At 51.4% G+C, this 66,328-nt stretch overlaps 5 protein-coding genes across 14 annotated transcripts; 1 reads left to right on the forward strand and 4 right to left on the reverse strand.

Annotated features, from left to right (window-relative positions):
* Positions 1 to 2,652: 2,652 nt before the first annotated feature.
* Osbpl7 (oxysterol binding protein like 7) lies at positions 2,653 to 17,179 on the reverse strand. Of its 4 annotated transcripts, none has more exons than XM_074045921.1 (23): positions 17,015 to 17,169; positions 15,653 to 15,808; positions 15,422 to 15,547; positions 15,210 to 15,263; positions 14,337 to 14,450; positions 13,919 to 14,014; positions 13,677 to 13,794; positions 13,104 to 13,207; positions 12,758 to 12,850; positions 12,541 to 12,673; positions 12,359 to 12,453; positions 12,098 to 12,193; positions 11,050 to 11,187; positions 10,151 to 10,244; positions 8,984 to 9,231; positions 8,675 to 8,812; positions 5,851 to 5,914; positions 5,660 to 5,738; positions 4,684 to 4,828; positions 4,431 to 4,575; positions 4,218 to 4,344; positions 3,912 to 4,034; positions 2,653 to 3,753 (listed from the first exon to the last, which is right to left on the reverse strand). In XM_074045921.1, exons 2-23 carry the CDS (start codon positions 15,725 to 15,727, stop codon positions 3,645 to 3,647), a joined length of 2,514 nt encoding a protein of 837 aa, XP_073902022.1. In that variant the 5' UTR covers positions 15,728 to 15,808; positions 17,015 to 17,169; the 3' UTR covers positions 2,653 to 3,644. The 4 variants fall into 4 exon arrangements, 3 of the variants coding, with proteins under 3 accessions (XP_073902022.1, XP_020036717.2, XP_020036718.2); XM_020181128.2 differs by having other exon boundaries at positions 13,892 to 14,014; XM_020181129.2 differs by lacking the exon at positions 15,653 to 15,808 and having other exon boundaries at positions 13,892 to 14,014; positions 17,015 to 17,179.
* A 1,521-nt stretch (positions 17,180 to 18,700) lies between these two features.
* On the reverse strand, positions 18,701 to 26,346 carry Mrpl10 (mitochondrial ribosomal protein L10). The gene is made up of 5 exons (XM_074045926.1): positions 26,189 to 26,346; positions 24,139 to 24,308; positions 21,188 to 21,352; positions 20,800 to 20,944; positions 18,701 to 19,672 (listed from the first exon to the last, which is right to left on the reverse strand). The coding sequence occupies exons 1-5, from the start codon at positions 26,238 to 26,240 to the stop codon at positions 19,416 to 19,418; spliced, it is 789 nt and encodes a 262-aa protein (XP_073902027.1). The 5' UTR covers positions 26,241 to 26,346; the 3' UTR covers positions 18,701 to 19,415.
* Positions 26,347 to 26,404: 58 nt separating this feature from the next.
* Positions 26,405 to 31,298, forward strand: Lrrc46 (leucine rich repeat containing 46). Its single transcript, XM_074045925.1, has 8 exons — positions 26,405 to 26,692; positions 26,785 to 26,887; positions 28,484 to 28,592; positions 29,480 to 29,526; positions 29,790 to 29,899; positions 30,051 to 30,120; positions 30,406 to 30,551; positions 30,818 to 31,298. Exons 1-8 carry the CDS (start codon positions 26,683 to 26,685, stop codon positions 31,192 to 31,194), a joined length of 972 nt encoding a protein of 323 aa, XP_073902026.1. The 5' UTR covers positions 26,405 to 26,682; the 3' UTR covers positions 31,195 to 31,298.
* Positions 31,299 to 32,419: 1,121 nt separating this feature from the next.
* Positions 32,420 to 35,894, reverse strand: Scrn2 (secernin 2). Of its 5 annotated transcripts, none has more exons than XM_074045922.1 (8): positions 35,784 to 35,894; positions 35,306 to 35,479; positions 34,827 to 35,008; positions 34,141 to 34,340; positions 33,502 to 33,714; positions 33,237 to 33,402; positions 32,958 to 33,138; positions 32,420 to 32,740 (listed from the first exon to the last, which is right to left on the reverse strand). In XM_074045922.1, the coding sequence occupies exons 1-8, from the start codon at positions 35,844 to 35,846 to the stop codon at positions 32,582 to 32,584; spliced, it is 1,338 nt and encodes a 445-aa protein (XP_073902023.1). In that variant the 5' UTR covers positions 35,847 to 35,894; the 3' UTR covers positions 32,420 to 32,581. The 5 variants fall into 5 exon arrangements, with proteins under 5 accessions (XP_073902023.1, XP_020010744.2, XP_073902024.1 ...); XM_020155155.2 differs by having other exon boundaries at positions 33,502 to 33,717; XM_074045923.1 differs by having other exon boundaries at positions 33,502 to 33,717; positions 35,820 to 35,892.
* A 2,470-nt stretch (positions 35,895 to 38,364) lies between these two features.
* On the reverse strand, positions 38,365 to 45,513 carry Sp6 (Sp6 transcription factor). 3 transcript variants are annotated; one of them, XM_074045929.1, is made up of 2 exons: positions 45,265 to 45,513; positions 38,365 to 42,902 (listed from the first exon to the last, which is right to left on the reverse strand). In XM_074045929.1, the coding sequence occupies exon 2, from the start codon at positions 42,842 to 42,844 to the stop codon at positions 41,714 to 41,716; it is 1,131 nt and encodes a 376-aa protein (XP_073902030.1). In that variant the 5' UTR covers positions 42,845 to 42,902; positions 45,265 to 45,513; the 3' UTR covers positions 38,365 to 41,713. The 3 variants fall into 3 exon arrangements, with proteins under 3 accessions (XP_073902030.1, XP_073902029.1, XP_073902028.1); XM_074045928.1 differs by lacking the exon at positions 45,265 to 45,513 and adding an exon at positions 43,405 to 45,016; XM_074045927.1 differs by lacking the exon at positions 45,265 to 45,513 and adding an exon at positions 45,028 to 45,258 and having other exon boundaries at positions 38,367 to 42,902.
* Positions 45,514 to 66,328: the final 20,815 nt, after the last annotated feature.

Genomic DNA, 66,328 nt, shown 5'->3' on the forward strand with positions numbered 1-66,328 from the left:
CTCCCCAGGTGCTATAGGCTAGGCTGACAGGGGCTTGAGAATGGGGCTCACCATTCCTCTTCAGACCATTGACTTGAGTGGCCCTGTCCTGGTCTTCCTGGTGTTCAGAAATTGGTTACTACAGCTGTCTTGAGCCCTTCATACTTTTTCCATGGAGCTCCTGGCTTCTCTCAGTTTGTCCTGAAGCCCCCTGTCAGCAAGACCCACCAAACCCTGGCTGGATGGGGGACATATTTTAAATAATCCTTTGACTGGGCATGGTGGTGCATGCCTGTAATCCTAATACTTAGGAGGCTGAAGCAGGAGCGTTCCAAGTTTGAGGCCAGTCTGGGATACATAGTAAGATTCTGTATCAAAAAAAAGCAAGAAAATGGAGGAAGGAAAGAAATAGTTGTTTTTGGTACTAGGGTTTGAATCAGGGCTTCATGCTGGCTAGGCACTTGAGCCACTCCACCAGCCCAAGAAACAGTAGAAGGGAATGGCCTGCTTGTCACCTGCTGGATTCAGCAACAGTGAACTCAGTCTCACCTCCCACCCCCACCTCAATTGGCAACTGATGAGCTGGCACCTCAGCTTGGGCTCAGAGAGGACATGGGTCTAAGTGGCACAAGCCACACTGGGCCTAGTTCCCATGGGCAGAGGACTTTCTAGTTTCATGTCTCCATTGAGACAATAACTTTGGGATCTGGTCTATTTCAAACTCCTGTTCTTAGAATATGTGGAGGTTGATGGCAAGCTGGTCCGCCAGGAGCCACACAGCTCCGAGGGGAAGGTGCTGGGGAAGCTGTGTGCACTATTTTAAAAAGGTCCTGAATGCATATGGGCTTTGGCTGGCTTTGGGATGGATGGAAGTTATTTCTGGCACATGGTGTCAACACAAGTGTGTTCATTTTAACTTTAACACTCTCCAAAAATAAACTGGAAATGTGAGGCAGAAGGATCATGAGTTTGAAGCCAGCCTGGGCTACATAGCAAGGCCCAGTCTCAAAAACAAACAAACAAACAAACAAGCAACTGGAAATGTGGACCCCACTTCTCTTCTGGGACCGCCATAGCTCAGGGTCCCCTGTTCTTGCTACTTCAAGAGAAAGCATGAGCCAGGTGCTGGTGGCTCACGCCTGTAATCCAAGCTACTCAGAAGGCAGAGAACAGGAGGATCAAGGTTCAAAGCTAGCCTCAGGCAAATAGTTTGGGAGACCCTATCTTGAAAATATCCAATGCAAAAAAAAAGGGCTAGTGGAGTAGCTCAAGTGGTAGAGCACCTGCCTAGCAAGCATGAGGCCCTGAGTTCAAACCCTGGTACTACCAAAAAAAAAAAAAAGAGAGAGAAAGTGTGACTTCTTCTTGGGACACCAATCAGACCAGAGCAGGGGCTGGGGGCTGTTGTTGCAGTGGAATGGGGTGGGGATGAGGGGCTGAGAGAGAATAATGAAATATGCTACTTCATAGACATCTTCCTTTAAGGCACCAAAGGAGCCCAATAAGAGATCTACAGCCTAAAGACTAAGGCAACTAGACCAAAACCACACAGCTTTGGAATAACAGCTGGCATTGAAGGTAGCCTCAGTGGTAGGGGCCTGCAGCTTGCTGTTCTTCCTCCCCTCTTTTTCCAGAAAAGTCAAGAGACTTGGCTGAGGGTGCTCACTGTGGGGCCAGCACTTCATACCCAGCAGGAAGACAGGGACTGTACAGTTTTCTGCCAGGTTCAAGATTTGGATTTTTGCCTCTAGGCACTGGGAAGCAATGGAGACATTTCAAGAACTAATGAGGCATCATGTTTTCTCTTTGGAAATATCATCTCAAAAGCCAGCATTAGGATGGAAATGATTGTGGTAGTCTGGATAAGAGTTAGAAGGGCCCAGCCTCAGCCAGGCTGAAGCACTGAAGAGAAGGGTCAGAGCAGAGGGACACGAGGTAGAAGTGACAAATGAGGCTCTAGGTAGGGAAAGGACTTTTGGGCTTTTAGGTCAAGTGAGTGGGTGACTGCTTTAGCTTCCTAAGTGACACATTAGCTTCCATAATGAAGTTCCACTATTGGGTGACTTAAAACAACAGAAATTTGAAGTCAGGAGTGGTTGATGTACACCTGTATTCCCACCGCTTGGGAAACTGAGGTAGGAGGATTGTGACTTGGAGGACAGCCTAGGCTACACAGTGAGATTCCATCTCAAAAACAAAAACAAAACAAAAAAGACCAAACTGAACCAACCTAAAACAGAAGAAATTTCACTCACAGCTGAGACCAGAGGTCTGAAAGCAAGGTGACAATAGGGCTCTGGTTGCTTCTTGGAGGCTCAGAGCAAGATCTCTCTATGCTGCCTCCTGGCTCCTGCCAGCTGTCAGCATCCTTGGTGTTCCTGGTGTGGGAATACCTCACTCCTGTCTGCCCACTTGTTTGTGCAGCCCACTCCTACGTGTCCTGTTCCCCTCTGCACAGGTCTATGTGCCCAACTTTCTTCATCAGGACAATAGTCACTGTATAAGGGCCTACCCTAATACCTTATGACCTCTCTTAAACTGTAACTGCAAAGACCGTTTCCAAATAAGGCCGTTTCCAGGGATGAGGGGCTAGAAACATATCTTTTTTAGTGGCTATGGGTCTTCTGTGGAGCTGAAAAAAAATTACTTTTCAATAAACATCACAGGCCAAAGTCTGGGACAGTCTTTATTGGAGCTTGGAATGTCGTAGCAATTCACCTGACTCAGGCAAACTGTGAGAAAATGAGCAGCAACGGTGGTGGACATCCAGCAGGGGGACGTCCAGGCTACATTGAGTCCTGCTTGCCTGCAAGTAGGACAGGGCCACGAACACACACACACACACACACACACACACACACACACGTTCTCCTACACGAATTTACCATGAACACACACACACACACACACACACACACACACACACGTTCTCCTACACGAATTTACACTCACACCTGCTTAACTCCCTCCATGGGCCTGAGGCCAGGCGCCTCAGCTTGCTCCCTGCCTCTTGGAGAGACTTGTCTACTCTGGGGCATCTGCTGAGCTGAGACTAAAGGAACCACTGGAGGATCAGGGGCAAAGGAGCTATAAGCTGCAGGCGCTTTGCAGTCTGGGAGAAAGGAATGCAGGAGGAGGGGTTAGCCAGGAACCAGCCAAAGGAAGCTGGAGAGAGGCCTGCTGGGCCACAGCAGGGAGAAGATGCTGAAGTCGGGGCAGGTGGGGAAAAAAGGCCATCTCCTCTCCTTCACTCACTCAAACATCATAGTGGGGCCAGCGCCCTGGGCACAGAAAGTCTGGGGAGCATTAGGGTGTCCCCTGTGTCCTAGGAAGGCACTGAAATGGGGAGCGGATCTGGGGAGCCTAGAGTCTCCCCCCAAGCACCCCCAGGGGGACAGGAAGGGGATGATGGAGTGAGAAGGGTCTTACATGCCAGTTGTTGGGGGCAACAAGACTGAGGAAGCATGAATTCTGCTTCTCACCCCAACCATGGGGTGGGCTGGGCTGAGATGTAGCCCCTCTGGCCAGCAGAAGGGAGAGGGCTGCCAGGGCTGCCCCTTTGGTCTCAAGGGCAGTGAGGGGCAGCCTGGCCTCACCCATGTGTCCATGGTAGGGGTAGGGCCAGGAGGCGTGAGGACCCAGAGCCTCCTGACCCGGGGCCAGGGCTACCAGAGCACAGCCCCATCCAAGTTTCCATAGCCGGGCTCAGCCCGCAGCCTCCAGTATGTGTGGTTGGTCACCCACCACTCCTTGCCGCTGCTGTCTGTCTGCCGCCTGGGGGAAGAGAGCGCCAGTGGGCGTGGGCAGGGGACAGCAGAGATGCAGTCTGTGCCCTGGGTGCTGCCCATGGTCACCCCACTCAAAATGGAAGGGGCCAAGCATGGGTTCTGGGTTCCAGAGAGACAAGAGGGCGGAGGTCGGGGCTGAAGCACCTGAAGAAGCGAGCCTGGTGGACGATGTTGTTCTCCTCCATTACTCTTCGCCTGTCTCGCTGTAGCTGCTCAATCCTTCGCTTCTGTGCCTCGGCAGCCTGGATGTTCCCCTCCTCCAGGTACCTGATGTTTGAGGTCCCAGTTAGTGGGGCTGCTATCCTCAGGGGCCCCAAAAGCCAAGGCCTCTGCTCCCTGCCTGCTCTGTCCCCCAAATAGCCCCCATGTCCCTGAGTGAGGTGCCAGCTCGTAGGTCCACAGAAGCCCTGTGGAGAGGGAGCAGCTCACGGCTCTGGCCCAGGCACTGACCTCTGGTCAGGCCGCAGCCGTGTGTCCGTGGAAGGCAGCGTCCGTTTCAGCTCAGCTGTCAGTTCATTCAGCTCCAAGGCAAACTGAGTGAAGCCGAAGTTTCGTTCATGGTCTGGGGGCATTGGATCTGGCGGGGAGGCAAGGGGCTGGGGCAGGTGGACTGTGCCACAGTCGCCCTGGTCCTGCCAAGCCCACCCTGACCATTCCACTTACTGGGCTTCCAGATGCACTGACCCCCTGGTGGGGGACCTCGGTACAGTCCCTCGTGCCACTTCCCAACGAGTCGGTGGAGGACCCGGCCATTCCTGCTGAGCACGGCACCCTGCACCTCATGGACGTTGGAACTCCAGTACTTGGCCTGAGGTAAAGAAGGTCTGAGGCAGGGTCCCTTCCCTCTTCCCCAGGGTGACTCTAGATGCAGAGGCTGCTGGGAGAGGGCAGGTGGGGGTCAGGGTAGCATGCCCACCTTACAGAAAGTGATCTTGCAGTGGCAAGAGCTGTCCTGTGTGTTTCGGATGAGCACCTCCCCATAATGTTCAATCCAGCGTTGGCCACTAAGGATGTTATGAATGCAGGATGTCACCTTGTTCCACTCAAAGTGGTCCCCAAACCTAAGAGAGATAGGGCATAGGAGGACAGTGGGGGTGGGAACAAATAGGGTGGGAGAGCTCCTGCCTTGCTGGAGCAGGTCATGGTACCAGCTCTGCCATGAGGGAGGACTTGTGTTTATAAAGCAGAACCATCTTCGTAGACATATGAACACATCCCGATTTCATTACAAAGTTCCTGAGTCCCTAAGCAACAGGCATAAAAATATAGAAGGTCCCGGCTGCTCTGAATGAAACTCCTTTCTCCTCTGGCCTCAGTTGCTCACGTAAAATGAATTTAAATGAGGGTTTTTCAAATGTGATTTGTGACTCATGAATCTGTTTATGAGGGGGGGTGTGTGCGTTGTGTGTGTGTTGTACACATGTGGGCTTGAAATCTTAAGTGCATTTCTTCTCCCCCCTCTTTTTTATTAGTGTATATTAACTGTATAAAGGGGTTTCATTGTGATATTTCCATAATGCATATAATGTACATTGAGCAAATTCATCCCCTCTATTACTCTTTCTTATTTCCCTCCCCACTTTTCAAACAATTTGTAATGGGTTTCATTATTCTGTTTGCATTTCTTACTGTGAATCATGGCCAAAAAATTGTGAAGAAGAGGAAAAAAAAATTGTGAAAGTCACTGAGTCAGATAACCTGAATGAGCCCTTCCAGCTAAGACTTCGCACCTTTTTGATTACAGCTGCTGCAAATGCAGGTGTAAAATGTACAAACACTACCCCCAGTCAGCATCAGGCCACACCATCTCTATTCTATCTGAGTGCCAGCCCCATCTGCAGCCTGGTGGACACTCATGGGCTGACCTGGCTATTGGCGTTTACAGTACTTACCTGGGCAGGCTGACATTGACCGTCCCCACTGGCACAATCTCCAGGGATTTGCCCCAAAATTTGTTCTTCCACTTCATGTCTGAAATTGTGTTGGAAGAGGGAGAGAGAACACCAGAGGTAAGGCCAGAGAGTTTCCCAGCCACTACCTGGGTATCCTTTATCCCCAGATCCACCCAGCCCCACCCATTCACCTTGCCAGAAGACGAAGTTCTCTGACTCTGCATGACATGCCGAGATGGGAGGGTGGTGGGAGACCTTGATGAGCAAAGAAGTTCTCTTGAGGTTGCCCCTGAGGAGCATGGTTGGGGTCTGCTCCTGACATTGGGCCAAAGTCCTCTACCCTACCACACCCCAGTTCCTTGTGAACCAGAAGACCAGTTAGTTCCAGGTCTCTTGTCCCTGTCATCCTTGGCCACCACCCAAATCCATATCCTCTCTTCTCCCCAGGAGGCCCTCTGTCCCTCCTTCTTATTTCCTCCCCTTGGGAACTCCTCTGGCCACCCTGTCTGTGGTGTCCTTGAGTGTCCCTGCTCAGGCCTAGATGTTTCTCCCTACCCATACTATGTGGGGCCTCCACCCTGTGCCTTCCCTGAAACCCAGCCCTTCGTCTTTTCTCACTGTCTCTTCTGCTGGAAGCTGATCGCACCCTGCCTGCTCCACCCCACACCCTTGGAAATACTTGGCCTTGTCCTCACTTGGAATAGCTCCACATACGTGACCTTCAACATTCCACAGCCTGTCTTCTTCACTTCTCTCCCTGTTCCCTATCCTCTTGGTTCTGACAAAGACCAAGTTCCTCCTGACTGCTCTGTTCTCTCCTGGTCTGCCAATCCCATCCTGGCTTCTCTTTCATCCTCTCACCTAACACCCTCAGCAACCTGCTCCCACTACTCGCCAGAAATGCTGGCACAGCCTCCTCTGCACCCCTGGCTGCAACCTCGTGCCCAACACATGACCCCCAGAGAGAAGCTTTCGGTTCCACACGGCTCTCTACATCTGGGACCTTGGCATCCTCCAGTAATCCTATAAGGGCCTAGACTCAAGCCAGCCTCTTCACACCCCTTCACCTCCACAGTCAGAGGGAAAACAGAGAGCAGGCAAAGGCAATCCCTTCCACTCTGGCCTCACTGGTACCACCTGCTCCCATCCAGCCCTCCAGACTGGGCTCCTCTGCTGGGCCACACCCACCCCTTTTGCACAGCCCCTCAGCCCTCCTGTTCCCCTGCCTCTTCTCTCTTCTATACCTTTAGTCCTTCCCTCTAAGTGTCTCCTCTCTCTGAATAGACAGATGTCCTGTTTCTCCCATCTTAAACAGCCAGTCTTCCCTTCCCTTTCTAGACTTGCATATCTCTGCTGGCATCAGTCCAATATTTCTGGGCGGACACTAGTGGCAGTAGTCCCTTCCACAGGCAGGATGGGAGGCTTATTTTCTATTGTACTCACTGTTGTACTGTGTAAAGTTTTCACCACCTTTTCTAAAATGCTTACAATCTGAACAAATCAGCAAATTGCCTCAACCCTTCATCTCCTTTCCAGCAGCCATCCTTTCTTTCCCTCATGGTAATATTTTTTTTGGTAACAGTCTGCATTTTCCTCTACTTATTATTTTTTGGCAGCACTGGGGTTTGAACTCAGGGCCTCACACTTGCTAGGCCACTTGAGCCACACCTCCAGCCCTCTACTTAGTTTTTCAACCTCCACTCTACACCCTCTGTAATCCAGTCTTTGTCCCATCCTGTCTCTGAAATCTCCTTCAGTCAGGAAGAAACTGATGCCCCTCAGGCTCCATGGACCACTCATCTTTCTGCTCAGACATGCCTCACAGGAAGTCCATGCCATAGTCCACCCTCTAAGCTGGGGACTCCTCAGTTTGCTAGCTCTGCACAGCTGCAGGCTCACTGACCCCAGAACCCACATGGGAAGATGTCTTCCCAGCTCAGTTTCTTCCCTCACACACTCTCCATCCTGCTAACTGGCACCTCCACATGCCCAATGAATCCCCCAAATGTAAACGATGAGACCACCCAGACTTCTTCCTCTCACTGACCACTTCTCCATCTGTACACTGCCAGGAGCCCCCTCTAGACCTGTTGCAGATTTGCCTCCCACACAGAACAGGGAGCTTCAGCCCTCCATCCTAGCATGTGCCATGTTACTTAGCACAGGGCCACTGCTCCATGCTCCTCTCTATTCTGCTGAGCCCTGAGTCTTGTCAAGGGTGACACACACACACAGCTCTTGAACTCAGTGTGCCACTGTCTAAGTGCAGGTGGTCCTCAGCTCTTATGGAGACTTTTTTTTTTTTTTGTGGTACTGGGGCTTGAATCAAGGCCTTCACCTTGAGCCACTCCACTAGTCCTATTTTTTTGTGTAGGGATTTTTTTTTGAGATAGGGTCTCACAAACTATTTGCCTGGGCTGGCTTCGAACCGTGGTCCTCCTCATTTCTGCCTCCTGAGTAGCTAGGATTACAGGCATGAACCACCGGCGCCTGGTTTTAACAACCTCCTGCCAACTGTCACACACCGTTGACTGAATGTTCTTTACAAAGTGCAACTCCATGCATGCCACTTTACTGTTTCCAATCCTCCACACCTCCACTGCCTTTCGTATTTAAAAATAAACAAAACCCCAGAATGCTCCTCACCTCACCTACAGGGCTCCTCAGGATCTAGCCTGCCATGCTTTCCAGCCCCATCTCCACAATCTTCCTGAACTGCTTCACCTGCTCCTTCACACTGTCTGGCACATCTGAATCCCCCCAGCCCAGGGTACTCCTGGCTCTCTCCAACTTATCCTTTAAGACCTGGCTCAAGGTTGCTCGCTAGCACACACCTTCTTGCTTCCAAGATCCCCTTCTAGACCCACCTGGAGCCAGGAGCTCCTTGAAGCAGAGCCACCCCCTCCTGGTCCAGGGCTACTGCCTTGGCCTCACTAGCCCAGACTATGGTCCCTGAAGCCCAGGCCCTCCCTGCCCCAGCCCTTGAGACCAGCCTTCCCTCCCTGGGGCGCACACCTGCTCGCTGATGAAGCGGAAACCCCTGTCAGGCCGCTCACACTCGTAGGTCTCCCCCAGGACGGGGTTGAAGGGCTTGCAGCCTGCCCGGTGGTACGTGGAGGAGTAGGCAGAGACAGCAAAGGCTGCGATGTACACCTGTGAGAAAGGCAGGGAGAGTGCCACCGAGGCAGGGGACGGAGGGGGGGAGGGAGTACCAGCCCACCACAAGCCAAGTCTAGGGTCTTAACATGGAACTTCAGCAGCAGGAATCTACCCAGCTAGGATCTGGAGAAGCAGGAGCCCTACAGAGGAGCCTTGGGCAGGTACCATGCGCTCGCAGGGGTCAGCTACGCGGCTGGCCTGGTCCAGGAGGCTGCTGTACTCCAGCTCCTCGCAGAGTCGCTGCAAAGTGTTGAGTGGCTCGTTGAGCTGCACCGGCATGGACACCTTGGACAGGTCTTTGCCGATGTTGTTACGAAGAATGTTCCACAGGCTCACGTCAGCCCCTGGCCCACTGGCAGCTGGCAGGCAGCGGCGGCGAGGGGGTCCTGCAGCTCTCCCTGCAACACACCCCCCTGGGATCCACGCAGCCATGTCACTCTCCCCTGGACACTGGTGTCCCAGATATGGCAGGCCCACAGGCCAGTCCACACTGGACTGCTTCCCAGCCTTTACAGAAGAGTTTGTGTGAATACGCTTTATCCCCAGGACCTGGTCTCCACCCACTGTGGGCAGGGTGACTGAGGATCTAGCTGTCGGAGGTTGAGGTGGACAGCAGGATTACCAATCACCCAGACATGACATTTCTCCTGCCAGGCACAGTGTTCCAGAAGCTCTGCCTGAGTCGTCCTCCCACCCCGCCTTGCCTCTGTCCCCTTATAAACAAAACCGATGCCAGGAAGCAGATTATTCAACCCCTTTTATACAAGAGGAAATAGGTTCCAAGAAGTAATATGACAGGTCCTAAGCTACTCTGCTAAAAAAAAAAAGGTAGGAAATCAGGGCACCAGTGGCTCATGCCTGTAATCCTAGCTACTCAGAAGGCAGAGATAAGGAGGATCGTGGTTCTAAGCCAGCCTGGGGAAACAGTTCTTGAGACCCTATCTCGAAAATACCCATCACAAAAAAGGACTGGTGGAGTGGCTCAAGGTGTAGGTCCTGAGTTTAAACTCTAGTAACACAAAGAAAAAAACAAAAAAAAGAAGTAGCAAGGAGGGGACCTTTTGCCTGTCTGTTTCTGTTAGGCTCTATGCAAGCCTTCCCAATCTACTGGGATGAAGGCCAGCACCAGGCCTGAGCCTGGCCCACCCCCAAAAGCTACTCCTGGAATGCTCCCCAGCTCATGGCTCTGGGGTCAGAACCCAAAGCTGTCAGCCCACCCATCACCACAGGGACTGCTTCTACATGGGACTGGGGGCCTGGGTCATAGGCAAACACAGTTTCTTCATCCCCCCAAATCCCTCTTGTCCTGCCACCCGCACACCCAACTGGTACCTTTCTGACAGTGTTCAGCTCCCCTCAGGTCCAGCACCTCCTCAGACAGGCTGGTGGTGATTTCACTGGTGCATGACTCCTCTTCCTCAGAGCCCTGAGCCAGGACAGATGACAGGCCGGGCAGACGGGGCCTCCCCCAGGCAGCTAGGCAGTGCCCAGGGCCTGGCAAGAATCTGCCCAGCTAGCCTTTCAGTGGGAAGGGGGAGAGAAGGTATTGTGGGGGCTCTAAGCCATAAGACACTGCTCTGGGAGGCCTTGCATTATAGAGTATGCCCAGCTGCCTTGGAAGGGGAGGGCCTGGTGTGGAACTGGTGGGAGAGAACTTGGGGACTTTGCAGGACACCAAGGAAAGGGAAGTTGGGGACTGCTGAGATGTAGGATTTGGGGAGATAGGGTCAAGGGAGTGCTGAAGCTGAAACTGGGTCATGGGAAGGAAGATAACTAGAGTTGGACCTGAAGCAGCAATTTCAGAGAACCCAGGGTGGATAAAACACATCAAACTGAGAGAAGAGCCGGGCGCCAGCGGCTCATGCCTGTAATCCTAGCTACACAGCGGAAGACATCAGGAGGATCTTGGTTTGAAACCAGCCCAGGCTAATAGTTCTCGAGACCCTAACTCAAAAAAAAAACAAACAAACAAAAAAAGGGCTGGTGGAATGGCTCAAGGTGTAGGCCCTGAGTTCAAACATTAGTACTGAAAAAAAACAAAACTGGGAGAAGAGTTTTCAGCAGAGATTTCTGAGCAGAAACACACAGGCCCAAAGATCTGGATGTTTTCCCAGAGACAGCACCAACGTGGGGAGAAAGGACCCAGGAATCTAAGGACTCTAGTCTCTCTGGATCCACCTATATCTTCCCAAGATCTCTTCCGCCTTGCTGCTGGCTTCCCCACCCCTTACCTCATTCTCTGAAGAGCTGGCAGAAAGTAGAACCTCGCAGGCATCAAAGAACTCTGTGTGGGAATCAGCAAGGGACAGGACACTGCTCTGGGACAGCTGGGGGGTCAGCTCTCTGCCCTTCATGTACAGAGCTTCTTGCTGTGGGAGCCAGACAGGGATCAAGTCCCAGGGGCCACAGTAGAGTCCAGGCAGGCCTCCCCCCACCTCGGTCTGACAGTTCCCTCCAGAAGGAAGCACCACTGGGGTCTTATACTAGGTCTAACACCTGGTGAGCAGAAAAGACAGAGGGGAGCGAGCAAGTAGGGTACAAATCCCAGCCTGGGAGGAGGTGACATGGTTCCATAATAACTGCTCACATTTCCTGGGCACCAACCCTTTTCCTATATTAATCCAGTCAATACAGACACCCACCCTGTGGACAGGTACAATCACCACCCCACCTTGCAGATTAGGACACTGAGGCTCAGGTCACTAATCTGGCTTGCAGTGGAGTTAGGTTCATACCCACAGAGTACAACCTCAGAGTCCAGTTCACAATACTGGGAGCCTGGGCCCACCAGTTAAGAGTCTTTGGGCCTCAGTTTTGCTATCTGGAAAGTAAGAATCACTACCTCAAGGCCTCTGAATTAAAAGTAAAAGCTTTCAGTAGCTGTTATGGATCAGTCAAGAGCAGCTATGCAGGCTGGGCCTACAGATGCATATCTATAATCCCAGTTATTTGGGAGATAGAGATAGGAGATCCAGAGTTTGAAGCCAGCTGGGGCAAAATTAGTGAGACCCTACCTCAGAAACAAATATAAAAAACAGGCTGGGAGCATAGCTCAAGATGCAGAGCACTTGTCTAGCATGTACGAGGTCCTGGATTTGATCCCCAGTGCTGGGGAAAAAAAATAAGAGCAGCTCTACGATATTGTGTGAGACACTGGAACTAGAATATCTGGGTTCTGTTTCAGGAATGAAAATGAACCTTTCCACCATTCAGGCCTTTGCTCCTACAGGGAAAGAAGGCACCAGGGAAAGGGCCCCTGAGGCCAGCCCTGTTCCTCACCTCCTCAGGGTTGAGGGAACTGAAGGAGTCTGCAGTGGTGTCTGAGGAGATGGAGAGCGAATGGAGGCGCCTCTGCCCAGCTGGGGCCTCAGAGACCTGAGGCAGACGGTGACAGGACAGGACATCAGAGGGTGAAGTCCTTCCCACCTGCCACCTTCACTTCCACCTCTTCCACTCCCTCAGCCTAGGTGCAGACCCGAGATTTGCAGTCCTGAGCCTCAGGCCCTCCCCCTAACTGGCCACCTTATCCCCAAGGCTCACCCCCATCCTTGACAGCTCTGAACCCTGGTGCAGCTCCCTTAGTCGGTCCCATTCAGTGGTGAGAGCGGCCAGGACGCTGCTGAGGGAGCTGTGTACTGTTGGGGGCAGGGCAGGCCATCAGATTCCTTCCTTGCCTGCTTGTCACTGCCCCCATACCCCCTGCCGTCCCAGCATGCATTTACCCTTTTGGGCCAGGGCCCAGAAACTGCGCTGTAGGTGAGCATAGTCTGGGGGTGGCAGCCCGCGGGGGCCTGAAGAGTCCCGAGATTCCAGATAGCGAGACAGGTTGGGAACAGAGCCGTGGAGACGACCAACCTGTAGGTGAAAGAGAGGAAGTGAATGGACAATCTTCTTCAGGGCACCCTTCCCCTGCAATTTAGGGTTCACACCCCACCTCACCCGTCCAATGGTGTCATCCTTGGCAAAGCTCTGTGTGCACCACATGCGACTGGTCCGTTTCCCCTTCTTGGGTCTCTCAGTTGTCACTGAGGCCTGGCAAGTTGAGGTGGGAACAAGTTCACTGACAAGGTGGGGAAGGGGTAGCAGCCAGCCAAGCCAGGGAGAAGCCAGAGAGGACAGCATAGATCACCCAAGCATAGCCAGTGTGGAACTCTGGTAGAGGCGTGGCGTGGGAAGAGGCAGAGAGCCAGGAAACCACAGCAATGTGAAGAGGAAGGAGGTCCTGTCCCGGGGGTGATAGCGATGGGAGGCTCTGGGTAGCTCCTGTCTCCTTCCTGGCCCTTACCTGGTGTGTGGGGATCACAGGGGCTGAAGGGATTCGGTGCAGGGACTCCAGGCTCTGGAGGAGTCTGTGTAGTTCCTGGAGCTTCCCCTGACACTCGGACAGTGCTGGGGGAGAATGAAGAAGGATGCTGTTCTCCCAGCACTGGCCAGGGCCCACAGTCTGTCTCTCAGCTTGTTTCCTTCTCCAAAGATGTCACTGGCAGCTTCAACACTGCCCCTTTCCCCTGCTCAGGAGCCCAGAGTACTTCCAGTTCCCTGGCACGGCTTCCCCTGGTTTCATGGGAGGCCCATAGCCCCACCTCTGACCTGTCTGCAGACCACCCCTCACCTCTGCTGCCTTCCTACAAGCCAGGTGTTCTCAGTCTCTTTCCCGCTTGGTGGGTCTTCTTGTTCAGAAACTTGATTCTAGAGCATACATCTCAGGACCGTTCCTTGCATTGAGTATCTTCTTTGTTTATATGCCTGGAATAAGCCCTACCATCTTCTATAAAATTGAGGCCCCCTCTCCTGCTAATGTCATCTGGACCTAACAGCATGGGCCCTACCCATGAAGGTCATGGGCTAGGACCCTCACCGTGAGAGCAGCGGTCCAGCCCATCACTATCCCTCAGCCAGGAAGACACCTTCTCCCGAGGTCCAACTCCAGGGAGGGCTGAAGCACTACCTGCTGTTAGAAGCTGGGTGCCAGGAACCTGTGGAGTGAGCCAAAGGTCAAGAAGGACGATGGTGCCCATCAACCTGGGTCTCACAGCGCCCCCTGCAGACACCATCCCTGAATTGCCTTGTCACCTGCTCCCACCAAGGGGCCCATCTTGCCTTCCTATGAGAGGTGCTGGGCATGTCCAGATGTGGAGCTAGGCGGTGGGCACGCAGCTGGGCCACCCAGCTTTGGAATAGCTCCTGGGATTTGATCTGCAGAGGTAATGGAGAAGGGGAGGAATATCTGAAGGGAGGGGCTGCTTTCCAGGAGCAAGAAGTTGGGGCTTTGATCCCCAAGCAAGCCAGGGTACCCAGTTTGTGCAAAGCCCCCTTGCAGGCAGGTGGAATACAACATCCCAAGTATCTGAGCCCTCAGCTGTATGTCTCCTCAGATATTTTATGTGATGACAACTTTCTTCTTGTCAAACTCAGAGAAAGAGCCTGAGCCTCACAGACCCTCAGTCCCTGGGCCTGTGTGCCCCAGCACCTCTGTCAGGCTGGTGACCAGAACACTTCCTGGCTCTCAGGATGTCACCTTGAGATGGTAGATGTTGTCTTCAGTGTCAAGGTCAATGCGCTGAGCCTTTTTGTTGATGGACATGACTGATAGCCGGACATCAATGGAGCCATGGAGCTTCCCCTTGGTGATCTGGGGTGGAGGGTTGGGCTGGTTTTAGGCTCCCAGGAACACAGAACCCCCATCTTCCTAAGGCCACTCTAGGCTCAAGGGCCAGGCAGAAATTCACCCTCAAGTCTAAGTCACACTATGAGGGGCTTTGTCAATCACCTCCTGTGTACAGAACACTCCATTATATCCAGCCTCATTCTGAGCTCTACAAGTCACAGAACAAGGAATCTGCAGGTTTCCTGCAACCTGGACTGTAAGGAACCTGGAAGTCCAGCCTTGCTCCTTGTTCCAACCATAAGACAAGGACAAGGGTGAGAAAGCACCCAATTTCTTGGGTTTTTTTTTTTTTTGTGATTCTGGGACTTGAATTCAGGGCCTGTGTTTCCTAGGCAGACACTCTACCACTTGAGCCACACTACCAGCCCAGAAAGTTTCCAGTTCTTGGCCACTTAGTTTGTCTGGAGCATTATCCAGAATGCCTGAAGCACATTATCCTCCTCATCACAATGACAACTCTACAGGCGACTGAGCATGCTGCTGGACTTAGCTGGGAGGAGGCTGAAGTGTGTGTGCGCGCACACACACACACACACACACACACACACACACGTATTTTTGACCTGCAGTTGGTTGACTCTGCAGATAAGGAGGCCAACTATCAAACACTCAGTGAAAGGTATACCCTGGGACCCTGCTTTGGCTGATTCCGCATCCCCCTGCCTGCTCAGAGCATCCTGAGGTAGATTCCTCCCAGACCCCTGAGCCAGGACCTGGACTTACATCTTGCCGGGTCGTTGCATAGTGGAGAATCCCGTCCTCAAGCACAAAGTACCTCTGTGATTTGCCCAGGAGGGACCGAACCGCGAAGTCAAGAGGACAGGGTGGGGAGAGAGCAAACAGACGCTCAGACTTTTCTTCTTTTCCACATTCAAATGCTTGAGCTGCCCAGCAGCCTCCTACCTGTGGCTCCTCCCCTTGCCCTGTCACCCTACCTTGTGCCAGCCCTTCAGAGGCCACTTCCTCTTCTTGAGCAGGTGGCCTTCCTGCCTCTCAGGCATGATGCCCTCTGTTCCCAGCCTGCCTCGAGGCTCCTCCACCACCTCCCACAGCTCGGAGGCCTGCAGTCCAGAACAGAGGGAGGGCAGCTACTGGTGAGCCCACCACACATGCCTGTCCCCATGGGGTCTAAGCTAGGCCCACCCATTGCTGCTCCCCGCTCAGACCTGCTGGGCACTGCTGGGCTTCGAGGACTGAGCACTCTCAGCCAGTGAGGGGCTGTCCCTCTCTTGGAAGTCCATGGATGAAGGAGAGGCCACTCCCTACTGAGGAGGGTACAGCAGGGTGGAAGGGGAGGGATGTCACCTTGTCTTGAGGGGGCCCTTGAAGCAAGAGAGAGACCACATGAAAATAAGACCCTACTAGCAGGTTTCCTCTCAGACACTAAGGACTGGCCAACTCTGGCTACGGCTCGGGGAGGTGAACTAGCACACAGAAGAAAGGCTGATGGCAGAGAAAACCATGAGACACCAGCATGGCTGGCTCTACCTTGGGCACACACCCTGGGCCTCCAGGAAATACTTGATGTTTTCTTGGGAGGATTCCCTGGGAGGTCAGAGGTGAGGCAGAGTGAGAAGAGGCTCCAAGAAGAAGCAGAGGGACTGGGCAGAGAAGAGTTCCTCAATCAAGCTGCCTCTTCCTCCAGGACCCCTGTGTCCCCACCATCATGGCTTGGTGACTCCTCTGCCACAGTCACCCGGTAGGCACCCCTCAAACTTCTACCAACTGCACTCCATATCCTCTAGTTTTTGGGCTCCCATTTTCTGCATGGGGAAACAACTGACACCGAGACAACCCTATTTTCCCTCCTCCCACCAAACATAGTCCCAGGATTCCCACCTTGGACCTTCAGTTCTCCACCAAAGCCTCACTACCCCCTTTCTACAAATCCATTCCTCGTGGCTCCTGAGAAGTACCACCCATCCAGAGACAGCAAGACACTGACTGATGGAAACACTGTGGGTGGGAGAAGAAATGGCCAAGAATGTGTAGAGGTCCACCCAGGTCCCGCAGCAGGTGCCCTTGGCAAGGGCCTGGCCATCCTGGCACTACTGGGAGATCAATAATGCATGAGACTGTGTGTGTGTGAGACGGGGGAGGGGACTGGAGGGAGGAGGTTGGCTTGAGGCTGGGGAAGAGCTCAGATCTCCCTATGGAGCTAGTAAATACCTGAGAAGACAGGAATGTGGGAGTTGGCAGGCTGAGGGTGGCGGGAGGTCACGGCAGAGGGACCCAGGCTGCAAGAGGCTGACCCAACTCTTGAATTCAGCCATTGAAAGTTCCCAAACTCTTTGGATGTTTGAGTGTCTCCCTGCCCTTGTCCTGGCCCCTGGGACCCTGGCCCCTCACTGCTTGGGGGGATCAGGGGAGGCTCCGCCAGTACGAAGGAGGAGATCGAGGTGAGCCAGGCGGGTGCCCCCTTTCCACCTCCATTCCCAGCCCAGTCTCTGGAGGAGCAGATCTACCAGTTCCAGGCGGGAGGAGGGCCTCCCCAGGAGTGTCAGTTGGTACCAGCGAGGCCCCCTTACCCCAGGGTCCATGGATGCCAATGCTCCTTGGCCCGCGCGCTGCTCTGCCTCTGAGTCACCGTCTCCGAGTCACAGGCTACCTCCTCCCAGAACCGAGCAGCGGCAGCAGCAGCTGCTGCAGGAACCAGGAAGGAAGGAGACGTCGGAGCCTCCCCTCTAGCCGGATCTCCCCACCTGCCCCTCCCCCGTCGCCTCCTCCCGCCAAGCTCCGGGCGTCCGCTCAGCTCTGCCCCCCTGCTCCCGGGAGGACTCAGGGCTGAACCACTGAAGTGGTTTGGGAATGGGGAACACGGTCCCTACAGGGCATGGTTCCAGACAAATCGGAGGACTTAGGAATCTGCTGGCCTCCAGCCAGCAGTGGTAAAGGATTTATTCAGACTAGTTTGGCCTTGACCCCAGGGAGTGCCCAAGGCCATTTCCTTATTAACCCCCACCTCTCGTTTTACATCTGAAATAGATTGCAAAATTTGGACCAAGCAAAGGGATCAGGCTGACATGAAGGGACAAATGCAGCTTTCCCCTCCATCGCCCAGGAACAGAACAGATAGTGCTGAGAGCCCAGTCAACAGGGCAGTCAAGAAGGCAAGAGAAACAGCCTGTGGTCCCAGAGAGGCTGTTCTTTGGAGTCAGGTCCGTGCTAATGGGAAAACCTCAGAGCACTGAGTCTCAAAGTCAGGAGCAGGTATGGGGAAGTCACCAGCTGACTATTAAAAAAGAAAGCCAACTTGTGTACCCTAACCTGCCTTTCTGGGCACCTTTACCCTACTGCTGGAGTACTGTGTTCAGATGCTCAAGTCTAATTAAAAACTGGCTCCTGAGAAAGATCAAAAAGTCACTCAAATGGACTAACAGCTTTAGATGCAATGTTTTCTGGACAGAAATGGGTTTTTAATGGTGGAACTTCAGGTATCACCAGCAGGATGTGATGTGAGGTTCTTCTATTGCCCCAGAAATGATGTGGGCCACTTGTCAGCTCCACCTGGTCCCCACACAAGATTGGTCACATTCCAGGGTCTTACGCATCTCTCAGGGATTTCTGCTGTCCGGGGTCCATTCAGAACCTCATCACTGCTCTAGTCTCCCCAGGGGAGAGGGATAAGAGTGCTGAGGCAGAGAGAGCCATTAAGTAGTCCTGGGCAGACCACCTCTGGCATCCTGGAGCCTCAAGGGCCTTTTAATTCATTCCATAGTGATTGAGCATCCCTGGGCATCTGCAGAGATGGGCACTGTGGGAAGTTGGTCCTGGCCCAGGCTACAGAAAAAATACTGCAGATCTTCATGCAGGCACTTCATCAGGATAGTGCCTGTCCAGGACTAAGGACACTGTGGCATTGCTCCAAGTCAAAGAAGGAATGCTGAAGAGCCATCTTCCCAAATTCAACCCTGGATTCACCCAGGACATGCTCCAATCAAGGACAATGGCAAGCTAGTAGTTAAGCAACCTTGCTCCTTTGTTAGGAACTGCTGGTTCCCCAAAACTTGGGGAAGGCCTCCTGCTGTAGCCGGCCAGAGCCCCTTGTTAACAGAGAATACTAGTTACCCCATCCAAGACACAGTAGCAACTGGGCACAAATGCCAGCTAACCTCAAAAGGACAAGTATGTAAGAGATGCCATTTGTGGGGAGAGGCACAAAGGAACAGGATTTTGTGGGAAGAGAAGAGGGTCAAGAAATGACAGAGACAGTCTCAAGAATAACTTTATAAACAGTAAATGCACTTCATTTTCTCACAAAACTGTGGTCCCCAAGGGCAGAGCACTAACATCCAAGGCCACCTGGGACCTACTTCTGCGTAACCTAATGGGGAAGTTCTAGTGTTAAAATTCAGGGCTTCAAAGCAGAGACCCTGATTCAAGTCCTTGTTCTGCCACTTACTAACTTCAAGACTTTGTAAAGGCATTGAACTTCTCTATTCCTTTGTTTTCTTCTCTGTGAAATGGAGACGTGATAAGGAATAAAGGAACCGATACATGTACAGTGTTTAGCATAGAGCCTAGCACACAGAAGGCTCTTTTAACAGGTGCCATTACTCAGCTGATCCATTATGGCAGGCTGCAACTCTATGGGGGTGGGCTGGGGAAACATGTATAGCAAGGAACAGTGGACAAGGTCAGGCAAGATCGTTGTCTTTTCAACCTCCTTGCCTTCTACCTGGAGGACTTTGCTCCTATCGGGTTCTAAGTTGGGAAAACTAAGGACAAGGGCAGTGATTAGCAGCTGCCACTCTGAAATGGAATTCCTCTGCATCTCCAAGTGGCCCTGTACCCAAGGAGGTCATTGTCAGTGGGAGCCAAATCACACATGCCACTCCCCAGCCCAAGTTCTTCCACAGATCCAATGGAGGACAGCACAGCCAATAGGGCAGAGTATATTTATGAGCAGAGTTGGGTAAAACAGGCCAGTTAGGAGTCCGGAACAGGGTCAGGAGTGTCTGGCTTCACATTGGCTGATGTGACAGGGTCCCCGTCGTGTAGCTGTCTGACGTGCTGATCCAATAGGGCAGTCAGTTGGACAGGATGGTGCTGAAGCAGAGAGTGGGTCTGGCCCACAAGGAGGGTGAGCCCTCCTACTAGCTCTCCCTGTAACAGGGCCAGACTGGGCAGCTTGGCATAGTTGATGAAGCCTTGTCTGCTGAGGATGGTGTCATCGATGCAGCCACCTGGAAGAACACAGGGTCAGCTGGCCTCCTGCAAATGCCTTTCTTCTCTGGAAACAATGTCCCAAACTTAGGAGCCTGCTTTCCATTGCTCTTCACCCTTCTTAGCCTGCCCCAGAATCTAGGCTCCACTTGTGCCCCATCCCATTCCCACTGTTGGGGATCAATTCCCTCTCCTCCTTCCCTCTGATAACTTGCATAAAACATCCACACCCTTCCAAAGTCAAATGTTTCTCAGATTTTCTTGAAGATAAGATCATAGAGTAGAGAGAAGAAATAGTTACTGTTTTATAGGTACAGACTTTCAGTTTTACAAGACAAAGAGTTATGGAGATGGATAAAGGTGATGGTTGCATGACATGAATGTATCTTATACCACTGAACATTTTAAAAATGGTTAAGATGGACTGGCCACAGTGGTTCATGCCTGTAATCCTGGCTACTCAGGAGGTGGAGTTCTGGAAGATGCAGTCCAGGCGTGCCTGGGGCATAAATGTGAGACCGTATTCGAAAAATACCTAAGGCGAAAAGGGCTGGTGGAGTGGCTCAAGTGGTAGAGTGCCTGCCTAGCAAGTGCAAGGAGCTTAGTTCAAACCCTAGTACCAGCAAAAAAAAAAGATGGTAAATTTTATGGGTATCTTACAATAAAAAAATTGAAAAATAAGAATCATGGGTTATGTGAAAGGACATTATAAACATAGGTATCTATGAAATCTGGGTTTCCTAGGGACAAGGGTATATTCTCTATAAAGTAAAACTCCCACCCGCTGTGACTCTTAGTGTCCGAGGTGCTTGGGAATCAGTCATTGGCCCTGAATAACTTTTCCTTGGAATACTTGCTCTAAATGCCTTCATCTCTGTGGGTTTCAGCACCCACAGAGTGGTTAGACTCAAGGTGTCTGAATTTCACCTCCCCTGCCCCAGAGCCCCAGCTATGCCCTCCCTGTTGTCCCTTCAGCACAGAAGTGACCTGCAGCAGTGAGACAACATGGGTATCTAGTGACAGTCAGCCCTCAACAATCATGCTGTTGATTCAGGCTCCATAAGTGACAGGATGTTCCTTGCAGATGGCACCAGGCTCTGTGGCACCCAACCCATTTCACCCCCTTCTGGCACTGCTACTTGCTCACCCAGTAGTGGCAGGAAAGGCACAGCCTTTAAGATCCGCACCATCTCCTTGACCTTGGGCTCTTCACTGACCAGCAGCAGATTGTGCCCCACAAAAAGGGGCAGCAGGTTTTGGTACTTTGAATCCTCCAGAAAGGGCTTTAGGACCTGGGATGGCAGAGAAGAATGGCTGATGGGGGACAAGTTGAGAGAAAAGCCATTTACCTTGGTCACGGACCACATCAGGCTGGGTGCAACCCAAGGGTCCCCTTAGCCCCTAACCACAGTCCAGGCACCAGACTAGTGGGTGGCTTGTCTAGACCGACTAAAGGAGGAGTCAAAATACTCTTCGAGAGGAGAAGGGCACAGGCCTATCTAGAGGGCATGGGAGCAGAAGGGCCCAGTGCCTACCTGGTTGGGGAAGACCTTCATCAGAATCTTATGTTTCCGCAGCTGGTGCCTCATGAGAAGCTTGTCCTCTGCACTTATGGCCACATTCTGGCAGACAGCTATCATTCGGTTATTTTGGAAAACTGCTGCTATTTCCCGACGGAGGAGCCGGATGAGGCCTGACTCCTGAAGGCAGGAAGGAATGGCCAAGGAGATGTCAGCTGTCTCTTCTCCTGGCATCCCTCGCTCCCTCCTGCTCACTTCTGGTGATGCCCATATGTGCAACACACTGGAAAGCAAGTGGGGTTAGGCTCCTGACTCTCAGAGATGGATAACATCTCCCACTGTACCCTTTCCATTTGCATTAGCAAATCACAGTCATCAAAGTAGTGTGTGCAAGCCTGAGAACACTTGCTCTTCCTCAAACAGGCCAGCAGGTTGACCTAGTCAATGCTATTTGATAGTAGTATTGTGGAAATGACTCCAGTTCTCAATCTGACACTGTACTCATGTTGAATTCTTTTACCAATTGTAAATACAAGATAGATCTGGGGGTGCAGTTCACTGGTAAGGCTTGTAAGGACCTAGGGTTGGCTGCCAGTGCCAAGAAAAAAAGGAAGGGAGGGAGGGAGGGAGGCAGGGATGCAGATAACTCTTGCAGTGTTAGCTTAAAACTGAGACATTTTCCACAAAGCAAGACTTCATTTTCTTAAACAATGTTTCTTTTTTGTTTGCTTCTTTTGTTTTTCCTTGTGTTTTGAGATAGGGTCTCACTATGTATCCCAGGTTGACCTGGAGTTCCTGATCCTCTTGCCTCAGCCTCCCTAGTGCTGGAATTACAGGTCTGTTCTGCCATACCTAGCTGAACCATCAAAGATGAGAACTTGAGGACCCAAGAATGTACTTACAGACCTCCATAAACACTATTTAAGAGATTTTTTTTTTCTCCCCAAAGCTAACATTCTAAAATTTATTTAAACAGTGAACTGCCTAGATGTCATGGTGCTCTTTGCAGGAGTCCATGACAGTACTAATTCATACAAGTTAAAATAATGGAAGATACATCAGTGTGCTAAATGTAGGTTCCAGATCTTCCTGGTTCAATATAGTGCTCACTAGGCACATGTGGCTATTTACATTTAGAGTAATTAAAATCAAGGGCTGGGCGAATGGCTCTAGTGGTAGAGCACTTATCTAGCACACGTGAGGCCCTTAGTTCAATCCCCAGTACCACCAAAAAGAAGAAAAAAAAGATATAAAAAATAATGACATCAAACACAATTACGAATTCAGTTCCTAGCTGAGTGTGATGGCACATACAGCATTCAGGAGGCTGAGGCATGAGAACTGGAAATTTGAGACCAGCCTGGGCTACGCAGCAAGTTCCAGAGCAGCCTGAACTATATAGCAAGACCCTTCTCAAAAAAGCAAACAAAATATTCAGTTCCTCAGTCACACTAGCTTAATTTCAAGTGCTCAGTAGTCACATATGGTTAGTGGCTACCATGTTGGATGGTGCAGATAGAGAACATCTCCATCATCCCAGAAAGTCATTATTCACATACTGTTCTAGATTCTTCTATAGCTGTGAACTAAAAATTATTGTAGAAAAAAACAACTGGAAAAATTACATTCAATTTGTATGAATTGAGATATGTATGAAGTTGTCAGGCAACTTTAGCTGGGCTGAACTGGGAGGGGCACTGCACCTGTATTCTCAGCTACTTGGGAGGATGAGACAGAAAGATCTCTTGAGCCCAGGAGTTCAAGACAAGCCTGGGAAATATGCTAAGACCCTATCTCAAAGAACACATTAGTTGGGTCAAAGATAAGTGCTAGGTAAAATAGGCCCAACTACTGAATAATGGTGTCTAATACTATTCCACAGGCTGACTGTTCAAGGGCCCATTTCAGATTGCTTTCGTTTTCACAGGAGAAACCCAGATGCAAGGTTGTCTTCCCATTCTTCCTTGAAGAATCTACTCAATGACCAAGATCATCTCCTCCATCAGTGTTTGACACCTGAATTAAATCCCCCAGGCTACAATTGCTCGTTACTGTCTCTCCAGCAGGAGAGGACAGCTATCAGAGTCCTTATGTAGCAGTAGACAACTAGAAAACTAGAATGTTTTAGGTACTACAATAACAAGAACCATTGGTTTATTTTTTCTTTTTTGTTGTCAGTACTGGGGTTTGAACTTAGGGCCTCCCACTTTCTAGGCAGGCGCTCTTTCCTTGAGTCATTTCTCTTTTGTGATGGGTTTTTTGAGATAGGGTCTCACGAACTATTTTCCTGGGGCTGGCTGGCCTTGAAACTGTGATCCTCCTGAGGAGCTAGGATTACAAGTGCAAGCCACCATCGTCCAGCCCTATTCCTTTTTTATGGACAGAACACTTCTGTTATTCCTCCATGAAAATGTGGAAGTCTCAGCTCCTTTTATGACAGGAGAAAGCAGAGCCGTATGGCCTAGTGGTAGAGTGCCTAAAGTCCTGGATTTGATTCCCCAGAACTACAAATTTTAAAAGACAAGAAAGATAATCTCCTATTCCCTCACCTGCTTGGGTAGCCTTCACATACACATTTTTGGAAATAGGTAAAACATGAAAGAAATTCAAGAGGCCCATCCAATCTACAGGGCCCAAAGGCCAATGTAGAATCAAGTACAGATTCACTTTAAAGCATGTGGCCCTCAGAGTCAAAGTGGAAAAGTGAAATAATGATGTGAGGACTGTGGCCTGAAGTCCTGCTTCACTGTGAGAGAAGTATTTTATTTAGTTTTTTGGTGTTTGAAACAGTGTCTCACTATGTAATCCAGACTGGCCTCAAAATTGCTATGTAGCCCACACTGCCTCAAACTAGTGCTCTTCCTGCCTTAGCCTTCTGGGCTCTGGGATTTACCACAATGCCCAGCAGAAAAGATCATTTTAATCCACCATCCCACCACCAAATTATATGGACCCAATCTCCTTACCTCCTTTGGGGGCCTAGGAGGTGGTGGCAGACATCTTGGGTTGATGGCAGGTTTGGGGGGAATATACTCAGTGACAGCCATTAGCTTCTGCCGCTGAAAGTGCATGACACGATGGTGGCGGGTTACAGCTTTGGAGCCATAGCGCACAGTCTGGAGGATGGGTACCAGGCCTGGGAGGAAAGATGGTCAAGATGGTGAAATGCAGCCTCTTGAGGGCCCTAGTTTGCTACAGATGGAGAAAAAGCACACACTTTGGACAGAGACACATTCAGCACAACAATGGAATAAGAAACTGCCTGCCAGATATCCTGAATTCCCAAACCTTCTCTTCTCATTTTACTGGGTGACGTTAGGTAAATTGCTTGATCCCTGAAGGCTCCATTTCTCCAGTTCTTTTCAGTGCAGAAATGGGATTTTTAAAAAATGAGAACAAAGTAGAAAGTATTTTGAACACATTAAGCAAAAAGGGGAGAGGGTAGAGCAGACCTTTTCTTAAATGACCACATAGTAAAAATTTTAAATTTGGGGGCTCAACTCTACCAAAAAGCAGCCCTAGACAATATGTAAGCATATGAGGACATGTTCCAATGAAACTTTATTTATAAAACACAGTGATCATTGACTGAGGGTGTAGGTCAGTGGTAGAGCACTTTCCTAGCATACGTGAAGCCCTGGGTTCCACTGCAAGCTCTGCCAAGAAAAAGAAAACAGAAGAGAAGAGACAAGACAAGACATAGTGGCCCCTGGTCTAAACCAGTGGCTTGTCTAAATATACCCACCCCCACTCAGCCATTAATACCAGCACCATCCGGGACCTTGTTAGAAATGCAAATTCTCATGCCTACCCCAGACCTACTGAATCAGAAACTCTGGGGTGGGGCCAAGCAAGCAGTATTTTAATAAACCCTCCTGGTGATGCTGATGCATGCTAAAGTTAAAACCAGGCTCTAACCCCACTCTGAGGCTTCTTGATGCAAGAGGTGAAAATACCATTACGCCATCCTCATAGCTCTGGCAAATAAGTCTCTCTTTCCTCTTCTCTTCTTGTTGACAGGCAAAGCTTGAGAGTACCCTCAGAAAACAAGGAGACACTCAAAAGCCCTGACATCCTCAAGACAAGGGCCAAGACTGGAACTTCCCACCTTCTACCCTTCCCAAGACTGAGATGGGACCTCAGGAAAAATGTCTGCTAGAAGGTGGCTCTAATGGTCAGAGCCCATGAGGACTGGCTGAGGCAAGAGGTTTTAATGTCAATCGCCACAAAACCTGACTGCTAAGAGCAGCTTTGAAATCAGATGGAACTGGGTTGTAATTTCTTCTGCCACTTACTAGCTGTTACCTTGCCCAATCACTCAGTTGGTCTGAACTTCAGGGTCCTCATTTGTGAAAAGGGAACAATGTCTCCCTCATAGTGTGCTTTTAGATTTAAAGGAGGTAATACATGTAAAACATTTATCACACTCCCTGGCCTATTTTAAGTCTCAAATTTAAACAAGTATCTATTGCATGCTTAATAACGTCAAGTACCACGCCACCTACTGACAATACTGAATGAACACGGTCCCGTCTTTATAGTCTAACAGGAGACAAGAGCAAATGCTAAGTTACCGATTGAGATGGGACTAAGGGGTCAATAAAGTGTATAAACTACAAATTTAACTGAGAAAATCTGCTATACAAAAGGTGGCGAGAAAGGGCTTAAGGAGGCGACATTTTGAGACCTTAAGAAGGAGGTATAATGCAAAAGTCCCAAAGTCCAAAAGGACACTCTGGGGTCGACGGCGAGAGCTGGGGGGTAGGTTAGAGAAACCCAAGGCAGGGGGACTGGGGCATAGGGAATAAATATTGTTGGTGAGATTGCTGCTGTGACTACCAGAATCTGGGATCGCAGGGAACTGGATGGGGTAAAGCCAGAGACTTAGATGGATCACCAGGAGCTGTCTGGGGTCAGAGATGACGCGAAGGGTCAGAAGTAGAGAAGAGGAGAGTAGAGAAGGAGAGGATTAGAGTGCTGGCTAGATATGCAGTGAGGTCTTGGGTCGTTCCTTACCCGCCTGGGGCAGGAGACCCCTCCGCAGCTTCGCAACCACGGAAGCAGCCATAGCCACCGGAAAAACAAACTGGAGCCAAGAGGAGGCGGAAGGAGCTAAGGATTGTGGGGGACAAAGAATTCCCCGGCACGGACGCGCATCCGCCGGATTGAGGCATACTACGCATGCGCAGAGCCGGACCAGTAGAGCCCGCCCTTACCCAGCCATTCCCGCGCGACTTGGCGTTCGGTCTCTTAGCAACGACGCCAGACTCCGGGGAACGGCTCCTTTTTGGTCTCTTGCCTACAACCTCCATTCCCCCTTAGACTCCACACCATCCCCTCCGATTTACTTCTGATTTCGAACCCACCCGCAACAAGTTTCTCTGCATCAGCCTGTTTCCCTTTTCTTCCAATTGTGGGCTTCTCTCTTTACCTACCATCGCTAGGAGTCGTCCAAGCTTCTGGACTCCATTCATCTTCCGCCTCAGGCCAGCCGCGGTTTATTTTAGATTATGCCTAGCAGTGAGTAGGGGGGGGTGGGCTGGTGTGTAGAACAGTTGGACAATAATAGGTACAGAATGAAGAAAGTTGACAATTGGACTATCATTTCACAGCTAATCATGCCCAGAGTCCAGAGGAAGGGGGTGTCTGCATTACTGAAGCACTTATCACTAAGCGGAACTTGACCTTTCCTGAGGATGATGATCTGTCAGAGATGTGAGTGCGTGGGGGAGGACGGAGAGGGATGCTGGAAGATTGAAGCACAGGAATGTCCCTTTCCCTGAGCTGTACTCATTTGTCAATTCGTCTTTTGTCTCTTCACGTTCCAGTCAGTGATAATGCCCAATTGATTTTCCCACCTTAAAGATTGTTCTTTTTAAGTCGGGTGTGGTGGCCGGCTGCCTATAATCCCAAAATTTAGGAAACTAAGGTAGGAAGATTGTGTGTTCAAGTCCAGACTGAGCTACAGAGAGGCCAGGTTGGAGTATATAGTGAGACCCTGCCTCAAAAAAAAAAAGTCATTCTCTTTTCACTGTTCTCACTCACCTGCCTTAGGTAAGGGTATCATCACAAACTCAACAAACTCCTAGTTTGTCTTTCTGTCCCCAGTCTGACCTCCCCATACTGTTACCAAAATGGTCCTTATAAATGACAAATCTGATCAGGCACTCCCTGAGAGAAACTTCCTCCCTCAGTCCTCTGTTAGATCCAGAGTAAAATTCATATGCCTTAGCGTGAACTCTCCTCTGCTATCTCTTTAGCCTTTTCCCAGCCACTCCCCATCAGTGTGCAATTTCTTATACCATATTCTCACACTTTAATACCATATTATTACCCAGAGGTGGGGGCAACATTGGTATCACCTGGGGGCTTGTTAGTGGAGTGATTCAAATGGTAGAGCACCTCCCTAACAAGCACAAGGCCTTGAGTTCAATTCCCAATACCACCAAAAAAATAAAAAAAATAAGAATCTCAGGCCAGCCCCAGACCTATTGAATTTGCATTTTCATGGCCCCCAGGATCCTTCTACTCTGGGCTTAGTGCACAGTCCATGTACTCCCATCATGTCTGTACTTGCCTCTGGCATCCACTTGTCATTGATGTTTGGCTTGCTTCTCTAATAGTAGTGGACAGGGACTCTGTCATTTGTTTCTAGGAGGCACTTGGTAAATGTGAAAATAATGAATGTGTGGATGAAACAAGTGATTTTCCTTGTATGGACCACTCAAAAAGGAAGTGAGGAAGACTCATCCAGTAGAGATGACAGCATCTCTATCCAGTCTCCACCCCTGCCTCTACTATCCAAGTTGGCATGAGAAAGGCTTCTCTTGCCTCTTGAGTCTCTCCAGGAACCATGAGAGGCCATCACCCAGTTTCCCAGAGGTGGCCGTACTTCTCTCTTGCTTGCATACTTCCCAGGGCCACCCACAGAGATCCAGGTCAAACCACTTTCATGACTGGGATACTTCATCCTGAGCTGAGCACCACTGGCTCACACCTGCAATGCTAGCTACTTGGGAGACTGGGATCAGGAGGACCATGGTTCAAGGAAAACAGTTTGCAAGACCCCATCTCCAAAATAACCAGAGCAAATTAGACTGGAGGCGTGGTTCAAGCAGTAGAGAGCCTGCTTTGCAAGTGTGAAGCCCTGAGTTCAAACCCCAATCCCCCCACCAAAGATAGCTTTTATTGACATCTGACCAAAACTACTTAACCATCCTCCTTGAAACACCTTCCATCTTCCTCCCTCCCTTTCCTGCTGTGAGACCCAGAAGTGGGCTCTATCACACCACTCTGCCCATTCTTCTTCAGGTTTCACACCCTTGCTGAACTGCAGACTGTCCGCCTGGACCGGGAAGGGATTACCATTATCAGGAATTTAGAGGGACTCCAGAATATTCACAGCCTCTATCTGCAATCGGTAACTTCTTGCCCCCTGCTTTTCCTCTCCCCTCACCCACTGTGGACCGAGTCTGTAATTTGAAAGCAGCCAAATGGATCATCTTGTATATGCCTGGTTTTCAGGCAGGCAGACCTTCCTTTAAACCATTCCCAGATGAGTCAGGAATTCTGAATTGAAACAGTGATCCCCCAAAACAAATTCTGAACATGCTTGTGAATCAATGGTCTTGTTTTCTGTTGTTGTTTTTGAGACAGGGTTTTGCTGTATAGCCCAGGCTGGCCTCAAACTTGAGATCCTCCTACCTCTACCTCCAAAGTGACAGGATTACAGGCATGCACCCCAAGGCCCAGCTGAATCACTATTCCTTAGAGACTTCTCTTACTCTAGACATTTGCTTTATTATCCTAAATTATTCATGTTACATAGTTCAAGCCCACTTCACTGCTTTGAAGAAGAGGAAAACTATGAAGATTCCTCTACATCCTTAGGTCCTTGAAGGCTGTGTGTGGTGGGGGTGGGGTAATCTTCAGCCTTCCCCAGGTTGCATATACCCAGCTCCCTTGAATTTTCTCCACAGAAACTTTACAGATCAAATTAGCATACGCTCATTGCTCCCTCTGGGTATGTAAACCATCCCTAAGGCCTTTTCCATTTCCCTAGTGGCCTCTTTCCAGTTCCCAGGTCCCTCTGATTGTGCCAGTTTAGCCAGCCCCAAGTTTACACCTTTAACTCTCCACCTGGAGAGAAAGCAAATCATCTTCCTCAAAGGAATTACAACCAGTCACTCCAACCAGGAGTGGGTGATCGTTCCCAAAGTACATCTCCAGCTGTTAGAGTAGACATGGTCTGGGGACTTCATCTCCTTAAAGTCTCCCACCTGATCTCAGCTTGGTTTCCTCCTGCAGAATAAGATCCAGCGAATTGAGAACCTGGCTTGCATCCCCACTCTACGGTATGTGGTGCCAAAGCTCAGGTGGGGAAGGATTGAAGGGTGGGTGGGGCCTGGCAATGCCCCAGGACTTGACTCAGAGCTCCCCAGACCTCGCTTTTTATCAGTTAAGGACCCCGTAAGTCCAGCTCTTTCTTCACCCCCAAAAAGGCATGTATCCCCACTTGCCATCCATCTGCCTAAGCAGGGGCCCAAGGTGCCTGGAGGGACTTTCTCCAGCTGGCCTATGATTCAGCTCTGACTCTGTCACCCTCCTTTTCCTACAGCTTCCTGTCTCTGGCAGGAAACCGAATCAGGCAGGTGGAAAACCTCCTCGACCTCCCATACCTTCAGTTTCTGGACCTGTCTGAGAACCTGATAGAAACGCTGAAGCTGGGTAAGAATGCTTTTGCCCTGGCTCATGAAGCATGCCCTGTGTTCTCTTTGCTTGCATTCACCACCCCTACCCTCCATCCTGCATGTATACACTTCATCCTCACAGGCTCAGAGCTGGTATGAGACCCTCACTCCCTCTCTCTGCTATACAGATGAGCTGCCCCAAAGCGTTCTCATCCTCAACCTGGCTGGAAACCCCTGCACCAACCAGGAGGGCTACAGGTAAGAAAGATGAGAGCAGTGGTGTGCTGAGTGAGCACCGCTTCTGATTCCATGTGGCTCCCTCTCAGCCTGCAAACTTGGCCTATCCATGGCCCTTTCTCCACTCCCATAGTCCAAGCCTTCCCTGTTCTCAATCCATTCCCAACATCTCATTAGAGCTTTTGCCCCAAGAGCAGAGGGGACCTGCATCCCTCTAGGTGTTGGTGCTGTGGTGTGTGTCATTGCACCCTCCCAGGTTCCACACAAGGGACATTCTCCTGGATAGTCTGCTCCTCTGCCCTGCAGGAAGATGGTGATAGAAGCCCTGCCCCTGCTCCTGGACTTGGACAGGCAGCCTGTGTTGGAGCGCTGGACCTCAGATGATGAGGATAAAGCCTCAGATGATGAGGATGAGTTCCCAGAGCTGAGTGGCCCATTCTGCTCAGAGCGAGGTGATTCTGCTGTCCAAGGCTTATAGCCTCCAAGGGCCCTGTGGGAGGGATGTCTAGGGAGTGGTCCTAGCCCAGCCAGCATCTGGGCCAGAGGTGGTGGACAGGGCCAGCCAGGTACCATCCTGTGCATGCTAGGACTCACCTCTCTCCAGCCCCAGCCTCAGGCTCCTCCCTACTAGGGATGACAGAAGGTCAGCCAGAGACCTCCCTGAGCCCAGGGCCCTCCTGCTAAGCCCCAGGGTCCATCCACCACCCTTCTCTCTCAGGCTTCTTCAAGGAGCTGAAGCAGGAGATGAGCAGGCACCAGGAGCGCAGGCAGCAGGCTGCCCAGACAGAGCACCTTCTGAGGATGGAGACCCAGCCTGCCCTCACTGACCTGCCTCTGATGCCTAAGGTGCCCATGGCAGGGGACAGCAGCACTTCTGTCATTCCAGAGCTGGAGAAGGAGTCACCCCCTTCTCCTGAGGCCACCTCCTCACCCCAGACCACCTCTACCACCAAGAAACCATGCACTCTGGTTTCCAGGGGCCAGAAAAGCTCTGTTCTGGCAATGAAGGGGGGCCCAGAAGCTACAGCCCCCAAGGCCTCTTTGGTTGGGACCCCCAGGACAACTAAAACTGTGACCAAAAGAACCAAGAAGTGAAGTGACCTCTTTCTATGTGCTTCCCCTCCTGTGCAAACACCTCAGATATGGCAAGAACCCCTCTCTAATAAAATGTCTCTAGACTTGAAATACCTTTCATCACTTGGGGAGACATATCAAGGGAAAGAACCAGTAAAAGCACCAGGAGCAGAAAAAAACAGAGTCCTAGGAGGGAGTCATGGCTCAAGTAGTAAGAGTACCTGCCTATCAAGTGTGAATCCCTGAGTTCAAACCCCAGTAACACCAAAAACAACAAAAAAACAGAGCCCTAAAAAAACCCGGCACGGGTGGCTCATGCCTATAATCCTAGCTACCCAGGAGGCAGAGATCAGGAAGATCACATTGAAGCCAGTCCTGTCAAATAGTTGGTGAGACCCTGTCTTGAAAAAACCCATCACAAAAAAGGGCTGATAGAGTGGTGCAAGGTGTAGGCCCTGAGTTCAAACCCCAGTAACACACACAAAAAACAAAAAACAAAAAAAACAGATCCTTAACAGCAGCCTGATTCTAAAGAGCAAGTTCTCAGTCTTCAGGAATGAATCAAAATGACCTAAAAGGGCTGGCATCACCTCCAGATCCCTGGTTGGTTTCCTGACTCCTGAGTGGAGTGGACAGGAAGTGGGCACTACCTCATAAAGGATGCCATCCCAAGGGGAACATCTTACTGCCACCTGAGGGAGTATTCCTTCCCTCAGGTCCAAGTCAAGGACCAAAAGCCTGTGGTCCTAGTTGACCCCAAACAGTAGCTCACATGCAGACATTCCCTTCTTGACCTCACAGCCCCACCACAACATGCAGGTCCAGTCCTCATCCTCTCCATCATTAGAATTTTCTGCCTAGGAGCTGAGTATGGTGGTGCATACTTGTAATCCTAGACTTGGGAGGCTGAGGCAGGAGGATTGTGAGTCCCAGGCCAGCCTGGGCTATATAGTGACAGTCTGTCTCAAAAACAACAAACAAAAGAAGACTGGAAGTATGGCTCAAGTGATAGGGTACTTGCCTAGCACGAATGAAGCCCAGAGTTTGAATCCCAGTTCTACCAAAAGAAAATGCACAAGAGTAAAGTGCTTGCCCAGCAAGTACAAGGCCCACAGTTCAATCTCCAGGACTGAAAAAAAAAAATTTGCTACCTGGTACCACACCACAGTCCCCACAGCCAGTTTGGTGCTGCCCTTTGCCCTCACTTGGCTCTCTCATCCCCACTCCCTTTGGACCTGGGATCCAATTCACTGAACAAAGAAGTAAAACATTTATTAAAAACAAAGGCCACAGCAGGCACTCAGAACACAACTGAAGGCATGAAGGGATCACTCCAATTCCATCACCCCAACTCAGGGCAGCTGGCAACAGGGGTTCTGCACCCACCTGGGCCAGGAGGAGTTTGTGGTTATGCATAAGCCTGGCTCTCCCTCTCCACAAAGGCCTGGAAGAGGCTGCCCAGCTCTTGGAGCACTGAGGTTTGCTTGCTGGCCAGCAGCCCCCGCACAGCCTCCAGACCTTCCTGCTCCAGGTCCCGCTGCTTCTGCCGGAGTTGCTGCCCCCGTTCCTACCAGGAAAGGCCAAGTTAGGGACTAGGTGCCCTCTTGTGCAGCAGGAGAAAGTCAAGATTATCTATTCACACTGTCCTGGGCAGCTAACTTTGCAGAGTGGTGGTCCCTCTTCCCAGTTTTGCATCCTCCTCCACTCCAGGCCCCTCATGTTTCCAGTTAGGGGGAGAGTTGTGTCATCCTCCCCAGCATGGCCTCTATTCCCTAGGGAGTTACCTGCCCACTCTCCATCAGCCCCAGGGCTGCCTGGTGTCCACAGTAGAGCGTGTGTCGGCGATCCACCTGAGTCTGGAACCGGGGCAAGATCCGAACAGGATCCTGGGCTCCAAAAGTGGGGGATAGCACTTGGGGAACTTGGGCTGCCCCTACCCCAAAAATGAAGGGTTTGAACACCGACCTAATGGGATAAGGACAGAGGACTGAGGTAGGTCACGTACCACCATCTCCCCTGTCTGGTACGCCTTCCCCAGTTCCTCCTCCCTCCCTCACCCTCACCTGGATGGGTCTGGTGTGGCAGTGAGGAAGTGGACACAGGGCTTTTTGGGATCCAGAGGCAAAATGGACACCATACTGGCAGTGGTACGGAAGCCTCCAGAGTCCATGCAGATGCCACTCTCCTTGTTCCTGAGAATATCCATCATCACCTCTGCTGTGATGCTCCCTGTCAAATAAGAGCAGATAAGAAGGCCCAGGCAGAGGGGGTGTAGAAAGACCGCAGGGCTGTTAGCATCGTCACCCTCCAGGTCCACCACTCACAGACCTTGCTGTTGCTGCAGCAGTTCACACCCGGCCCGGAAGCGGGCTTTCGCAGCCTCCATGCGCACAGGCTGTTGGGTCAGAGAGAAGACCTGGGCAAAGTCAAAAGTGCCCTGTCCATCCCACCATCCCTGGGCCAGTGCATGGCTCCGAAGCTCTGGGTGTTCAGCAGAGATGTCTGTGCCAATGCTCAGCTGGTTGGAGATGTTTCGGGCCCCTGCTATAAAGGAGATGGGAGAGTCATTTACTTATCATGGAGCCCCCCATTCTGTGCCATGCACTGGGCTGGGTGCTGAGAAGACAATGGTGACAAGAACAACCTCATGGGGCCTATGATGGTGGGAGAGACAGAAAGAATAATCACAGAGATAAGTGCAATAGCAAAGCAGTACCTGCTTGCATATAGAATGGAGGCTAACTGCCCAGGGAGGCCCAGGAAGGCTTCCCAGAGGAAGGAACAGGTTGGAGGAGAGGAGGCCTTAACCAAGTAAGGGTGGAGGGGAAGACAATAGGTCTTAAGTGGGATGTCTCCCAGGATGTCCTAAGCTGTGGCACCTGAATGGAGACTCCCTGCTCTGCTGACTCTCCCACCTTCCAAGGCTGACAATCTCTGAGAGGCAGTCCCCAGGACTGGGCCCCTCACCCTGGATTCTCTGAGCAGCCCACAGCTTCCCAGCAGTCTCCAGGACCCATGCCTCCGTCCGATCAGCAAGCAGGAAGGTGTTGTGGTAGCAGAACGGCGTGGGGTCCTCCCGACAGCTGCCCCCCTGCCCATAGCGCTCCAACAAGCCCGAGATCACATGTACAGCTTCCTGGGCAGTGCTGCTCCGTTCTAAAGCCAGTCTGGCAAAGAGAGGGCAGGAGACAGAAGTGACCCAGAAGGATTTGGTGACAAATTCAAGTCACACAACAAATCCACTGGCATTGGTTGTATTAAACACAGTCATGCCAGTGGCTTCCAAGCTGTGCCCTGAAGATTCCATGAAAAGGCCTGAAACATCATCCCTGAGAGAGAAGTGCCCTGAACCCCCACCTGTCTTCAATCAGAGCTGTTCCATCTTCATCAGTTTTATAAAGCAAGATTCTACATGAGGTTTCAATAGAAAAAAAAGTCTTCTCTTGAGAAAAAACTGAAATTGTTGCTACCTATTTCTGGGCTAGGAGAGGCTCCTTATCAGACTGTGGAGATGGGGCCAGGAGAGAGGAGGGCCAGGGCAGCCTCCCCCGGTGAGGGCACAAGGGCAAGGTCAGTAGAGAGCGGAGGTCCCTGTAGACCAACCAGGCTGGAGGAGGAGAGAATTCGGGGGATGAAGGAGGGTGGGCTCACACCTGAGTAGGTCCATGCCCAGCAGAGCTTCTCCTTCCCTGACAGGTTCCTTGGTCCACACGGCTTCATTGCCAATGCAGACGCCATGTTCATTGGCGCCCATCTCAGCCCCCCACAGCCAAGAAGGGCGGCTCAGAATCACAGCATGAGTCTTCGATACCTGTTCCACCTCAATATAGGTGCACTGCAGGTAGAGGAAAAAGGAAAGGCCCACTCAGAAAGGGCAGAAACTCCCCTGTGCTGGTAATTTGTTAATCACCTTACACACTGCCTTGAGGAAGATCTTATTCTCATTTTACAGATGAGGAAGCTGAAGCAGTCAGAAGAAATAATAAGCTGGAGGTCCAGGTTGATGGACTCAAAGCTCATAATCGTCTCACTATATCTGACAGCTTCCCAAGTTTGGGGAGCAGAAGAAGAAGGTCTTAGAAGAATGCCTACATTTACCATACCTGCCAGCATCCTGTAAATCCTAACCCACCTGCAGGCGACTCCCAGGGCTGTGAGCGCCTGCTGGTACAAATACCACCTCTTGAACCTCGTCCCGGGGTCGGTCAGAGTTCTTTGCAAAGATCACGGATGGGATGGCGGAGGCCGGGGACACAGAGACAAAGCAGTCGCAGGAACACGGGGTGTCAGGACTCCACGTTGCCATCTGCAAAGAGGTCCAGGCCTAAGGTGCTCCTCTCCCAACACGTGCAAACACTCAGAGAAGACAGTGCCAAGGGCTCTGCACGCACATCAGTGCACGGTGTACACAAACTGTGCATGGGGCTTCGAGTCAGCAGGCAGCACAGACCCTGCAAGTTCCCAGGATCCTGCCCTTACTGGGAGACCCTACTCTCCAGTCTCCCACCCTTCTCCGAGTCCCATGCTCCTGCGCATGCCCAGAGACTCGCTCCCGCTTCCGTCCACCTCTTTTCGCGTCCCCAGTACCGTAAGCCTGTCACCGTCTCTACCTCCAAGACCCTCAGCTTGGTCTCGGACACCGCTACCTTCGCTTCGGGTCTGGTCAATCCCATTGGACCAGGGTCCCAGGTGACCTGGAAGGCCTTTGGCCCCGGGGGGGCGGGGCCGGGGCCGGGGCCGGAACAGAACATCTGCAGTTCCTCACTTTTCCACAAGGTCGCGCTCTAACACCACTTCTAGGAGCCGAACAGTTGGGGGTACCTGGGTGCCTTTTTTCCGGCCTGATAAAGTCTGGGATGAATCCGTGGGCTTCTTGGATGGGTTCACTGTGGGGAGCTGGAACTGGGGGTGGAAAGGAGCCTGCATGAAGCGGGAAGATTCGTAAAACAGCGAGGACTGCCGAATTATCTGGAATTAAGGAAGAACATAAACTACTTCAGTTCTGGCATGAATTCCAAAGACGCAATTCCAATAATATATATGAGCAGTCACAAGCCAGAAGACGTAGGGATAACTTAAATTGATATACTTTTATACTTTTTTTTTTTTTGGAGGTACTGGGGTTTGAACTCATGGCTTCGTACCCCCTAGTTAGGCGTTCTTCCACTCGAGCCGCACTTCAAGCCCAAGTTGATGCACTTTTTTAAAAGGCACAAAGATACATGTGCACAAAACTTTCCAACCCCAAAAGTCCTATTCAGCCCTCAGTGGTTCATGCGTGTAATCCCAGTTATTCTGGAGGCAGAGATCAGAAGGATCAAGGATGGAGGCCAGCAGTCCAGCCCAGGCAAAAAGTTAGAGAGATTGTATCTCAACCAATAAGCTGGACATGGTGGTATACACCTGTCAACCCAGCTACTTGGGAGGGATAAATAGTAGGATGGAGGTTCAGGTCAGCCCAGGCAAAAACGCAAGATCCAATTCAAAAAAATAACTAGGTTGGGCACTGGTGGCTCACACCTGTAATCCTAACTTACTCAGGAGGCAGAGATCAGGAGGATCGTGGTTTAAAACCAGCCTAGGCAAATAGTTCATGAGACCCTATCTCGAAAAAACCCATCACAAAAAAGGACTGGTGGAGTGGCTCAAGGTGTAGGCCCTGAGTTCAAGACCCAGTACCACCAAAAAAGGGCTGGAGGTGTGGCTCAAGTGGTAGAGTGCCCTGAGTTCAAACTCCAGTACCATCAAAATATAAAATAAATAAAAACATCCTATTCTGTCTCATAGTGTTCAAGCTCATAGCAGATAGCTTTGAAAGGAACTTTAGAATCTCTACTCCAAAGATTTGGTGCCTTTACATATAGTAAAGCTGAAAGAGCAAAGGAGAAGTCTTTGCAAGGGGGCCACACAACAGTGCAGAGGTGGATTCTGATCTCGAATGTTTTGATTTCCAGTTCATTTTCCTCTCTAAACCATCTCCAGAGCCAGCAGTTAAACAAATGCATCTCATATACCTTTGCTCCATGGAGCCCTCCGGGAAACGGGGTTGGGAGACACTGCAGATTATCTGCTTCTAGGGATTGCACTGAGTCTGTAGATGGCATAGACACTTCATCTTTTAATTCCTCCAGCCCTTGAACACAGAATATTATTTTTGTCTTCAGTTTCTGTCATCAATATCATCTTTTTCAGTGTACAGATCTTTCCCTTTCTTGGTTAAATTTATCCCTACACATTTTATAGCTATTATAAATGGGATAATTTTCTTGATTTCTTTTATAGATAGTTTGTTGTTAGTATGTAGGAATGTTACTGATTTTATTCCTTGATTGGTTCTAACCGTTTTTTGGTGGAATTTTTTTTCCTAACATTCTTTTTAAGCCTCTACTGTTAGTATGCTGAGCGGTCAGGCATGCTTGGATTTTAATGGGACGGTGACGGGTGCTGCTGGCACACATTGAGGAGTTGTGAGGTTACTATTGGGTGTCACTTGGCAAACGTCAAGGTTATTTGCCCACAAGCACAGGCCTCTGGGGTGGCCTGCGGGAAACCTGGTTCCCCTTCTGCACTTCCTCAGATGCCCACTTGGGGGCGAGCGAAGGAGGAGGGAGCCGGCGTTGAGATGCCACAGCGCAGCCCCAGGCTGCGTTCCCAGACTGCCTTCTCCTGGTCACGTTTCCAGTCCTAACTTCATTTACCCACCCTAGAGGAATTCTACTCCACTTCCCGGGAGAGGAGACGGCTCAAAGAGGTCGTCCAGAGGGTCAACCCAGATGTGCTGATTTCCCTGTCGGGGCGCCACATCTGAGGGGTCAGAGGTGGCCTTGGGCTCCATCAGGGGGGCCAGGGCAGCCAGGCAACATTGCAAACAAGTAAGCAAGCGTCAGAGCCCCACCAAAGGCCCCCGCTAAGAATGCAGGTCAGCGGGAGGAGCTGCAAGGGGAGGAGGGGCGGCCCAGCCCTGCCCAGACTGGCCCAGCCGGCCCCACAGCTGCCCTACAGTCCCTGGGGGCAGTGATGGAGAAAAAGGAGGGGACTCACCAGGTTCCTGGGGTCTAACTCCCCTAGAACCAGGAAGACAAAAAGAGGTGCCCAGCAGGAGTGCTGCAGGCTTGAGGTCACAGGGAAACAAGCCTGTCCCTCCTCCCAGGCTACTAAATTCAGGAGCAGGTGGAAACAAATAATTGGCCCCCAAACCGGTCTGTTTCCCTCATAACCCCTAAAATCATCCTGATGCCTTGTTCCCAAGGTTACCTTAAGCTTTGTAGCCCCAGAATCTCTCAAACAAGTGATAGGATGGGCCAACATGAGAGCCAGATTTGGCTGGAGAAATTGGGTCAGGAAACCTACTAGGGGAAAATAACGAATTTGGGGGGAAAAAAATGTAGGCTAAGAAGGTGGGAAACCACGACTTATCCCCTGCTCTTTTAGAACCCAAACATCCTCCATTCACCCTCCTAGCGTTTGATCTCTGTGGTCGGGAAGTTTTTACTCACTTGACATGAATTAGGCACCAACTGTATATACCAGCTGGGGAACTGCAAAAGGACAGGTATTTTTGTGTCTTAGAGCTGGGCACAGTGAGGGTACGTCTGTGCGCACCGTGTTTGCGTTACCCTGGCGGGTTTTCAGCTGAGAGTTGTAGAAGCAACCTTTCCCTCATACTTTCCAGTTGGGCGGCAGCCCATCAGATATCTTGGCTGCCTTTCATCGCCTTGTCCCCGATAGGGATCATCCTGGGTGAAGAAATCGCTGTCAGTCACCCCCACATTGCTCACAGCCAGAGGGACCGGCTGACATGCATGCTCCCATGGGGGTGTGGTGAAGGAGCCAAGAGGCCAGCTATGGCTTCGAAGGGAACCAGTGTTCTTAGGGGAGGAGGAAGAGCAGACTTGCATATGCAGGAAGGAAATATCTAGAAACTTCTCATCTTACAGGTGAAGACCATGGAGGGACAGACAGCCCAGCTATCAACCCAGAGGAGCCCTTCCCTCCCTCTACCCCTTAGGGCAAGATTAGACCCCAGCTCTGACCCAGCCAACTGATGGAGGTGAGGCTGCCCAGGGATTGCAGGATCAAAGAGAATTGTCTACCCCACCCTGCAGCCAAACCTGGTCCTCACTGCTGAGGGACACTGAGTCAAAAAGCAAAACCAAGTTGGAAGACAAATGAAGCGATGATGTGGTTGATGACTTTATTGTTGCATAAAAAACACAGGCTGTTTCTGCCTCCTCCTCCCCCCCAAAGTGGGTTCACAGCAGTTAAAAGAAAAAATATTCCTACATTTTCCTCTAGGGGGGCTGCCTAGAAGGGCAAGCAGCCAAGAAACCTAGATCTATAAAAGAGAGGAGCAGAAGAAAACCTATCCAAAGCCCCACCCACATACCTTAGGGCTGAGGCCCTTTATATGGAGGAACATCCATGTCCCCCCTACCACTAAGACCCATGTGGGAGTTCTTAGAATGGTCACTGGAAAAGGCTGTCTTGGTAGCACAGAGAGGGGGTGGCTGGTTTCGATGGGTGGAGGAGAAAGGCATCCCACACCCACGGTGCCTTCCTTTCTTCCCCTCTGCAGCTGGCCAGGCGACCTGCAGGCATGGCCAACACTGCTCTTTCCCTCAACCCTCTCACTGAGGAAGAGAACCTCTGATTGAGTTAGCAGGAGGTGGGGAAAAGACAGAGAATAAAGAAAAAAATCTTACTTCTTAAACTACCCCAGGTCTCAGAGTCCCACAGGGAAAGTCATCCTGTCCCTTTTAAGGAGATGCTCTTTCTACACAAACACATGTTCCCACCCAGATCCCAGCCCCTACTTCCCATATAGCTCCCAGTCCTTGGACTTGGCTTCAGCATCCCCAGTAGAGGAAGAGATGCTGTGGAGTTTAGGTCCCAGACTTTGGACAGGGTGAACAAGATGGGGCCTCAGAAGACCCCAGGCTCAGTAGAGAAATACACACATACACATACACGCAGGTACACACAACATACATGCCCTAATATTAAATAAAATACCCTTTGCTTATAACTTAAAATCAATAAACAGCTAATCCCTGCAGAGGGTTCTGGGTGGAGAGAGGAGAGCTAAGGGAAGGGGAGGTCAGAGGGACTAAAGGCCTCTACCTCAAGCCTGGGAATATCCCCAGCTCCAGGGTCCTGTGGCCTACTGGAACCTTCCCTGTATCTACTTCTTTCCCCTCTGCTTGGCTCGGCTTCTGCTGGGCTTCTACCCTTCCCACCCCTGTGATCATAACAAAATTTATTTCTAGCATCTAAAGGACAAGGGAGGGATGGAGAGAGCTTCCTGGAATCCCTTCCAGTGGGAGAACAACTCCTTCATATGGAGTTGGGAGCTTTCCCCTGGAGATGAGAGGGAGCAGAAGGATTCTACAGCAGTGGCAAGGGATCAAGTTAGAGAGTAGGGCTTAGCTTCTTGGTGAGCTGGAGAGGCCCAGGCAGAGGCAGTCCTCCACTCTGAGCTCCCTCTGCTGGGACACCCCTATCTAACCTAGTAAACCTCTTCTTTCCATCCAAGGGGAAGGCAAATGATGGGGACCCGGGGAAAAGAACTCCATCAATTCTGGAGCTGGCACTACTGGCTGCCTTAAAAACCTACCTAGGGTGGGCTGGAGGCACCTAAGCCCTGAGTTCAAACCCCAGTGCTGCCAAGGAAAAACAAACAAGCAAAAAAACAAAACAAAAAAACTCCTAGGGTAATAGATGGGGACTGTGGAATACTAAACTTGATTTTTTAAAAGACCAAGTGTTACCAACTAAATCAGAGTTGAAAAGCGATTAGTTCCTTTCAGTCCCCCTGCTAAACCTCTTTCATTTTATGAGGATTTCCCCCGCTCACAACCCCCTCCCCGCCCCCATCTCTGTCTTCCATCTCACAGCTCTGGCTGGGAAGCTGTCCCCTTGTCCTTCGTGGCTCCATCAGACTGGATCTGGAAGGGTTAATAAGGAGGCCCATGAAAGGAGTTATTTTTACAGCAAGGAACCTCCAAGTTAGATAGACACCCCCTAAGAGGGACCCCCCCCCCAGCCTCCCCCACCTCATCTCAGGTCTCCCTCCGGAAACCCCAGGGACGGAAGCAGCAGAAGGGGGATGAAAGGACCCGGGCCACAGGCGGCTCCGGAGGCGCTTTTATGTCCTGGCTCCCAGGCGCTAAAGACGTGTCCAGACAACTACCCCCAGCGCCCCGGGCCAGCCCCACTCCTCTCAACTGCGACTGAAGGGGATGGCGGTCCCCTCCACCCCTAGAGGTGGTAGAGATGCCCCATCCCAACCGCCCAGCCCGGGGAGGAAAGGGGTGAAATAGTGGAGAAGGGAAGAACGGAGAGGCATGCGCAGCTCGTCCAGTCCAACCCCAGAGACTAAAATACCCCTAGCCCCGGTCTCCCTGTTCCGTCACCACTTTTCCTCCCCCTTAATAAATAATCACCTTCCCCTCTTACTCAAACCGCCCCCTAAGGACGTCTGATCTAGGGACTCTCTTCCAGTGCACCCAGGAGACAGGTAGGGAGGCGGCACCCAAGGGGCTCAGTTGGAAGGCGCCGCGCTGCCCTCGGTCTCCCGTTTGCCTTTGCCCCCGGGGGGCTCCACCACGCCGCCAGCCTTGGCCTCGCCCGGGGCGGTCCCGGCAGCCTCTTCTTTGGCGCCTTCGTGGGTTTTCATGTGCTTGGCCAGGTGGTCGCTGCGCATGAAGACCCGGCTGCAGACCGCACATGGGAACTTCTTGGTGCCGGTGTGGGTCTGGAGGTGGCGCTGCAGCTCATCGGAGCGCGTGAAGCGCTTGCCGCAGAAGAGCCAGTTGCACACGAAGGGACGGTCGCCGCTGTGCCAGCGCAGGTGCGCCTTCAGGTGCGACGTCTTGGCGTAGGCTTTCCCGCAGCCTGGGATATGGCAATTGTGCAAATGCTTCTTCTTGCCCCCATCGGGCCCGCACGGAGCCCCCAGTCGCTCCGCCTCCAGACAGTTGGGACAGCGACAAACGGTCTGGCCTGAACTGCGGGGCACCGACCGCCGGGAGCCTTTAGGCCGGGCCGCCGCGTCCAGACTGGAATCCAGCCCTTGGGACTCCGGCGCGGCCGCTTCCAAGGCCTTTGCCCCGTCAGGTGGCCCCAGAAGGTGCTGCCCTCCGGCGGCTGGGAGGAGGTGGTGCGGATGCGGGTGGGGCGGCGGGGCACAAAGCTGGTGGTCTCCAACGTAACCCCCCAAACCAGCCTGAAGCGCCCCTGGGTGGCCAGGTGAGGTCAGCGCGCCCTGAGTGTGGGGGAGGTCCATCCAGCTGGTGCCCGGATGAAGGTCCCACCACGAGCCATCCTCTGTGCCTGGATGAGTCGGCCGGAACCACGATTCGTAATGGTGTGACATGTCCGGCTGCAGGAGCTTGGAAAAGGGTCCCGGGGCCAAGGGACTATCGCTTTCCAGGTCCTCGCAGGTTACCCGCGAGGAGGTCCCCGGCAGCTCATAGCCCTGGGAGAAGTCTACCTCCGGGCCCAGAGGGAGGCTCTGCAGCTCTCCAGGCTGCAACGGGGAGGGGTAGTCCCCGGCCTCGGGGCTCGTGTGGCCCTGGTATGTTTGGAGAGGCTGCAGGTCGAGGCGCGGCGGTGAAGCGTGGGGCGCGTCCGTATGCTGGCTGCCCAGAGAGCCGCAGACAGCGGTTAGCATTGCCGGGATCCGGGGTGGGGTGGGGGACAGGGACGGTCAGGGGCACCTCAGATGGGACCTAAAGGAGCAAAAAAGAGAAATAAGGAAAAGTAACCGGCTCAGTTTCCCTCCTAACTCAGATACTCTTCCTGCAAAGTGCAAAGAAGAGGGGCGCGCCTCTGGGTGGGGAATACAGATTAGGGTTTGCGAGTGCTAGGAAGGGTTGAGAATGTGAGAGTCTCAGCCAGGGCAGAGGATAACCCCCACAGGACCCAGCTTATCCCTGAGTTGGGCAGGTCCCACGATGGTAGCTTGCAGTGCTAGAACCATCCCCATTCCAGCACAAGGAAATAAGCATTTCCCCCCTGCAGACCTGCTGCCAGCTCAAATGGATGACCTAGACACTTCTCTGCTTCTCCAGTTTAACTCAGGACACAGATTTAGGCATGCTTCTGAAACTCAAAGCTTGAGGTGACTTGACCTTCAGAAAACCCCAAGAAGCAGGTCCTGAATTTTTGGAGAAAGAGCCTTCACACCACTGCAGGTCTACCAGTGAGGAAGAGCATTTCACGTCTACGTACTTCTCTGCTTGGCTTGTTGATTTTGCACCATCAAAGCGACTTCCACACTGGGCTCCTGCTCTCTTCCCTCTGGGCAGGGAATTTGCCTCACTGGGGTGAATACTGAAGTGCCAGTTTCCGGGGGAGTTCCCCCAACCAGAGAAAGCAATAATTCCCCTTCCCTCTCCTGATCCAACCAGTGCCAGCTAACACTCTGGCTGATACCCATGCCTTTCTCCAAGCTAGGAAGGCCCAGATATGAAGCTGGGAGGGATTGGATTCCCCAAAGAACAGCTTGCCAACACACTGAGGAAGGTATAATTGCCATCCCCTTAAGGGATGCAGGGTCAGAGTTCAGATAGAGAAGGGCAACAGAAGTCCTAATCACAGCATTTAAGAACAAGGATTGCCCAGAGATCCTATAAGAGTCAAGGATAATTTTTAAAAGCCCCCATATGATTCTAACATACCACCAAGTGTTGAGAACCACTGCTCAAAGCCAACTTTCTCATTTTAAAGAAAACAGAATTTGGAGCCGTGAATTGAGCAAACATATCGAGTTATTCATTCAGTCAACAAATGTACTGTGCAGTAAGTACCTCAGAGAATCAAGTCTCTCAACTCCTGGTCTGCTACTCTTTTTCTAAACCACTAGAAACTACAGGCCCAGCAGAAACCTAAAGACCCAGTCAGGACACAGTGGTGCAGGTCTAGTCAGAGGCCAGTTTGGGCTACACTGTGAGACCCTATCTCAAACAAAACAAAACAAAACAAAGACCCTCACCCCTTTCTCGATTACATATCTGTGACCTAGTCCTCCTCTTCTCACTACTTCTCCTTAAGGCTGGAGAGCCTTGCTGGGTGAAGGGGTGTGAGAGGAGGCCAGTGATTTAGGGCACAGACCTCCCCATCTTTTCATTCCCACAGTAGGGCTCAGCTGACCTGCCTCTGGGACCAGGGAGATGGCACTGATAGTCTGGGAGAGGCAGGGAAGAGGAGGGCTAGGGCGCCTACTCAGGCTCTGGCAGACTCACCACAAGAAAGGAACAGGGTGAAGCAGCAGGAACGGAGCCTCAGGCCGGGGCGGGGCAGCCCAGAAGGGGCTGGGCGGGAGCAAAGAGGCCTGGGACCCTAATAGCTTTTGGCGCCTGGGAACTGCCCCAGGGCCTGGGGGGATGGGGAGACTAGGACAACCCAGGCTCCAGAGTGTCGTCTCCTGACAAAACCTGAGCCCAGGTCTGGGGTGCAATGGCCTTCTACTAGAGTTTCAGGAAACGAGAGGGCAGGGCGCGCACCCGGGCTTCCCGCTCCCTAATTCGGAAAGATGGGCACAAACATCCTTCTATCCTCATGCCAGCCGGCTGCATCCCCCGATTCCCAGTGCTCAGGCGGTGGGGACTTCCGTGCTCTCGGTTCTCAATGTCCCAGTCCTCCGGTTGTCCCAGTAGCTCCAGTTTCCCCAGTTTCCTGCCTCCTCGGTCCCTCCAGTCTCTCCTGTCCTCCCGGTTTTCCCTCAGCTGGGGCTGTAAGCCCCTCAGATCCTTCGGGACCACTCGAGGTAAGAGAAGGCTGCGGGGCATTCGGAGTGCTTTTTCCAGCTTCTCTGCAGCGCACTCCCCTGATCCCCCGGACCCGGGCTCCTACCTGGAGGCTGCGCTCTGGCTCTGGGCACGGCTGGTTGGCCCGCTACAGATGGGCGCTCATCGGCCCTGAGCGCTGGCCGGCTCTCAGCAGTAAGGGACAGAAGCCCAGGGCGAGCGGGGGCCGCGATTAGACCCGGCGGCGGGCGGCGGTGAGAGCGGCTGGAGGGCGGAGGGCGGGCGGAAGCCTGCGAGCGAACAAGTGAGCGAGCGAGCGAGGCCAGCTCCGCCCGTGACTCACCGCGCTTTCTGCCTTCATCCTCTTCGCTGCGCTCCTTTTTCCTCCCAACTCGCAGCCCCGCCCACCTCACCTGCGGCCGCCTTTAACCCTTGCGGGCTCGGCGGGACGCGAGGCCCAGCCCGGCCAGGAAGAGGGGGCGGGCGAGGGGGGCAATGGCTGTCTCCCGCCCGCTCCTTCACTCCTCCCTTGTCCCCTCCACTCTCAGGGAGAGGGGCCTGGCCGGGGTGTTCCCCAGGTTCTGAGACCCGCCCGATCCGGTGGAAAGCTACCCTCGAGCAGGTTCGGTCTCGCCGGGGACGTGGCTCAGACCCTGGGGGAATAGAAGAGGGGGCGGGTCCTGGGGATGCTACAGAGTCGCCCTTGGTTGCTTCGGACGCCCTTGACCCACCCGCCACCGCCGGGCAGCGCTGCCCTGGAAGTGAGACGAAAGAAAGAAAGAGACTGAGCGCCAAGTATGTGTCCGGTCCACCCCCAGACCCAGGCCGTGAGAAATTCGTCTTGGCAGCGCTCGTTCATCATTCCCCCCACCGCTTCTCTCCACCCCCCACTCCGCAGTCCTTTCCCTCTAGCTTTCCAGTTCTCCTTCTCTGGCCGCTCGTCGTTTTGGGTGACCCACAACTTAGTCCCCTCTCTCCGGTCTCTGCCTGCCCCCACGCGTCTCACAGATGGCCTCGGCGCCCACCCTCCACCTCCCTTAGGCGGCAACTCCAGGGCCCCCAAAGTCCACCTGTCACACGATCCCCTCCTCTCCGGCCGGAGGTGCTCAGCCCCGGCTCCCCGGATTCTGAAGGCTGGACAAGCGCCTGAATGGCCCTGGGTCGGAGCATTTTGGCAAATAATTGAGCGAGTCCTTGCCGATTCTCACCTGAATATCTGATTCTGGAGAAGGATCTCGGATTTCTTTGAGAAAAACAAATGCACAAACACAGTGCAACACTGGGGTAAAATTTTAGGGCTTTCGAGGAGCTAGCCTAAAAACTCCTCCCAAGATTCAGATCACTGGAGATCCTGAGGACCCCCCCCCCCACACACACCCAGCTCTGGTAGTAGAAGCGCTCCCCCGTTTCCCGCCCAGCTCTTTTATGCTCGGAGGCAGCTAGTGCTCCCTTCCTGGTTCTCTGCAGAGCTCGGTATTGACCTTCCAAGGTGATCCTTTTTTCGCAAGAAATTTCTGATCAATTTCAGTATTTCTTTGGTTGCCTCCGCTGACTTCCCCTATATGCTTTTCCAACGGCTTTTTATATTTTCGTTTTTTTTTTTTTCCTTTACAGGCAGTTTCCTCGAGTCTGGAATTTAAGATAATTTAATCTCTCTTCTACAGACCTATTTTACCCCCATTGTCTTACCTGTCCTGTATTCCCGTTTCTGACACACTAAAGTGTGATGATAAGCCGGTTTAAGAGTCCACTGCCATTGGAAAATCAATCGTGTGTGTGTGTGTGTGTGTGTGTGTGTGTGTGTGATTCTCCCCCATTCACACGTCCATATGCAGTCAATGTTTCATTCATTTGCTGGTCTCCCTCTTTTCTAAGACTCAATTCCCTCATCTGGACAAACTGGGTACAAGTTGGGAGGGTTTCCTAGAGCTTAAAAAAATTGTACCTAAAACCACTAAAGCCAGAGGGGTCCCTGGTAACCACAGGGTGAAGGGAAGACATCCTTGTTGTGATCATTAAATAAGTCAATTCCCAGAAATGTTTGTTGGATTAAGGTATAGTCACAAAAATCTTGAGAAGTTCACAGAACTAAATTCTAGCCCCTGCCCCTCTCTTGCTAAAATGACCCTGGTGGATCACAGGTACTCTAAGCCTCCTTTCCTGAGCCACCCAGGTGAATGAAGGATGGACTTTGGAAGCTGAAGGACACTTCTCTGACCTGACTGAGATTTGTGATCAGTTGGGTTTCCTTCTTCCTTGCGCTTGGGACCCTGCAATGTAGAGTCACAAGAACTGCTCTGGATGTTTGTGGTCTGGCTAAATTAACCCTCTTTATCAACATGGTTTTATCTCTGTCCACTCAGCATGCAAGTCCTGGGTAGCGGGGTTTGCATCGCAGTTCACAGTCACCACCAGAACAGAGTTTGAGGCTCATCATATCCAGAGCAGAACCCCGCTGACCTTACTTAGGTTCCTGGGTTAAAACTCAGTAGACTCCTTCAAATTCCTGTTTCCCCTCCTAGTTGCCTACTGTTGCTGCCTTTACTGCTGTTTCATGTAGTAAGCCTACACTGGGGTCTGACTCTGGGTGAGGGGGGATTGAGTCCCCTCTATCATTTATAGATGCCAGATTGTCTTATCTTCCCAGTGGTGCTTTCCATCTTTTCCTGGAAAACAACGGGGATAAGGATGGCAGATACCCCAACCCAGCCCCCATTTTTAACTGTGCCCCACAGCCGTCTAAGTTCCCTCAGAGCAAGGACCCTGAATCTACTCATGGCCATCAGCATGAAATTCAACAGTAAAGACGTTGTCTCTGGAAGCTCTCTGCTATTCTGTCTTCCTGCCCTGCCTCTAGCTATCTTTCTCCCAGATCCCCTACTTCCAGCCCTTTCCTTTTCCCACTTTCTAGATTTTTTTTCTTTTTTTTAACCAAATGATGGCCATAATCTGAGATTGACATGACTGCTAAAGTCACCACTGCACATATTTTTATCTTGACTCAAAATTAAACAATGCTACCCTCCACACGAACTGAGATCTGTCCATGACTTGGGCCATTTCTGTCCCTCTCCTTCAGGTCCCTCAAAGTCATAGTTAGATTTCACCAAGTGTTGACCTCCCATTCCTGCCCCCTCTCTTCTCAAGCCTCATTTATAGTTAGTGATCCATTTTGTGCCTGGAGAATCCTTAGTCTGCATGTCAATCATAAGCAGCATTTATTTATTGAGAACCTACTATGTGCATGCCAAGTACTTTACATAAATCTCTCTAATTCTCATGAGCATGCAACAAAGTAATTATTATTTTTATTTCCATTGTACAGATGAGGAAGCCAGGGATCAAAGAAACTAAATGACCTGCCCAAGATTACAAAGCTGTTAAGAGTCAAAGGAGGAAACTGAGTCCAGATGGGTCAGGCTCCAAAGCCCACATTTTGCCTACTATTCCATCTGGACTCACTATGGCAGACATGATGGCCCTGGGAGTGGGGCTCCTCTAGATCCTGAAGGTCAATGGGACAGCAGAATTAAACTGATCCCTAAAATAAGTCATCCACCAACCTGTGTCTGATAGGACAAATTGATCCTAATCTGAATTGCTGGAACAAGTCACCCTCTATAACAGTGTTCCCTTCCTCAACTTTCCCACACTATGGCAATATCAAAACTGCTCTACCCATAATAGTTGTTTAATCCAAGTCCTCATTTTAATTAGTAGGGAAACTGAACCCCAGAACAGGGAATTAAGTAGCTCAAAGTTACATAGCAAACTAGAAACAGAGCCCCAGTCTAATTCCTGGTTTCCTAGTTCCTCATTTTCCTTTACTTCCCATTCCCACCTCCAGGCTGTACTTCCAAGACAGTAAGCTGGTGACCTTGGATGCCAACACATTCTTCCTTTCCCCACCGTACCCTCTTGGATTTCTGGAAAAGTGGGGTTAAATATTTTTCTTTTATTCATCATTTATTCATTCAACTAACACTTAATGAGGGTCTTCTAGGGCCAAACACCATGCTGGGTACTAATTTCTTTTATAAATCCAAATATCCTTTGCATTTGCCATTCCTTTTCATTCTTGAAGGTGAACTCCCCTGAGGAGAGTGCCTGTATATCTATAAATGTGTGTGTGCATCGTGCCTGGGTGTGCCTGTGTGTCTTCTCTTCCAGGTGTGCAAGATGCCTGCAGTAGTTTCTCTGCTTGTGTTCTGTCATTTGTAAACTTCTGTGGGCTGAGTCCATGTGCTCTGTATGTCTATCAATATTTGCCCATCCTTTCTCTCAAATCCCTGCCTTGCTTCTCCCACAGAAATCAGCCCAGTGTAGTTCAAAGACCCCTCCAAGGGATCCTTTGTGGTTCTCCTCCAAGAGCCCTCTCTTGTCCCCCTCCCCAACTGAAAAAGAATCAAGCCTTCCAGACCCTTCTCCATGATCCCTCCTTTAAAGTGGAAACCTAGCCCTCTTTGTGGAGGTTCCCTGTACTAGACAGGGAACAGCCTCTCTTACCAGTCCATGGAGCCCAGAGCTGGCAGCAGCAGTGAGGGGCACGTGGGGGTGATAGGAAAGCCAGGCTTTATAAAGGAGGCGACAGCTAGAGCCAAAGGGGGAGGTGAGAGACGCAGGCAGGGATGCTGCCAAGTCCTCACGGCCTCGGAAGCTTTTAGGATAATCCAGGAAACAGTGGCCCCCGGCTCTCCTGGGGGAGTGGTAGGGGGTGAGATCTGAGTCTCCCAGGTCTGCCAGGAAAGGAGGATTTCAGCTGGAAGAGGCAGCAGAGTGGGGGCAGGGCGGGGGAGCAGGACGTTCTTCCCCAGGGTTGGATGGACAGTGGGAGAGGGACCCAGTGGTTCCTGCGGGATGGAAGAAATGAGAGAATTGCCAGTAGAGAGTGCTGGGCTGGCTGGAACTCTCCAATCTCATCCCCCTCCTTTTGAGGTTTTTCTCCTTCGACTTGGTGGGAAACAAAGAAGTTCCACTTTGAAGACCTAACACACACACACACACACACACACACACACACACACACAGAGCTACAAGCCAGTCAGTCCTTCTTTGCAGAGCTCTACATTAGAATTGTGGTTATTCCAACACATCTCTCCTGCCTCTGCAAGAACCTCCTTCCTCCCTCTCCTTTTTCATCTCCCTTTTCAGATACTTCCCAACGTGGATCTCCCAGGAGGATCCAAGTAATCCTCCTTTGGGCCTGGGATCTCAGTGTCAAGTAGAGAAAGGGAACCAACCCTCTTCCCAGACTTAGCATGAGCTGGAGTGGACAAGAGGTCATCTAAGAGAGAAGCAGAGCCCAGGCAAGGACTTTTATAGGCAGTAAAGAGGCTGGGGAAGTGACCTGGAAAGGGGAGAGAGGGCCTGGAGGTGTATTTAGGTAGAACCCTCACAGCCCTGACTATTTACATGAGCCTAATTTTAGGGTGGCCTCTGGCTAACAGTAGCACTTCCTAGAACAGAGATGGGAAGGAGAAAGGAGGTGAAACAAAGCTCTCTACAGCTGGGCATTTTGGTTATTCTGATCCACATAAGACAGTGGCCTGAGGAGGACTTATCACAGGTTGTGTCCTATTCTAGGTCATAGCCCACTGAGGACTGGTGCTGCTCTGCACTCCTTCTATACTCACAAAGCACCCAGTACCCCAGGGTTTGTATGTTACCTTCCACCCACAGGGTAAGCCAGCGAACCTTCACCCCAAACTTCTGCTCCTCCCTCTCCCCCTAGCAATCTCCAGACTGGGGATTCCCAGTCTCTTCATTAGCTTTTCAGTAATTATCACACAAAGGTCCCAACAGGTTCATCCTTTCCCCATTTCAGAGATGAGAACATTGAGGCCCCTCAGATGTGAAAGAGCTTCAGAAAGCCACCCATCAAGCAGGGGAGAATACAGTGGTGGGGGAGGGGGGGCACTTAGGAGGCAAAGAGGTACCCCTTCCTTCCATGCTTACCAAATTGAGAGGCCAGGGCTAGCACAACTCCCTGAGGGAAGACAGGCGTCAGGACCAAGGCCGGCTCCAGGGAGGGGCTTCCCTGTCCCTCCCCACCCCTTCCAGCCCAGAAAATCCTAGTGAGGGGGGAAACAAGCTAAGGAGACCACACAGGTGGAGTAAATAATGTTAATACGGGAGCATTATCACTAGGGCATTTCCTCATGGATAAATGTCTCAAATACCAAAGGATGCCTCCAAATTATAGTTAATTACAGAGTTGATTTGCATAAATTATAAGGTGAGCATACAAATTCTTTCAATCGGTTCCATATGCTTAGGTAGCAGGTCCAGTCCAGAAGATGGGAGAATCTTGGGGTGGGGGGAGTTTCAGAGAGGAAAAAGTCCTAGCCCTAGGCCTGGACCTGGGGCCCCACAGGCCTCCCATGTCTTTGAATCAGGAGAGGGTGCACAGAGATCCTGCCTGGTTTGTGGGGAGGGGAGACCCCCTTTTCTCCCCTATTCACACCTCCCAACAAGGTACCTTCCCAGCACCAATGAGGGCAGCTGAGAGATGAAGAAGGAGCCAGGAGTGGGCTTGGCTGAGCCCAAAACTGCAGAGTGAGGGGTGAGGTGGGACTCTGGAGTCCTGGCTCTGATCTCAGAGGAAGAAGAGAGAGGGGGCTGGCTAGAGGAAGCTGAAGACCCAGCAGGGTTAGTGGTAGATATAAGCTCCTCTTGCTCTCAGATCCCCTTAAAGCCACCCTCCCTACCAAACTCCAGCTCCCCTGGAGCCAACCCTAGGATCTCAAGTTTGATGTTGCCGCTGCCTGCACCTTCCAGGTGGCTCCTGAGCGGCTCAGACTCCCAGACTCTTGTCTCCAGTGCCTGGGCCTATTTCCTCTGCCCTTGCCTCCCAGGCCCCCCACCTCCTCTCTCCACCCCTAACTGCTAAGACCCTACTTCCTTCTCCAGCTCTCTAATTTTTCCCTCCTTTCCTGCCTCTCTCCCTCCATAGGACTCCATGGTCAGCCCCAGAGGCCTGTCTTCTACACATCTTCCCTTCACCTTTCTCCACTTGTGAGCCTCCCTCCCCCAAAAATCTCAGGTCTTTCCTACATTTGGCTTTCCTTCACACCCTCCAACTGCTTTCTGCTGCCCACACTTCTCTCCCTCCCACCCTGAAGTTTGTCTAGTGCAAGCTATCCAAATCCTTACTGCAAACAGGTCTCTGCTTTTTCTCCATGTATCTGTAGAAGCTACTGGATTAGATGGGAGGGGGCTGGGCTGAGGTTCCATGTGTGTGGAGAGGTGAGAGGGTGAGCACTTGCCTTTGTCTTCTCATTCTAAGGTCAAAGGGAAGGGGATGAAGATAGAACTAAAAGGTACCTGGTACTTAGTATTTCATAAATATTTGTTGGATGGATGAATGAATGGATGGATAGATGAATGAATGAATGAAGCAAGCAGAAAAATTCTAGGGAAGTGCCAACTTGCTGCCAGGAGTTTCTTCTTGTTTGGATTATTTCTCAGGTTTACTGTGGACTTTCTGCCACCTTGGTACCCAACTATCTAAGCTGTCCTGCCGGCCATTAACAGATTAATCAGCCTAAATTGCCACTTGATCTTGACACTTCCCATCTCACCATAGCCAGTAAATCCCCAGTGCTAAGTGTGACATCACAGAAACCTACACTTTTGTAGTCTTGGCTTCCATTGGTCCTTATAGAAACCCAGGGTTCCAGCTGGATAGACTTGAAGGTCACCAAACTATCTGGCCTTTCTACTTTTGCTCAGACTGTTCCCACTCCTGCCACCCACCCCTGCCTGGGGAAAGCATATCATCCTTCAAGCTCCATGCTCCAAGGCTGCTTTCTCTAGGAATCTCCTATCAGCACATCACTGGCTTGCTCCTGGAATTTCCCTTGCTCAGATTGCCTCATCCCCTGTTTCTGTGGGGGTGTTGTCTTATCTTCCTGTGGTCACAGCTCCTTGGGGGCAAGGACTATCTCTTCTTCATACCACACAGTCTTCATCCCCATGCCCTTCTTTGTGAAGGGAGTGGATAAGCCGTGGCTAAGAGAAATGTCTCCCTGGAACCTAAGCTTCTAGAAGCTCCTCAGTTGGTCAAATTAGAAGCCTGGAACCAGTGGGAAGATAAAATGAGGGTCCTGAAAACCCAAGACCTATGAAGACAGTGGGCACAGCTTTCCTTCTGTCTCCCACAGCTCCAGGTGGCCATTACTGTGTGACAGAGGTAGAAGGACCCAGCAGGCTATCTGGACATGCAGGGTTGGTTTGGGGACTGAGTATCTTGTCAGCCTGCTTGCAGTGAGTAGTTGGAGATTTGGGAAAAAAGAAGCAAAGGAAGTAATTGGGAATTGGGAGAAAGGGCTGGCTGGGTGGCAGCCATGGAGAAAGACAGAGGCAGAAAAAACAGAATCCTTTTTATCTGTCTGAAGAAAGTTAAAATTCTCACTAGTGTGGAAGGATCCTGATGAAATCTTGCAACATTTCAAAAACACTGGATAACTTGCCATTACTAACAAGAGAAAATCCATACTCTTTGGCCTGGAATTTAAGTCCCATTCCCCATCTGGCCTAAGGCTGTATTCCTTCCAGTCATATCCCTTCCCACTCCCCGAGTTCCAGACACAGGGGAAGTCTATTCTGTCCTTACTGTCTACATATATCCAATGCTCTATGTTGTTCCTCTCCTGAAATGGTCTTCCCCATTTCTCTGCCTGATAAGCTCTTACAGATCCTTTGAAACCCCAACTCATATGTCCCCCTCTTCTGAAACCTTCTCCAGTTCTCCAAGTTACCCTTTTCTAAGTTCCCAGAATCCTAAAATACAGAGGGACTAATGCCATTTGATGGGCGATATGATTAGTTGTAAGATCTTTGGGGGGTTGGAATCTTCTCTGTTCATCTTTGAATTCCCCCAGCATCTCAGTGACTGATACTGGGTTGAAATCACTATAAGGTGCATTGGATCAAATGGTGCATTTTGTAGAGAAGTGACCACCAGGTCAGACATTGGTGGTTCTCTATAAATCCCTGTGTCACAGACACTCAGAGGGGCTTCAAGTTGCTGCACCAGAAACATGACCTGACCCTTCCTTTTTCACCTGGACACTGTGCCCAGTGCCCTTCCTGGAATCCAATGTCAGTGTGGCACATAAGGCTCAATAAGAGGCCCAGCATCCTGTGTCTTGGCCAGCTGGGCACCACTGCCCATCTGTAGCCAAGGTCACCCAGAGACCCTCCAGCTAGATCCCATGAGAGGTGAATTAGAGAGGAGGGCTGGGTATCAGGACCTGGCAGGCAGAATTGACTGGGGAGGGGGAGAGCGGGCAGTGCCCTGGAAAGGGGGCCGGTCTCATTGTTGTGGTCTGTCTGGGAGATTCCTCCCCTTTTTAATTTGCTTCCTGATTGAGGGGTTGGCTCTGCCTGCCCAGCTCCCCCGTCATTATCTGCTGCCGGTGGCTCAGGTGCTGGCGAGCCTGGCGTGGCCCCTAGGTTATTACCTGGAGCTCTGGGGGTGGCAGAGGCTGCCCCTCTGACCGGGGTGGAGGCCTGTCTGGAATCTTCCCCGATCCTACCACCCATGGGGCAGCCATCTTGATACTTACCATGGTGGACACACTCACACCATGGGGGCTGCTTTTATTGGAGACAGCTAAATCCACCAACTTCAAAGTCTAGAAGAAACCTCATCTGTCAAGCACTTAAGGAATTGATTCGATTCGAGAACCTAAGATAAGACTGTGTGTTAAACGGCCGAAAGCCTGAGCCATTCCTTTAAGGCTACTTAGAGGTACTGACTGAAGTTAGACATGAGGAAGAACTTCCCAGCCATGTTGGTGATGAGAAACAGAGAGCAATGAAGTTTGATGATTTCTATCCTGAATCTTTTCTGCTTTGCAGTATTCGGAAAACCAAGAGTCATAGAGAGGAAGTCATAGAGAGTCTAGCTGGGACAGCTAGAACTCAACATCAAGGATCTCCCTGGGTTGTGGTGCCAGTACGGACTCCAAGCCCTAGAGCATCATGCTTCAGACCTCTGCCTGGTGCCCAAGCTCAGCTAGGAAGCCAAGAAGGAGGGGACCCTTGCCTCTCCCCTCTCTGAGTCCCCAGAACTCCAAGAGCTCTGTTCATCCCTGATTGGGCCTGTGGGCTTCAAGGACAGGCGATAATATCAAGACAAACAGGAAGTGCCGAATTAGAGACATGAAGCTTGTTGTTTCAAAGGGTGCCTGGAGCCAAGCAGCGGTGCCAGGTTGGCAGCCCTGCAGCCTGGTGCCTGCCTGCTCTGCTGCATCCAGCTGCCCTCATGCCCTCTCGCTGGACCCCTGCTGGAGGGCTTACTGGAGGGGAAAGGAGGATGGACAAACATGTGGCTGGGAGGGAGTTAAGCAAGAGATTCTTCCCCACCCGCTGAACTCTGGTAGTGTCATCTCTGATTCAGACAGGCATTTAGTCATTCATGCCACAAATATTTCCAAGTGCCTCTTCTGATCCTCTGCACCTCTGTAAGCTAGCACAGCCCCTTCCCCCAGTAGCCAGAACTGTCCTCACCAGCAGGTAAGCTCCACAGAGGAAGGGCTTCTTGTTATTCTACTCCCAGTGCTCAGAATGGTGCCCTGTACTGTGTAAGTGCATTAAACGGATGATGGAAGGATTGAGAGAGGAGGAGGAAGGAAGGAGAGAGAGAGGAAGGGAAGGAAGGACCCCTTTGACTAGGTAGACAAGGGTTCCCTGATTTTCCTGGCTATTGGGCTTTTTTTTTAGACAAGGTCTCTCTGTATAGCCCAAGCTGGCCTAGAGCTTGTCATTCTCCTGCCTTGGCCTCCTGAGTGCTGGGATTACAGGCATGAGCACCACACCCAGCTACCATTGGACTTCTTAATCAGAGCATAAGTGATCTTTGTGTGGATCCTCCCTATCCTGTCCATATCCAAATGAATCTTTGAGTCTTGACACCAAAGCATGACCATGGTCCAGTCACTTGCTCAGGTGTCCCCAGGGACTAAGGCTTCCAGGTGATCACAGAGGATGAGGAAGAAGAGCTGACCAGGCAACATGGGCAGTACATGCAGGAAAGCCCACCAGGCCACCACATGCCTCTCTCTGTCATTAAGGTGCTTATGGTCCCCCAAGGCCCCAGAATTGACTGCTCTCCTGGGCCCTGGCATGCTGTCCTCTGCCCCGGCCTTCTGTCTCCTTTCCTGATGATGCCAAGTGAGGCTTGGGCATGGCAGAAGCTGAACTGAGAGCCACCCCACCTTGTTCCTGTGGCTCCATCCCCCAATCCACACCCAAGAGGTGAGATCCTGGGGCAGTTGGCATCTGACAGCCTGGCATCGACTCATGCCAACAGCTTGGAAGCTGCAGTAATTAGAAGGGGAGAGGGAGAGAGGGGGAGAGGAGAGTGAGAAGGTGAGCTCTAGAGAGAAACCTTCTCCTGCCTGCCGCAGGGCAAACTACTTCAAACGAATTCGTTTCGCTCTTGTGAAACTGAAGACAATTTCCTTTTCTGTCATAAAACAAATTATTGCTCATCAGGAGTGTTGGGCTAGTCTTTCTCCCTCTGAGAGTTTGTGCCTGCTGCTGTGCAGGGCTTCAGGTGGACAGGAAGATGGGGAGCAGAAAAGAAAGCAAACAGGGGGTGGGATGGGGTCTCGGGGAGAAGGGTATGGGGAGAATAACATATCCCTCAGGAATGAAACAGCATTGTATCCCCTTTGCCAGCCTCTCCACTGAGCAGGGAAAGGGTCCAAGAAGGTACCACTGGCCCAGACCACCAGTACCAAAAAGGACTCTGGGGGAATCATCTCTTCCACCTCCGCCTCAGAGCCAGCCTGGAAGAGGCACCACTGCCTCCCTCAGGCACCTGTTTGTGATGTGGAGAGGAAGAGACAGGAATGGGAGGACCAGAGAAGTAGAGGGACATGCCAGAGATCACTCAGCAAATTAATTAATGGCAGAATTAGAGCCCAATGGGTTCTCTTCCAGGCCAAGATTGAGGATGCCTGGGGATTTTAATTCATGGCTGTGATGATTCTGAGTTTCTTCCCTAAGCATCCAAACCCTACTACTGCTAGGCAGGTAGGGGTCTGGAAAGAGCAGCTAGGTGGAGCAAGTTCCTTCTGTCTTCAACCATTGGGGACCCCCTGCTGACCTCCAGCATGCCTTTATGGAGGGGAGGCGAGGAGACTTTCATTTCTTTGGCCTTGGCTCTGCTAAACTCTCCCAGAGAACCTCCCATCAGACCCACCGAGGAAAGATCAAGAGTTTTTCTCTTCCTGCCCTACCCCACCATGCTAACCTTTCTCTGTTCTTCACTCTAACCTAGCTCTTCCTTTTTTCTTCTCTACCCTGATCCCTGGGCCAGAGCTAGGAGGACACATTTCTTCTTCCTACTTCACCTCTTGGCAGTTCTTTGTTATCACCTCGCCCTGGGAATTGCCCTCAGCCACTGCTCACTTCTCCCAGCCCTGGTTCCACTGGGATTGGGGGGGGAAATATAAAGATTCCTGTGTCTGGGGAACTTCTGATGGGGTGGAAGGAGATGCAGAACCTATCCCAGGGAATGCCTGGCTTGCTTAAGTAAGACCCAAGGCACTAGGAGAGACCTTGCAGGCTTTGGCTAGAGAGAACCATGGGCATCAGGACTGGGAAGAGGGGCAGGAAGATGTGAGATGTTTGGAGTAGAAAATCCAAGCCACAGAATTCTTAGAGACAAGGAGGAAGATGGGTCCAAGTTGGGGAGGCATGAGATACCTGGAAGAGGCTGAGATCCAAGACCTGGGATCCAAATCCCTACCAGACATGAGGCAAACAACTGGGAGAGTCATATACAAACAGCTTTTGAGCGGTGTGGAAACCCAGCTTCAAGCCAGGGTAAATGCAGAAATATTTGGTTTGAGGATGTGTTGCCAGGCTGGAGTGGCTAGACATGTACCATGAACACAGGCAGAGGGCTGGCATCCAAGGGTGGGTGGGAGATGGGAGAAGTCACCTTGCCCACATCAGGGCTCCTATCACTCTGTCCCTTTTCCCTACAAAGCTCTGACCAGCACTCAGGAAAGTGGGGTCCACCACCTGTCTAAGTTCCCCATTGACAATACCCCCCAAATTCTTCTTTGTGTCTACCCACAATTCCTTGGGTAGCCATTGGAGGCTTGGCAAGGAGAGGGCAGGAGGGAGGTTGAAAGCAGTTGTCCCACTGAAAGTGACTGGGAGGGAGGCAGGGAGGAGGAGGTGAGCAGAGGGCAGGGCCAGAAGAGGATCTGTCCGGGCGAAGACGCCTGCTCATCGGACACGCCACGCTGGGAATCAGAATCCGCAGTGGGAATGGGCCGGGCTGGCAAGAACAAAGGATAAAAGGGAGGTGTGTGGCCGCCTGGGACACACCCACCCACCACTGACGTACTTCAGTGGTCGGTGACCTCAGCTGGGCCGTCAGACCCCGTCTCATTGCACTGTTCCAGTGGGGTCCCTCTGCACCCAGCCCCCAAACAGGTGCCCAGGAAGACTTGCTTGTCAGGAAATGCCTAAGAATGGCCTTTCCCAGATGGACAATGTGTGTGTGGGGTGATGTTGGGAGGGTGAAGTGAAGGAAAGCACAGAAACCATGGCATCAGTGACCCCCAGCTTAAGGATCCTGGGTTCCCGCTGTCCATGTCTGTGCCAATGGTGGATGAAGGGACAGGCCTAGGTTCTGCCAGGAACACGCGGAATTTGAGGGTAGACACTCAAAGTACATTTGTTTTTTTCAGAGACAGAATCTCGCTATGTAGCCCAAGCTGTACCATCTTTCTGCTTTGGCCTCCCAAGTGCTGGGATTACAGTTATGCACCACCACACTCACAAAGAACTTCTTTGCTTTTGGGTGGTAGGTCTATTAGTGGGCTGAGTGAAGGACCTCATAAATAATCCAGAAAGTGTGGAATCATGGCTCCTATGCGAAGATAGACTGCCACTTAGCTACTCAGTCAGGGGAGCTCGGGTCCTCCCTCCATGGAAATCCATCACCAATATCTTCCCTGTTCTGTTGGACCAGGAGGGGAGTGGAGGGCAGAAATGTTAAGACAACAGTTGCCTCCCACTTTCTCCACTTGAGACATATATGATCTCTTCCTGTGTTTCTGCTTCTAGTCATGGGTGAGGAACCTAGGAAGAAAGAATTCCCTGTCTGAGGACCACATCTGTACTTCCCACCACTGCAAACCCTAGTCAGGTCCTCAGCCACACTTACCTATGTCACCCACAGTGGCCCCTCACACTCTCAGACCCAGATGACAGAGAGATGCTCTCTCTCCCCAGCAGAGCATCACACACCATCACACTACATACATGTATCAGATCCTCTGACATCACACCACACACACACACACACACACACACAACTCTTCACTCAGCCACACACCCTCACAGGTCATCATCAATTGAGAGGCCTATCCAGACCCAAACACAGACAGAAGCTATGGGCACACTCAGCTCACACACCTACAGTGCCACTAGTGCCCATGCACACACACTCCCTTCACTGTGGCACTTCAACACACACTCTTATGTAGACACTGAGCCTGCCTATGTCCAGAGACATTCACAGACTCCCAAAGTCAAGGTCCCCTATCACACAAATTCCACTCTCCCTGGGGCAGTAGTGCAGTGAACACATACAGTGTTCTGTGCACTGGGCTGGATGAAAGTAGAAAGCCAGGTCAATATGATGCTCTAAGAATTCGTTGGTAAGATGATGGGAGACTCAGATCCTTGAGTAGACTGTTAGAAAGCAGTGCAGAGCTAGGATAGGGGTAAGCATCCAATGTTACGAGACTAGCCCAATGTGGGGGTCCTGGAGCCTTCCCACATCACCCATGGGTAGCCAGGCTGCCATCAAGCTACCTCCATCATCCATGTGACCTTTCACCCTCACCTGCTCACTGGTGCATCTCAGCTACCCTCCTGAGGTCACCCAGGCCCTCTAGCCTCAACCCTCATGCACACACACATTGGCCCACCCTCTAGCCAACTGTTCTTTCTTGCCCTCCCTCTCAAAAGACAGGGCCACTTGTCACTAGAGGAGCCATAATTGGCAGGTGCTGAGGCTGCCGCCAGGATTTTGGAACAGGCAGAGGGGAGGGAGGGGAAGGGTTCCTGAGGCAGGGGGCTTGGGAGCTGGGCCGGGGGAAAAGGGAGGGGGCTGGCTCCAGTGCCCTCTCCTCCGCTCTGCAGGTGTAATTAGCCCTGGCAGATGAAAGGGCGTCTTTGAAAGCGGGCGAGATCCTTGTCTGTCAGCAGGGCGCTCTGGGTGGCATCGGCAGCTTATCCTGAAACCACACACGGCACCAGAGCCGGGCTGTCTGGGCGCTCCCCGGGAGGTGGGGAAGCAGACCCCAGGGGTATGAGCCCCTGACTTCCCACTCCCCAATATCTCAACCCTGGGCTCCCTGCCTCTTTGAGCAGGAACTTCTAAGAACCAAGAGTCCTCCAGAGCTTGGCAATGCCACTCCCAAGAAGCTGATGCCCCATGCCTGGGACTTGAAGGGACAAGGTGCTCTCTTCTCTCCCCCGCAAAGCTGGACAGGAGGCCAAGGACAATGGCCCTAGGCAGTCCTTTCATCCTGAGATCTCAAAGCAGCCATCTAATTACCCCCGCCCAGGTCGGGGACTTCCTCTGGAGTCCCTTTGGAGGGGTGTGGTCTGGGACCAGCAGTTCCCAGATCCCAGCTTGGATAGGCGCCCCAGGAGCACAAGGTGTCCCAGTGTTCATCCTGTTTGGGATCTGGGAGTCTAGAGAACCAGCAAAGTGGGGGCACCAATACCAAAAGGGGGTTTTCAGGGAAGCTGGAGTTTGAGACCCAAGGCGGGTGGGGGGTGTCAGTCATCCCTGATGTTCTCACCTCTCCTGTCACATATGGGGTCAAGCTCAAGCAAAGGGTACACCTCACAGATAAGCATAGCACAGCAGACTAGATAGAAGGAACGAACGTGAGCGTGGTGCAAGATTCCAGGTATATAAAGATCAAAAGTAGGAAAAAAACTCTAACCCTAATCTATACTCTTTGAAGTCTGAATAGAGATTCACTATCCTTGGGGGGTTAGTAACCTAAGGGACCACCTTGGGTGCTGTGGGGCAGTGGTAATACTCAGTTCCTTGAGCTCAGTGACACTTACTACCGGGGTATGTCCATTTTGTGAAAATTCATCCAAGGTTCCTTTCCTTTTCTTCTTTCCTTTCCTTTCATTTCCTTTTTCTTTCCTTTCTTTTCCTTTTCTTTTTCTTTCTTCTTCTCCTTCTTTTTTGGTGCTGGGGATGGAACCCAAGGCCTCAGCACATGCTCTATCACTGAGCTACATTCCCCTTTTATAATGCTTATAATGCTTTATTTTGGATACTTTCCCATACATACGTTATAGATCAATAAGCATTTATGTTAAAATACTTTTCAAACCAAGATTTTGTGTTATGATTCCTTTAAGTGACTCTCATATTTTGTCTCTCTCTTCAGCTGGAAGTTCACAGGGTTCACTGAAGAATGAAACCCTGGTGGGGCCAGGGACTTGGAGATTCCGCCCCTCCCCCCAGGGACTTGCACATAATAAGCTTGCATTTTTTCATTGAGCTATATTCCCAGCCTGAGAACTTCTTTACTATGTGTTGGGGGGAGGTGGGTTAAGAAAAGGAGGCGATATGAAGTTGCACAGATGAAGCTGTACAGAGTCGATACAAATATAAGACCCCACATCTCATTCCCTACCTTCACCCCAATACTCAGGCAGACACATTAATCCATGCTACTTTGCTGAAAGCCAATGATGCTTTGATGTCAAGGGAACCAATGAGATTACCAAGATCCCTGCTCTCCTCTGCCCCACTCCCACTGTCCTTCCAACCAGGTCCCACCCTCTTCTCCTCTCTCCCCTGTCAGCTCTGTCCCTTTCATCTCCCTCCTCTGCTCCAGGGCATAAAAGAGGTAGATGGGGAGAAGTGGACTGGTGTTTATGAAGTAGCCACGGGTCCCCACCTCATGTAATGACATCTCTGCTTCTTTGTCCTTCCTCCACCCAGGAAAAGGACAAGGTCATTGCTCTTTTCTGTTGCACTGAGGGAGATGGCTTTGAGTTGGACTTCCTAATAACTGGGGTGGTGAGAACTCCTTAGAGAGGTTGAAAAAAAAAAAAGCCAGATGCTCTAAAGACTGACCTGCCTGAAGACAGACAGGTGAGATGGCCTTCAAGGGCTCTAAGCTTGCTGGGTTTCTACTTGGAAGAAACCACCATTCAAACATGAATGCCATGGAGGTACTTGCTCCTAACATCAAATATTCTATTTTTCGGGGGATTTTCCCCTCCTTTTTTGGCATCAAATACTCTAAATGGCTGTTTTTCCTAGTTGGCACCCAGAATTCACAGCCATAGGAGATACAGACACTCCACCCACTCTGTGTGACCTCAGGAAGAGCCTTCTCCTTTCCTCTCTGACAGTGCATGCTCCTCTGACGATTTGGTCTCCACTGGTTTGATGGACAGAGAGCTCACCTCCCCTAGTTTTCTGGCAAATCCTACCTCCCCCAAACTCATTCTGCCAAAGTAGCCCCCTAAAACACCCTGGACAGAGGGATCTATTCTCTCTGAACTTCCTTCCAGCAGGAGTGGTCCATACCTTTTAAGTATTCCAGGGACCTTTGTTTTGTTTACTAATTGTATCATAAGCACCATAATGTCTGGTACATAGCAGGTACTCAGTGGATGAATGAATGGTTCCTGTGTTTGGAAAGTACCCCAAGAAGTCCATCCTACATTTTTTCCCCTGTCTTTTAGGTTTTCAGTTGTTTTGGCTCCACAAGAGAGAGTTCATCTGCCCCCCATCAGTCATCATTTGAGTACTTGCTGTGTGCGAATCATCGTGATTTGTGTCTGTCTCTTCATAATTTAAGAATCTTGGCTCATCCCAATGCCTCTTGCTTTCTCTTCCTCCCTTCAGTCCAGCCTCCAAGAGGTACCCAAGATTTGATAAAATGTAACAAGAACAGGAGCTTTGCTTTCTTTGATTAGGATTCTGTTTGTCCATGCTATTTTCTTCTTTAGTCTTTGCTAAAGAGGATTGAAAAACTCTGCATTTCTCTGTCCACTTGTCTCTGCGTGTGTCCCCCTCCCATGTCATTTTCTTTATTGGAGGAGTCTCTGTTTTGGGGAGCCCCTCTGTTTCTTCCCTGGGGTGTGGGTGTGTCTCAGGCACTATCACTTTCTCTTCTCTCCCTCTCCTTTTCTTTACAGCAAATAGGTATACAGGTGATTGGGAAAAAGAAGAAGTGGGGAGGGAACTGGGGTGTGTTCTCCCAGGTATCAGGGTCGCAGGTAGCTCCAGCCCTAACTGGGAACGAGTCCCGACAGGTGCAACTGCTGGCCAGATGTTGCGCAATGCGAGGCGCGTGCCCCGAGTCCAATCTCTCCGCGGGTCGGGCAGGAGGATTGAGTGGGGGCTGTATTCAGACCAGAAACCCCTTTCCAGGTCCCTCTCCCTGAGCACTTGCGGGAGTGGGGGAGGCAGAAAGGGTGCCTGCCGGGAAAGGACAGCTGAGACCCGGGAGGGAGTTCCCTGCGTCTGGGCCGTGGGGGAGCTGCAGGCCGGGCGGGGGTGAGTAAGGCCCAGCGGACGCAGGAGGCTCAGTGGCGGCGGCGGCAGCGATGGGGAGGAGGGTAATTACGCAGGGAGGCTCTCGCCACAGCACGTCCCCACAAATGAGAGGCCCCGGGCCCCAGACACCACACAACAAAGCAGGAGGCAATTATTTGGCTCCAGTGGGAGGGGACAGCCCTTCGCCGGCCCACTGCAGCCGAACACTCCGGCCTTGCAGAGGTTGCGGCGGGTGGGGTGTAAGGACCACTCTAGCCAGCCTCGGGGGCAGCGGCAGGAGCAGAGCCCCGAGGGACTCCCGCTGGGTTGCCCTTCGAGGGGGTCCTGGCTTGGGAAGGCAGAGCGGTAGGAGGCCTCAACATGATTAGCGCCAGCCCCCAGCCAGCCCGGAGCCTCCCACAAGGCCTCGGGGAGGCCTCCTGGGCTCTGGGCAAGGAAGTAAGGAGGGCCTGGAACCTGGGCTAGGGAGGGCGGAAGGCGCCTTGTTGGTCCTGGGGAAGCCAGTGGCCAACTTCTGAACCCCCTTTCTCCAGCTGTGGCCACACAACTGGCAACCCGAGGCTCTCAGGCAGGTGGGGAAACCACAGGGTAGGGAGCTGGAGCCAGGGAGATTCCAGAACACGTGACCTGGAATTCACATAATTGATATGCAAATCACATGCAAATATATTTTATTCCCTCCTTTACACACACACACACACACACACACACACACACACACACACACACACATACACAAAGATCCTTAGATTAAGCTCAATTGGAAGAAGCCTAGGTCTGATCAGCTGGGGGACCCCCGGACTCTGCTTGTTTCTCTCCCCTGACCTATCCCTACAGAAAAACTGAGCAAGTCCTGCAAACGCTTGGGTTCACTTGGGACCTTCCTGAAAAGGACTTTCCCCTCTGTAGATGAAAGAGCCCAGAATACAGATGAGGAAAAAAGAGGCCTTAAGAGATTAAGGTACTTTCCCCTGCTCTAACAGCCCACCTGGAGGATGACAGGCTCCTGGAGCCTTCTGACAACAGCCCTAGGTTATCAAAGCACACCAGCAAGAGGAGGGGAAAGAGCACAGAACAGGGAGTCCTGGTCTGGCTTCTGGTTTCGGCTTTGCCTTTAACCTGCTAGGTAATCTTGAGCAAGTCACTTTTCTTCTCCAAGCCTCAGTTTCTCTGGGCCTCTGGGTGGGGTGGACGGCTCTTCCAAATGTGGAGTCCTGGCCTTGTATTAGGGCCATTACTGCTGACAAGAGGCCCTTCAGCCCTCAGTCTTTCCTACCCTCCCATTTCTTCTTACACCAGGCACCAGAAGATAAGCCTCTGCTGTCTTTCTTCAAAATTCACTCTAGGAAGCTTCTCTGGACTAACCCTGCTGACTGATTGTTCCTTTATGTTGGGGTCCCCTCTATGGAAGAAAGGCTCTCTAGTCCCCTGTTCTTGCCCTTGCTGGAAGAGTTCCTGGGTAACTTAGAGCCTGCACCCAGGCTGGAGGCACCTGTCTTCTCCATCAGACTCAGAGTCTCCCAAAGATGTGAACTAAACTGTGTTTTTTTCCAACTATTGGGGCTCTTTGAGAGCAGTGTTGCCATCAGGATGGGACTGTGCCTCCACATCAGGACGGGACTATTATCTCCACTGTCAGATTAAGATTTTGCTGTGGGATTGAGGGTTTTACCTTCTCTGCCTGTCCCAAGCCTGGGTTCTTCAGGAACCATTGTGTAGAGAAGAGGGGCCTGGACTGTGTGTCTAGGTCTTCACTGATTCCTTTCTTGGCTTCCCTCTCAACCCCCTTTCCTGGGCCTCTGCCACTGCCATGGGGGCAGCTTTTGCTACCTCCCTCTGTTGCCCAGGAGAGATTCTGTCTGTTCCTTCCTCTGGCATCTGCCTCTTCCTCCTCTCCAGCCTCCTGCCTCTCTCATCCCTCTCTCAGGCCTCAGGGCAAGTATCTGACATCTGCCTGGTTGGTGCATTCCTGGCATTGGCTCCCAGGCTCCCTGCTGTCCCATCGTCCCATCGGCCTAAGAAAGCCTGTTCATCCTACACCACCCCTAGCATGCCTAGGTTCTTTGCTTCTCAGCCTCAATCCCAAGCCTTCTAGGGCTCTGCAGTGCCAGGGCTCCTTAAGTTGTCCATTGCCTTTTCCACTCTGGTGCCTGGGGGCCAACACCAGCTGCAGGCATTTTCCACTGTTTCCCTCCTCCACATCTTCTCTGCCTTTGCCTCAGGAAGACTTCTTACCACCACCTCACCACTTTATATTCATTTACATACTACAATGTGTGGATACAGCCCAAGCAAATCAATGCAAATATAATGCAAACAAAATGCAAAGAGACAGCCACACTGGATGGCCTTTACCAGGAAGAGGACTCCACATCTGAAAAAGCCTTTTCCCCTAGAGATATCCACCTGATGTTCAGGGAAACTAAGGGGTCCTTTGGAAAATTTCAGGAGCCACTGACCTGAGTTGTGCAACAGCTATCCTCCCTTCTTGCCCTTTGACCTTGTCCCACTATGACTTTTCTTTCACATAGTTTCAATATTTTCCTTCTTGAAGATGTTCTTCTTCCTTGGCTCTTACCACAGTTTGCCTTCAGCACAGGAGTCACACACCCCATCAGGATGGGTGAAGGAGGTGGTTCTTCCTGGAATCTGGGAGGAGCTGAGGGGTCCTGCCCCATGAGGTTGCCCTAGCACCCAAAGTCCCTACCATTATAGTGTTTCTGTGAGTGCCAAGTTCTGTTTAGAGACAAGAAACCGGGGGTCTAGCCGACATATTCTGGCATTAATATGTTAGCACAAAGCAAGAACTTGGAATCAACTG

The sequence above is a fragment of the Castor canadensis genome, chromosome 11 (genome assembly GCF_047511655.1).
Source record: "Castor canadensis chromosome 11, mCasCan1.hap1v2, whole genome shotgun sequence".
NCBI classification, from domain to species: Eukaryota; Metazoa; Chordata; class Mammalia; order Rodentia; family Castoridae; genus Castor; species Castor canadensis.

Bases quoted from the DNA above. Each gene is read 5' to 3' on its own strand.
- Osbpl7 (XM_020181128.2), bottom strand. From the start codon at position 15,727: ATGGACTTCCAAGAGAGGGACAGCCCCTCACTGGCTGAGAGTGCTCAG. The intron at 12,194-12,358 runs GTGAGCCTTGGG...CGTCTGCCTCAG, and splicing joins CAGAGCTGTCAAGGATGGGG to GTCTCTGAGGCCCCAGCTGG. The intron at 11,188-12,097 runs GTGAGGAACAGG...TGGCTCCCACAG, and splicing joins GTTCCCTCAACCCTGAGGAG to CAAGAAGCTCTGTACATGAA.
- Mrpl10 (XM_074045926.1), bottom strand. From the start codon at position 26,240: ATGGCTGCTTCCGTGGTTGCGAAGCTGCGGAGGGGTCTCCTGCCCCAG. The intron at 24,309-26,188 runs GTAAGGAACGAC...CTTTCCTCCCAG, and splicing joins GGGTCTCCTGCCCCAGGCGG to GCCTGGTACCCATCCTCCAG. The intron at 19,673-20,799 runs GTGAGCAAGTAG...GTGTTCTTCCAG, and splicing joins GCCTTTCCTGCCACTACTGG to GTGGCTGCATCGATGACACC.
- Lrrc46 (XM_074045925.1), top strand. The intron at 29,527-29,789 runs GTATGTGGTGCC...CTTTTCCTACAG, and splicing joins GCTTGCATCCCCACTCTACG to CTTCCTGTCTCTGGCAGGAA. The intron at 30,552-30,817 runs GTGATTCTGCTG...CTTCTCTCTCAG, and splicing joins CCCATTCTGCTCAGAGCGAG to GCTTCTTCAAGGAGCTGAAG.
- Scrn2 (XM_020155155.2), bottom strand. From the start codon at position 35,846: ATGGGATTGACCAGACCCGAAGCGAAGGTAGCGGTGTCCGAGACCAAG. The intron at 34,341-34,826 runs GTGTGAGCCCAC...TCTCTTTGCCAG, and splicing joins CTGGGCATGGACCTACTCAG to ACTGGCTTTAGAACGGAGCA. The intron at 33,139-33,236 runs GTGAGGGTGAGG...TTATCCCATTAG, and splicing joins GCCACACCAGACCCATCCAG to GTCGGTGTTCAAACCCTTCA.
- Sp6 (XM_074045929.1), bottom strand. From the start codon at position 42,844: ATGCTAACCGCTGTCTGCGGCTCTCTGGGCAGCCAGCATACGGACGCG.